The following is a 72,089-nucleotide window of genomic DNA, read 5'->3' as shown; positions in this document are numbered from 1 at the left end:
AAGGTGAATAAACAGAGGGTTCTCTAAAAACTTTGTACCGACAATACATTCGTGGACGTTAGCAGCTAGAGACTGATTTCTGTGGGCCCACTCTCTTGATGAAACAGGAAGTTTCGGAGAGCCGTCACGCAATCGGCACGTTTAATGCAACGAGATAGGGTCGGGGTTAGCACAGAAGAGCTTCAAAACACTGCGGTAGCAGGAATAATTCGGCGTTGTCGATTCAATTCTATTGTAAGGACATTCCCTGAATGGAGTTTAGGCGCGTCGGTTGTTGGGCATATTGTGACGTCACACTTTTGCAACCGCAGAGTCCAAGCAAGCCATTTATGGGGGACGTAGAAAAAGAAGTCCCTGGAGGGCTACTCTATACTGACGAAAAACGAACAAACAAGAGCTGTCGTGCAGTCGACACGTTTAAAACCACAAGGTAAAGTCGTGGTTCGCGCAACAGGGCTCTTAAACTTCGTTTTTCGTCATAAAGAGTGACCCTCCTGAGGCCTCAGGTCGTCAGTCTCCACCGTGCAGTCTGAACCCTGGGGATTCTGGAGTATTTCTATTATATTCTCTGTGGAGGTGTGAGTGTGTGTCTCTGAAATAGAACTCTTGTGCGTATTCCCAAGATCTGAACTCCGTTCCTGAGCTTGGGTCTTTCCTTAAACCACCACGTCTTCTTAACGTGTTTTTTTTGTCTTCTTAACGGAGCCATACTCAGGGCATTCGTTACATATTCTTCACTATCAATCTATGTAAGTAGGTACATAAACAATTTTAAAAATAAAATTAAGCTATCGGATTTTTGAGATTTTTATAATAAAAAGAATATGGACCATGCCAGCAGGCGTTCTGACAGGCATTCGTTTCAGATCCAGTAAATAAATATCACGGTACATTTTTTTCGCGAAGCTTTACGTTTGTATTTTAACACATTTCTCATGTTTATTTTTAAACGCGACTGTCAGTGGAACGAGCGACATAGATTCAATTGTTTATTCTGTGTGCTTTTCATATTTCTCGACCAAAACTACTAATATCACAGTCAGTCCACTTTTCAATATCTATGGGAGCAGTGCAAACATTATTGCTAACTATGAATTTCACGGTCTGAATTAAATTGGATTATTTTCAGTATGGTTTATATTAATTACGGTAAGGCCGTTAAATTATTAAATCAAATTTCGAACAAAGAATGTTTTCGTTTGATTGTGCTTAATTTAAAATTGTTGCGCCTTCAGAAATGTCAGAATTATTACCACTGTGCCATTTTGAACCTAACCTATCTAACCTATGTATAATTAATATTCCAACAAATCGGAAATAGACTTGGTCAAGTAGTAATACGAGTACTTTGTTTACATGGTACCGATTTGTCCGGAAATTACTAAAATGGAGAACAATTATTACAATAATGTTGTTAACTCAAGTAGGTAGAGTATAACACCTTCAACTTTTTAATTTGTTTATGTATCCTTTATAAATAATATAAGGTTTAGTACGAATAAAAGCTTTTAGACACAAACGTCTGTGCAAAAGCTCTTAAGAGACTTAAAATAGAATCAAGGAAAATACTATCTTCCTTAATCTGCTTTTCTTCGATATATACACGTAAGATAAATAAAAAATTTAAAAAGCTTCTGTTTTTCCGTCATTTCCAGAGTAAATTTCCTTGACACGGTCATAAAGTCTTATAAACTTGTTGGGATAATTTTAAATTTTCTATCTTTACGAGCCATTTTGTGGCTCCGAAGTATGAATTAATCGCTTGCGTGGCATCAGGGGGCACCCTAGCTTGCGAAAAACGAAGTTCAGTTAGACAGAGACATTATGACGTTGCATTAAGGAGTCTACACACCAAACCCGCCGACCCGCCGACACAGCCCGGCAGCTTGGTGTCGGCGACTTTGTTTCAAGAATCATGTCGGCGACTCGTACCCGCGCGTGCAAGTCGGCGGCATGGCCGGCGACTTGCGTACGCGCACGCTCAGTTGCCCGCCGACACTCCACGTTCGTACACACTGCAATCACTAACTAAAAAAGTTGTACTGATTTCTTGCCGCCGACTAACTCACCGACACAGCCCCATGACACATGTTGGCGGGTTTGGGTCGCCGACACCAAGCCGCCGGGCTGTGTCGGCGGGTCGGCGGGTTTGGTGTGTAGACTCCTTTAAACGTACCAATTGCATGACAGCGCTTATTCGATCATTTTTAGACAAATTAGACTAACCCTACTGGGCACAAACATTAAACCGCTACACGGGTTCGTTATCGACGTAGATATTATTCCATATATCGCGATCCGTCATAAATACGGCGTCTGTCTGGTGGAACACGCAAAAATTATATCTTCACGCTTTATCGTATGGAACAGACCAGCAGGGAGTGTTTGAGCTGCATTATAATGAGGCTTCCCTTTAATCCGTTAATAACAACTATACTAAATAATACGTAATTTATTAGCATATCTCGTAAGTTACTGTTAAAGAACATCACTAGAAATCTCTCGTACCTACTAATTGACTTTCTGTGTAACATATTATTTTGTCTGCAGATATTTGTACATCAAATATTGTGACAACCCCGTCTTATGTGCCGACTGCCGACGTAAGGCATATCATTAGCATAATTTTATTTATAACGAGGAAATTGCGATGCGCTGACAGACGACACGAGGCGAGCATTTAGAGATGTAACGAGCAGGTACTAATATGACTGATAATATTTTTTATTTGTGTTTTTTCCATACACATTCCTACCCAAGTTTTTTTTATTCAACTCCATTAATGAATATTTTTTTTATTTCCACCTTGGCTGCAATCCGATACAAAAGTTTTTATCTCAATGCACTCTATTTACTAAGTAATACTAAGTATCTACTATAACGAGATGTTCTAATGCCATAGAATAGAATATAATCGTGCATCAATCATTTTATTGCAGTCTACTTTAATTAATTATTATATAGGTCAAAAACTTTGTAAGACACTATTTAATAAAATTACTACACACAACACTCTTCCTCTACTTCTATGGGCAGTATTATGGGTCAATACACTTAATCGCCGGATCTAAAATCACAGCAAATTTATCTCCGCAGATATTGCACTCGTCGCGCTCAGCACGCAGCGTTCAATAATTCACGTTCTCAACTAGCTCGCTCTTTAACGTTAACGACGTCGTCGGCGAAAACATAAACAACTCACAATACGTTTAACAGCTGTTCTCAGTAGCAGTGGGTATTACGGAAACACTCGTCTACAGCTCCGCAGGCTACTGAGGGTGTGTTGCATTAAATATGGACGAGAAACATTAAACTAGATACGTTTTGTTTTAAAACTGTTTAAACTTCGCAAATTAAAATTTGGCCAAACAAAGTTAGGCGGTTCCCATGCTGCCCTGCGTCAGTTTTGCGTGAATTGAATAATCGCAGGCATGTAGATGCGTTTTCTGTGTGTTGGAGTGTGCGGGTTTTCAATAACGGAGATATTCACAAGCAACGTTCGTACCCGCATTCACGCAACATGCAACGTGGTGCGTGGCGTGATGTTTAAAATATTTATTGTATAACAACCAATAAATTTCGTTAATAATACGCCTATGGATTAAAGTTCTATCTTTTCTACATCCTGTTAGTAAGTATTATATATTGAGTAAATGTTTTTGTTGAAAACAGTATACAGAGCTACCAGTTAGGTACACCAAAAAAATATACAATCGAGACCCTCCTTCTTTTTTCAAATTCGGTTAATAACCCAGCAGCCATGAAAGGCCGTGATCTAAACAATAACTGCGCCGCACAGTTGTCCAATAACAGTTAGCAAATCAAGCTCGCCCCTGATTGGTCCATTGGCGAGCCCACAGCGCGCTATAAAGCGGTGCGCGATAAATAACTGATACACGGTGCCCCCTGCAGCGGCCGGGAGCGGTCACCGAGTGCGAATATTACTTAGATACGGCATATATTTCGATCTAACTTCAGTGATCGTTACTGATTATTGAAGTTACTCAACACATGGCATTGTCATCCATTGGATGGGTCACCGATTTCAAGTGGTCTGTTTTCTGGATGCTTCCGTGCTTCGGATGGCACGTTAAGCCGTGGGTCCCGGTTGCTACTTCGGCAGCAGTCGTTAAGCCTAGTCAAAGGCCTTCGGGTAGCTTCAAAACATGTGACAGTCGGGTTGCCCACTTACCGACAACTCTCCCAGCACAAGCTTGCTTGTGTTGAGGTCCACCAACCCACACTAGGCCACCTCTAGACTAACTATTTCATTGGAAGGAGACCCGTGCCCCATCAGTGCCCAATCAATTTAGAAATTTAAAAAACGTAGGTGGAACATAAACACTTTATTTTATTTCAACTTCAATTTTAGACATTTAAGTATAGCTTATTAATGTTTTAGTGAATATAAATTTTAATCTCCCTGTATAACTGTAGTGAAAAGACTGAAATATTTAGTAATCGGATTAAAGTCGAACAGTGGGCGCAAAATTAACGCACTGGACCTTATCACGATACTTGTAGAGCTATTTTAGTTTGCACCCAGCCATCCGCATGCCAGCAAAGGCTGGTACTGTGTTTCAAAAGTGCATAAGCCTGTATGTATGTTTTCATTTTCATAAGTATTAGCTGTAGCCCCAGACCATCGCTTCGCCTTTAAAAAAATCTATGGGAATTCCGGGATGAAAGTAGCCTGTGTAATACTCCATAGCAAAATTTAATGAAAATCTCTTCAGTAGTATAACGTGCAGTGAAAGAGTAACAAACATTCATATTTATATATGAACTTTCTCAGTCTTTCTCTTTTATAATTTTAGTTGGATAGGATTTATAAGGTCAAAGGCATTATTTAATTGACTTTTAACTCTCTCGTTCTATCTCTACATAAGCTGCTCAATTCGTGTAGCGAAACATTATAATTTAGTTTAAATTTACTTTCATAAATACATACTTATGTAATTTATTCTGCCTTCTGAGCAGTTAGGCGTTCGTATTCTCTCTAGTCTCTAATAGGGCTTTGAAACTTAAACATATAAATTACACTGTTCTAAAGCTTACGTGACCATAAAAGCAACAGACGTGTCCTTTCCTTCTCACATCAGTGCTCAATGACTGGCTCAGGGCCAGGAATGTCACTCTACCTTACGAAAAACTCAGTTGCAGTTTACTGCTGCCCTAACCAAGATTCTATATCGTTGTATTAAACGCACCAATTGCATGGCAGCTGTTGTTTATTAGTTTTCGTCAAGCTAAAGTGGCCCTTGAACGCTGGCGCCGGCAGCGGCCGAAGTAAGACAAATTACTAATACATACCGAATATTGCTATTACACAGTTTTCCATACTCGGCCCGACTGCGCCGGTTCGTAGTAGTTCGTACAATCTGTCGGCCGGTATTGGAGCCGCTGAGTTGTGGCCGCCGAAGGCTGCGAATTACTTTTGGTGGATGGTTTCGTGATATTGAATTTTAATATGAAAATGTGGGGTTTGTAGAGGGGGGGTAAGGAAAATCGTTTTTGGAACAACATGTTTAAACGTTTAATTGATAGGAGTAGATATGTTCAGACGACCGAATGGCGTAGTGGTTAGTGACCCTGACTACTGAGCCGATGGTCCCGGGTTCGATTCCCGGCTGGGGCAGATATTTGTTTAAACACAGATATTTGTTCTCGGGTCTTGGATGTGCCCGTAAAATGGCAATAGGCCCGCCCCCTATTACATTGGGACTAACATACACTCTGGCGAAAAGTGGGTGCAGCAATGCACCTCTGCCTACCCCGCAAGGGAGTACATTAGTACAAGGCGTGAGTGCGTGTTTTTTTTTTTTAATAGAAAGTGATAAAAAATAATATGAGTTTTGCTAACCGGTGCTGAAACGATTTCTAGGTCAGCTTGGTGCTATGGTAGACTAATAGCGCTGGTTTTCAGCTTCAGAGTAGAAACCGTATCTTTATCACAGCAGGAAATATAATGAATATGCAGCGCGGTACGTGTATGTGTAGCTATATTCCCACTTGTGTATACCGTTGTATACCCTACACTGTATTTATCTCTTGCGATCTCGGCTGCCTGTAATTACCATAATTGAAGCACACACAATCCAGTGCGACCACAGTGTTGTGCCACTCAGCGCCGAGGATCGTGTAAACATCGCACACCACGACTGTGCAATCCGGACATTCTGCTAAATCATGTTAGCAAAAGGGTTCTGGCTCAGCATTGTGCTATGATTATCTATTAATAATCACAGCGCTACTATTCTGCCAGGAGCGACATCGACAAAGTAAGTAATATAAAAATGGTCTACTTAGCCTGTCACGTCTGAGGCAAACACCAGAGCTGGTCTAGCTAGTAAAAGGATTAGCTAGTCATATCAGTTATCAGTTGTTATTCGCTCTCTGCCCAGGCTACGGTGGGCAAGTATTAGGCGATATCTTTGTTTAAATAAGTATATCCCCTTAAAATAGGTACCTAAGTACCTATACCTATAAGTATATTGTGTTTCTTAAGCTTGGACCACTTCCTATCACACTGTTTCGTTCCTAGCCCTATCGCTTTCAAATCTTTAAATTTAAGAAAATAAATGTCATAGGGCTCATGATATTTACAAATTAGGTAAAGTGGCAGTATCGTTGCTCAAGGTAGAGTAGGTCTAGCAGAATTTATACTCGGATACCTTGTGTGTATCTATGCGTTCATAGAGCTCACAACGGATGGTGTAACAGCACCTTCTGCAAATAATATTGGTATCTATATGTATACGTATGTAGGAGAATAGTTTATGCTGGTATTAGCCGCAATATCCGATCATATAAGTACTACAAGGTGTTTCAAAGTGGCAGAGAACGAAGAAATGAGATTAGGTACATAATGGCTCTTTAGTTTAAAAAATAAATCTAGGCACCAGATCACCCTTTTTGATTTTCAAGACTCACACTTATCTTGTTTTTATGTATTTTAAGGTGAAATATTCATCGGCTTTTATAAGGTGGATGCAATTAACCAAGTTTTATTAAGGCAGTACAGTAAAGAACGCTAAAAGTGATAAAAGTAGTCATAGTGATACGAGTAATCCTCATTTAACCACCAATAGAGGTACTAAGTACTGATATTCACTCTGATTGCGCTCATTTCAGTTACAAAAGTATTTATTAGTTAGTAAATAATTTGTAAGTCCAAATTGTTAACTAGTCAGTATTATTGCCCCATAGGGATGACTGTAGGTAAGAATTTTTACAGAAGTTATCGTAATATTCTTATTCTTCTTATCGTATCACAAAAAACACTACTGGTAAGCTAGGGTGTGTCACTGTAGTAAAAGGTCAATAGAGGTCCTTCATCATAGGTTAAGGGGGTTGATATAGGCTGAAGACGATGAAGATGATTAATTTATAGCCCATTTTCATATTTTAATGATTTTAAGTAGGATTCGTTCACTATTAGGTATTATTAATAATTATATTTGTGTGAGAATCCACCATCATGTTACGGCCGGACTTTAGGAATGGACTTCCTGGATGGAATAAATGAATTCTGAAACTGGTCCGAAACTCGCACTACATACAAAACTTATATTGCAAAAGCTACGAGTAGTTCTGAATATCGTAATGTGAAGATCTCATGCATTGCATCTATTTTCAGCTCCACAGAGGTACAAAGTATCTCTGTATTTATTGCCCTTACACTTAAATGTTTTGTTCCAAAAATGCAGGTATTTTTTTTTCTTTTAAGTTTACCGATAATAGTTAGCGACATAGGCACCAACCGTAAAACTTTAAGGGCTAATAGATATCTTTGCTAATACAATATCATAAACTAGCCCATTAAACTACTATAGCAACTATACAAAGTATCGCCGATCAAGCCATTATAACTTCAAACACCACTTAATTTACCTAAGCTCATTATAACACGAAACTTGGAAAAGACCAATATCCCCCAACCGCTCAGGCGACCACGACGTGGCTTTCCCATCTCACCGCAAAGCTAAGCTTATAAGAATAATTATGAAGGATTACCTCGTGCTACGAAGGGCATGCGAAAAAATCTACTACGCCGGCGGAGGAGACTTCTGGTTCGAAGAGGGGACAATAGGCAACGACAATCACATTTTATACAAAGCCTATACACTATCCATATTCTCCATGTGCATAGTGATGACAGTGTTGGAGATCCTGGCGGTGTTCGCGGGGGATTTCCCGGATGATGAGCATAGTGACGCGGTGACGTTCGCTCTGAGCCACACGATGGTGCTGGCTAAGATGTCGTCAGTGGTGGCGAGGAAGCGCGTGGTGCGAGCTCTGTGCCGCGACGCAGCCAGGGTCTGCGCGGCTCATGAGGATCCCCAGCTGATGGCGACTAAAGCCAGGATCATTCGAATGAATGTCGCCGCGTATTTCGCGTGCGTCTACGGCTCATGTGTCTTTTATATTTTCGAGGGCTTGCGGAAGTTGTATTTTGATGGTGAGGCAATTGAGCTTCATGTTGAATGCATACCTATATCAATTATTTTCAGCTACCGCTACACAAGTTTGGTATAGACGCTATATGTATAAACATCACTATTTCGCGATTCGCCATAAATACGACGCTGTGATTCGTAGAACGATTATGTCGACGTCAATTGTTAAACAACTTGTACTAATTTACTTGTAATGCCCGCTACAAACACTTCACTTTACACCACAAAGCACTACATTCATCCCATCCCAAAAACAAACAGCCCACCAAAAACTTTTTCCAGGGACCCACTTCGTGACAATAGTGACCTACTGGCCGAGTTTCAGCGACAACTCCGCTTCAGCCACCGCTTTCAGGATCATCTGTACCCTCGTGCTGAACCTCATGATGCTGCCGATGATCGCCTTCGACAGCCTCGCGGTGACCTTCCTCATCATCATCAAGTATAAATTCATCACGCTGAGGCAGTTCTTTGAGCGACTGGAGGGAGAGTTCTGTGACGTGGCTAGTAGAGAGTCGCTGGAAGCCGCTACGGAGCTGTTTGAGAGGCGGGTGAAAGAAGGTATTGGGATGCATCAGGAGTTGCTGAGGTACGGTAAAATGAATTAAATTAATTAAGCAGGTTTTTAAACATAAGTTAGTTAAACTGCAAAACTTTAAGGAAATTTAATTGCTAGGGAAACATCAGTATAGACTACAATATTATTTTCGAGCATTTCTGTCTAATACAACGTTCTTACGAATAGGTAGTATAAAACAGATAAAATCATGGTAAAAAGTTCGTTAAAGGATGATAGACTAGAGCATATCAGAGAGCGGATCGTTGTTTTGTTACAAGTAAATGATGTAGTCTATACTCACCTTTAAATAAATGATAGAGTATTGAAATATTATTTAAAACACGGTGTGTTTCCAGGATAACCAAGGAGCTGGACAAATCGTTCGGCATCCTGATCGCGCTGTCCGTGTGCCTCAGCTTCGTCTCAGATATCTCGCTGCTGCTGTCACTTACGGTAAATAACTATGACCGAAGGTAAATAACAACACTCACGAGCAAAGAAACAGTTTCAGTTGCAAAATTTCGACACCCAATGACCCCAATAATGCCCCCAAAATGTTTTAGTGGCTTATATTCTGATTCGCTGTTAAATATGTATACTTCAGTATTCAGTATTGCGTAATTACGCTAGTCTTTTCCGTTTAGGAAAAAATTTCACTGCTCGTTAGTGTCATTATTAATAATACTTACCTATTATTAATAGCATATACTTACTTTAAGGAGAGATATCTACATGGTGTGTACAGTAAACCGAAAGGGAATAGGACATAAACGAAGCTGAATAGGACATAATGAACCATGGCTCGGATGTATATTATTATTATTAGTTCTATAGTGTACAAAATTTGTCTTATAATATAATATAATATGTGGGGACATCTTCACACACGGCCATCCGACCCCAAGCTAGGCAGAGCCTGTGTTATGGGTATCGGACAGCTGATATATCTACACAAATACATAGATAGATACATATTAAATATAAATATCAACACCCAAGACCCGAGTACAAATATTTGTCTTTAAACAAATATCTGCCCCAGCCGGGAATCGAACCCGGGACCTTCGGCTCAGTAGTCAGGGTCACTAACCACTGCGCCATTCGGTCGTCGGTTATCGAAGTATATTTCATATTTATCCTTATTTATATAAAAAAATTAAAGTTCAAAGTGCATTATTAAAACTTTAACAACAAAGTACGGACGAATATTGTAGTTTCACTGAAATGTAACAACATAAAAGTACCGGCGGAAAATCCTTCAAGTTGCCAAATGAGACAAGTTTGCGTCAGTTAAGTAACATAGTGCTCAGTTCCAGTTTTACATTGTCCCGGAAAATGAAATAAAAATAAAATTTAGTGAACCCGCGCCACCGCCGCCGCCGCCGCCGCCGCCGACAAACAACGTCGCAAATGTAACAGTGATAAGGTGCTACTATACTACACCGAACTATACATACCATTCACTTAATTTAATATAACTTGTGGCTAAGAAGCCATTTACAAATTGATAGAGCCGCCCGGGATAGAACTCAAGATCGGTGGGTGTTGAAGCACAGCAGTTTAAAACACGTCGTGCATAATGTATCCTATCCTAACTAATATAATATTATATTATAAATATGAATGTAACTGTGTCTGTCTGTCTGGACAGACACAGTTACTCTTTCACGCCAAAACTACTGAACGGATTTGAATGAAATTTGGTATACATAAATATGGTCTAGACCCTGAGAAAGAACATAGGCTACTTTTTATCCCGGAATTCCCACGGGAAACCTTTTTAAGGCAAAGCGAAGCTCGCGGGAACAGCTAGTATTTTATTCAGGTGTTGCAAAATTGGTATACTAAGCCGAAACCTACATGTGCAGCAGGTAGTATACCATTTTTGCAACACCCTGTATATGTAGAAGAACGAGTGTGGGTGCGCGTTGTGTTTGCACGTCACGCTTTGGAACTACGTAAGTGACGTACCGACGACGGCAAATAGAATATTTTGTGGCTTGAAATTTTGTAAAGCTTGTGACAAACTGTCTCTGTTTCTTGCCCCGAAAATGTCTAACAGATTTTTAAAGTTTTTCCTGTCTCATGGCAATGTTGAACACACAAGGAAATACAGATAGTAACTCCATAGTTATACTACATTAACCTACTTACATACTTGGGTATATTTGGAGTTGGGTAATTCCCGTGTAAGGTCGTGTTTTGTTGTTGTTTTGGCTTTAGTTGTTGTTGTTTTAAGGCTATAATATTAACGATACACAAATAGGTACATTGGTTAGAGTTAAGGCAACAATAACTTTTATAATGTTGTTTTCGGCTGAACGGGATCCAAACTTCTAATTATAAAAATATTATTTTGAATTTTAAATTGTATCAAATATCAAGGTAGGAGTAAATCTCCATAAACTTTATTTATTTTAATAAGTTGTATAAAACAAACCCAGCTTTTTACGGTTTATTGAAACATCGACTGAGAAACAATAATTAAATCATTACTTATAATTTTAATAAAATTAGATAGGTACTTTGATCATGTTTTCTATTAAAAGAGTATACTCTCACTCTCTTGTAAATGAAATGTTCCCATCCCATGCTTGCTAAAACAACATGGGCCTATGTGCGAATGTGTGTTCACTTACGAAAATAGTTTCACATTATCATATCCTACGCCAAAGAAAACACACATTTGACAGAACCGTATTTCCTCAGTAGTTTTAGAACTGTGGGATGATATTATAATTATCCTAATTACAAGGCTACACCCAGTGGGGTTATCTCAAATTTAAAACAAAGTAACATTTACGAAATAATTATAAATATGTTTAGTATCAAATACAATACCAAATCGTTGCCAAATCGTTGTCAGTTACAAGAATTTAAAATAATGTTGATAATAAGTAGGTACTTTTTACGTTATATATGTACTTATTACTTCCATGTTTTAAATGGATTTCTGGCATTTTCTGTCCATTTACTTTCAAATCACGGCAAGAGAGTAAGGCAGGTACCTAGCGTAAATTTCATAATACTTTATTTAAGTAGAGTGGGATCTCCGATTCTGAATTGTTTTTACCATCCAATATTGTTTGCTTTAGGAATTTAAAATTTAATTAAAATTAACCTAACTAATTATTCAATAATTATTTAGTACATCTAATTATAATTATTATTCGTAGTTAGCTGAGCAGTTGCCGTTTACGACGTCGTTGAAGATCATTCTGTTCATAACGGCGCTTCTGTTCTTATTGGCCGAGTTTCTGTGCAACGCGGGGGAGATCACTTATCAGGTAAATTATAATATGTATTTTCTTCATTTATGTTACGCAAACTCTCACTTTCATGCAAATCGAGAGTAAAATTAGTAATAAGGTAGGTGTACCTACTGGATTGGACAGTTGATATATCTACACAGTATTTTTTTCATAATTATTTATTGACACCATATAGGTACATAGATATTATAGATACATATTATTCAAATTAAGAACCAAGACCGAGTAAAAATATAGATCTGTCAACCAATATTTGCCCCGGCCGTGTATCAAAACCTTGTGACCTTCGGCATAGTAGCCAGGGTAACTAACCACTACTTACACCATTAGGTCGTCAATTTTACCTCCCCCGTCTCCCGCAGGCGTCGCTCCTCTCCGACGCGCTATTCCACTGCGGCTGGCAGCAGCTCGGCGGCAGCGGGCGGGGGCGCCGGGCAGCCCGGCTGCTGGTCCCGGCGGCAGCGGCGGCGCAGCGCCCCGTCGTCATGAAGGCGTTTAGCATGCTGCAGCTGACTTATGCGACGTTTTTGACGGTGAGGGGGGAGTGGGATTGGAAGTTTTATGTTCTGAAGGATAAGCACGGGGTGCATTTAACTGCCAGTTTCAGTAACTATCTAACGATGGTAGTTTCTTTCATACCATGACCATGGCATATCAAAAGTTACAACCTGTCAAAATCGAATGAAAGTAACTACCAGTAATCAGTAGATAGAGTTATTGAAACTGGCAGTAAGACGTGACAAAAGTTTTGCATTGCGCAGCCTCAAGAGACAGCGCGAAGGAGAATTATTTTCACGTTTGAAATGCACCCCGTGCTAGCCCTTGTTGTCGTGTCTGTGACAAACACTCTAGTTTAGCACATAAAAAAAAATTGACCATTCAAATTTATAGGAAAGCAATTAAGTACTGATCAACCTTCAAATATGATAGCTTTAGATAGGTATGAAGTTTTTAAAGTTTAAATTCATATTTGTTATAAAACAATAACCTGTGACTAACGACCAGTAAAGATTTTACTAAGAATAACATTGAAATACTTCTTAATCGGAAATAGAGCGTGGGAGTAGCATCACACTAATAAGAGCTATAAAGAGAGCTTGCAACTTCCTACGCAATGAGTCTTGCCCGTCTTGAAAATCTTCAGAAACTTCGATACTGCCCCTTCTTTTCCGTTCGTGAGTTTGTACCTACGTACTTATAGTTTTACATGACGTAAAAGTATTGTAAAGACTTCTTGAATTTCAGGCTAATCACGTTTTTCATAATTATGCATTATGAAGTTTGAGGACAAATCGGACCATAATGCACACATGCTATCACAACACATCGCACAGTCATGTCAGACGCATTTAAAATATGTTTTTTATGAATGGTAGTAGAGGAAATCTATTTTTTTACCATAATTGTATGCAAAGATATAGTAATAAATCACATTGCAGGTGGTTCGCTCCATGTACTCCGTGTTCGCCCTCATCTCCTCACGGAAGAAGGACCATTGATGTGACGGCGACGGTGGACACACAGCCTTATTATGTCGTTATGTATGCAGTAGTATGTAGGTACCTGATTGTGGTTAGATGTTTAGCTTCTTATGTTGTAAGCAAAATTATAAGTCAACTTGGTTTGATGTGTATGTTTTTGTTGTTTTTTTTGTAGTATACAGTCGGGGCAAGGGGCAAAGAAATCTGAATATTTCTTAGAGGGACAATGCTACCTATGAGGGGTCAGGTATCTTTGTCCCAGATTGTACGTTAATAAGAAAACCCCGTAAGGTTCTTATATTATTATCAGAGATGCGGTATAGTTTAGGAATGATCACAATAAAACTTTTCCTAGTAAGAAACTAATTCGACAAAGAATTATTGAAGAACATGAAGCACAAAACTTATACAAATAGGTATAATGCAGTTGCTGAGTGAGCCACTTTAATCCGCCCATCGGCTAATTATACAAGTCATCGGGCGAAGTTGCCAAGCGTATAGTTTAGTACTAATTGGCTACAAACTTCCTCTTACGCACATGCATTCACCCCACGTCGACCCCTGCATGCACTCGCATCCTCTAGTAACTTCAACTTTATTCCTACGTCCGTAACAGCTAGTAGCACTTTCTGTGGTGGTATCCAAAGGACATACAAGAGTGAATGGCGGGGAAATCACGTGAATCGTCGACTGGGTATAAACTATAATTAGGCGCTTCCATTTACAATGGTCGGTTCAGAATAGCCCGACAGTAGTAATTGGCGTCCATGTTTGTGGATCGGATCAGAGATCCCCGCCATCGAGCCGCCTGATTGTTTGGTTATCATAAATGTTGGTTAATATGAATGGTGGGAGATTTCTTGGTATAATTAAGTATGAGTGATCAATACACTCTCACAATCACAATTTACTTACTAAAGTAAACAGGTTTTTTATTTACAAGTCAATAATCGTCATTATTTGTAATATTTGTACAATAAAGAGTTAAATAATAATAATTATTATTATTGCCTGGTGAAATGTCTGTCAAATGACGTCGTCGATACAAATCATTATTAACTTTTTAGATTACGGTTTTCATAAATTATTCATACAAAAGAGAATCTATTTATTAATAAGTACCTTGACAATGACGGATTCGCCCCTATTCTCATCATGGCACAGGCTAAACCAAATCGTGTGTGATCCTGTACTAACTATTTTTAACTTCCTACCATATTGTTAAAGTACTTTATCACTTGTACTGTTACTTCTACAACGGGTTCCTCTAAATATTGTTTTTATTATGAATTAATTGTATTAATGTTCAAAACAATTTACCCCGAAATGTATCTGTAACCGTTCATCTGTAAGAGTTCATGTTAAGAAAGCCCTCAGGTAAGTAATTGTTCTTAATTGTATCGTTGCCTAAAAGTTTGGACTAATTTAAATTTGTTTTGATCGTATAAATTGTAACTCAAATTTCAATTAAGAGACTCGCCGCTCTACTTCAATTTATTTTATAAACTCGTATTTCCGCATTACTGAAATGAGACAAGGAAGAAACAGAACAAATCATTATGGTATCCCATTTAACTAATGCCGGGCATTATAAATAATTACTAAACAACAACGGAGACACTTTAATCCGTTGAAATACGGATGCTTTTTCGCCAACAATTCGTATTATGAAATTTTAAGATATTGCTACGCTGCGGCGCCGTAGCATTGTAGATTGCTACGGGCTACGCCGTGCTACGACGGGCTACGAATTTCAGAATCTTACTTGTGTAGATGTTGTGGCGACATCTATAATGAATACGCGCAAGCATAGAAGTCAAGATATAGATCCAGCAAAGAGATATCAAGGACGACCAACAGATGGCATGGAAGAGTGAAAGCAAAAATACCAAATCCTACACCGCGGTATCGAAGAATTACAGCTACTCAGTATATATACAGAATCCCGACATGTAACCGTCGGGCAGTTGCCCACCAAGCTAAACCGCCCAGCTTGGTCGGAGGATCCTCCCTTTTCAATGGAGGAGTGGCAACACCTTCGCTCCTCCATATTGGTGACCCCTACAACCTGAACACGACCTGATGATGACCATGCAGAACAGCAGCAGCAGAACATCTTCTACCATGTCGATCAGCAGACCTTCCAGCAGCTACAAGATGAAGTCCAGCAGTACCATCACCCCCACAGCATCCTTCAGCAGCCACCCGAGTCAACCAGCTTGCAGATTCCATGGGCACCGTGACCACCAGCTTGCAGCGGAAATGCGCGAGCCTGGTCACACCCTCGAGCAGACAGACTGCAGCGACCTTGCAGTGCACTTCGGCCAGCCGTAGCAGCGTCGGTCCAGGGTCCACCTCTCCTGGTCGAAGAAGCATTGGGGCAACGCACCGGAACAGTCGTAGCAGAGCGATCCTTGCAGTCCACTTCAGGCCGGTACGATCGAGCGTCAACTCTCCCGGTTGGAGCTGGATTGGGGACATCGCCACGCGCCTAACCATGCACTACTCTTCAAGCCGGTACGATCGAGCGTCAACTCTCCCGGTTGAAGACGAAGTGGGGTTACGGCGAATGAAGACCGCACATAGTCCTGAACGGCGGACTAGCGGCAATCTGGCCTGGTGAACAAGACGTATCAGAAGCACTGAAGAATATCGACCTACGGTCTCGGGGGGGAGTGATGTGGCGACATCTATAATGAATACGCGCAAGCATAGAAGTCAAGATATAGATCCAGCAAAGAGATATCAAGGACGACCAACAGATGGCATGGAAGAGTGAAAGCAAAAATACCAAATCCTACATCGCGGTATCTAAGAATTACAGCTACTCAGTATATATACAGAATCCCGACATGTAACCTAGGAGTGGCAACACCTTCGCTCCTCCATAATGTATATTATAGTATTGATTGTTCTTTTAATAACTTAGTAGTTTCATGTTTTATTTTTATTTAGGTATCTTCAAAATAAAAAGAGCTGTGATGGTGTAATTGATACTTACGATCTCGACTTTCCATCGTGAGTTCGTGGGTTTAAATCCTGCCATGTACCTACCTACCAATAAATATTTAGAAATAAGGAATTTAAATACATTTATATCCCGACCGTGCTCTTACTGTGAAAGAATTCATCGTAAGGAATCATGCATATTTAGATTTTAGATGACTGTGTACCCTAAGAGTATTGAACTTATTTCAAAACGCCATTACGGCTCGCGTCCTATCACGTAAGGGCAAATGTACAGCGAAAAGCGGGTGACTCGCTTACGAGTACCCTCTTAGTACCCCTTCGGGGATAACAGTCGTAAGTATTATGTATGTATAAAAGGAGGTACGGAAAAACCCATTATATCTGTATTTCTACCTGTCTTGGGAGGGATAGAGGGTAAGTAATTTGCCACTTCCTAAAATAAGCTACAAGCATAATTAATTCAAACATCAGAGACATCTTATTCATAATTAACACAGCTTTACGTCACATTAGACAACGTGAGCACCACACTTGGAAAACAACTCGGATTTCCACTTGCCACTTGCTACGAGCTGCCTTTACGTCGATCAAGTAACTTGCCTCAATTAATAATGTTTTTTTTAAATTTGGTTCGCATTTGGTTATGTTCTGAAACGGATTTTCAGGAGGTATTCTTGACTAAGCAGTGGAGGTAGAGATAATACAATACAATGATGAATTTATAAAGGTTCTGTTTTTGGTTCGGCTACGACACCCTATAAACGAAAACCTAGTATACGTACCTTACCTACATAGTTAATAAATGGATGCTGTATTTGTTAGTATTTGAACAAAATCTAATAATTATTACAGGCAGATAATCTTAGACATGAACATAATATTCTCGTATGTAGTCGGGTTTACGTTGTGTTGATAAATAAAACTGTAATTTTCACAGTTTCAGAACTTGCCAGGACCCCCGCCCGCCTGGCGCAAAGGAAGCATAAACTCTAAAACAGTGAACTTACACCACCGGAGAGAATCCACCTTTTCTCATTCATTTCATCACTTGAGAAGTGAACCTGACGAAAGGAAATTCTCGTATCACCTTTACAACAGCTCACTCAGTGTCTAGAAGATGTGCAGGAGGAATCTCAGTTCTGACAGCTGCAACTTTGTAACTGAAGAGTTATAGTGGTTTCTACAACGCGTGTGAAACATGAAAGAAAATAACTACGCAGACTATAATAGGTAGGTACGCCAAATTACTACTAAACGGGAGAGAAACCAGCTTTTGACGCCGTCTGCAATATGGAAGTAGGTATTAATATCGTATAAGTATTTTGCTCAAATTTTAAATTAAGTTAGGGGAGACCGGGGACAAAAGTAACAGTTTGTAGATTCTGTCTGATTTCTCGTTATTAATAACATTTACGATAAAATAAATATAGTCACATAAAACTTTCGTATATTGTCTACAAATATCCATTATTACTTTTCTTAATACATCTCGAATTTTAGCATTTCTAAAGCCTCCAAAAAAAAAGGGAAATCGTTACTTTCGACCCCATGGTCAGGACGAAAGTAACAAGGCATGGGTCGAAAGTAACAACCCATAAATTCTGCCCAATGTTATAAATACGATTCAAAAGAAAGAACAAAAAAAATAATCAAATTATTTACTTAACAAAACTTCTTAAAAAACGGCTTGTATTTAAACCTCCACCAGAAATTATATGATACTGCCGCCAATAAATTCGAAATCTCCGCCAAAACGGATAAATCATCACCAAATCATGCTTCCCAAAATATTTTTGAAATGAACCAAATTTTTTTTTACTGCATACTGTAAAACTATATTGACACCATTAAAATTTATTTCAAACCAAATAAAGTATATCATCGCTAAATAGATTTAACCAATATATTCTTTTATCAGTATCATTTTAATAATCCTTTCTAACCAAAAAAAGTAAAAGTAAATATTAAAAATTAAGTTTATACCAAATAATCAATAGCTTACCCCAAAACAAAGTCACTTGTTAAATTGCTTTATGAATTAATTAAATCATTAGTATGTGCCTAGTAAAATCTATCCGTTACGCCATCTTGACTCCCATTTGTGTGGCCGTGTGGCCGAGGGTTTGAATTCTGTCATGTACCAATAAATTCTATAGAAATAAGGAATTGAAATACAATTTATAATAGTTAAGTGCTTGGTGCTTGGGGTTTCTCTGATGGATCATATCAGAAATGAGGTTATCTGTCAGAGGACTAAGGTTACCGACATAGCTGTCAAAATATGCAAGCTGAAGTGGCAGTGGGCTGGTCATATCTGCCGAAGAACCGATAACCGTTGGCGTAGACGAGTTCTCGAGTGGAGACCTCGAACAGGCAAACGCAGCGTGGGACGCCCTCCTGCCCGCTGGACTGACGACCTTAAGCGGGTTTCAGCCGGTAGTGGTTGGATGAGGAAGGCCGAGGACCGAGTGTTGTGGCGCTCCTTGGGAGAGTTCTATGTCCAGCAGTGGATGATTATTGGCTGATGATCATGATGATGATAGGTAAATGTATGTATAAGAGTATGCGGGCGTGGGGGGATGGCGCCGCACAAATTTGACCTTGTCCAGAATTTGCCGCGCTGTATTGAGGTCGATGTACTAGACATCATTGATACATTGCGTCCACAATCATCGAGCGAATTCAAAATTTATGCCGCACCATTCGTAGAGCCGCAAATACCTACATATTAAAATTAACAGGTAATCGATTACCTTTTTTATTTTATTTATTTATTTGGATAAACAACAGCGATATGCTATAAAAATCTTAAATATACTTTAACTAATAGTAGGTAAGCATACCGCCTTAAACGTTCATCACTATGACACAATAAAATATTGAAAAAGTGATACACAAAATAGGTACATCAACATGGCAAACATGCATAAAATAAAATGTTATTACATAATAAGTATGGTCTTAGTTACATTTCATTTAGAATTTTCTTAATTGCTCCCTGTTTCTTGTTAAAAATATCTATTGGCAAAAACTTTTCATTATGAGAATGGCATATTCTGTATAAGGGTGAACGTCGGCCAGAATTTGTGCGAGTTGTTGGGAGATAAAATAGTTTGGTGGGAAGGTGGCGTGGTGTCGCTGTGCGAGGTGCTAGGTAACTGATCTCATTAACGAGATCTGAACAATCGTATATGTTATTGCAAATATTAAATAGAATCATTTCGTCTGATATAGCGCGTCTACGAGATAGTTTATTTAAATTGTAGAGTTCTAAAAGATTGTCGTAAGATATTTTAGTTCGAGTGAGCCTGTAATGAATGGACTTTAATGCTTTTTTCTGGATAGATTCTAGTTTATCAGAATAAACCATGTAGAATGGGTTCCAGACCACAGAAGCGTATTCAAGCTGTGATCTGACAAGTGTTTTGAATAGCATTAAAAGGGTTTTTGGTTGTTTGAATGATCTACTTATTCGCAAAATAAAGCCTAGCATCTGATAGGCTTTTGTGCAAATATTTTCAATATGGTGTTCAAAAGTTAGTTTCTCATCAAATAGTACACCCAGATCCTTTATAGTAGAAACTTTTTCCAGTATATGACCGCCAATATTGTACGTATATTGAATTATATTTTTATTGCGGGTAAACGTTATTTGCTTACATTTGTTGTGGGCAAGTCTAAGTTTATTGGAAAGACAGAATTCGCTAAATCTATCAAGGTCTTTTTGGATTAGAATGCAATCCTCTAGGGTTGAAACAGTTTTATAAATTTTTAGGTCGTCGGCAAACATTAGAATTTTACAGTGTTTAAAACATTTAGCAATGTCGTTGATGAACAGTGTGTACTGGATTGGACCCATAATTGACCCCTGAACTACACCCGAAGATACAAGTTTCTTGTCTGATTGGTAACCATTAATAGTCACCATCTGGTAGCGATTTTGTAGGTAAGACTTAAACCAGAGAAGAAGCCTACCACTAATACCATTTTGAGCCAACCTTTCAAGTAAAAGCGCATGATTAACTTTATCGAATGCCTTTTGGAAGTCCGTATAAACGGCATCGATTTGAAGTCCTTTATCCATTTTACTGAATAAGAAGCTAGAGTATACAATGAGATTTGTGGCTGTAGATCTTGCTTTCATAAAGCCGTGTTGCTGCTGACAAATATTGTATTTTACCTGAGCATAAACTGATTCCTTAATTAATGACTCGAATATTTTTGGTATTATAGAAAGAATTGATATTGGCCTGTAATTGGGAATATTATTTTTGGGACCAGACTTGTGCAATGGTATTATATAAGCTAATTTCCAAAAGTCAGGAAAAGAACCCTGTTGTAAGCTACGATTAAAAATTATGAAAAGTGGTTCTGATAATTGTTCAGCGGTATTTTTCAAAAATATCGGACTAATTCCATCGGGTCCCGCACCTTTAGTAATATCTAAATTTAGGAGAGATTTTTTTACTTCATTTTTTGTTATTGTAATACTAGGTATATGTGGGGCTTCAGGATTTGAGCTAATGGGGTTTAAGTTAATATTATCTAGGTTAATATCATTTGCTTCAAAGACCGAACCAAAGAACTCATTAAACATATTTGCTATTTGGGATGGATACTATATTTTATACTATATCTATATCTAGCTGCTCCCGCGAGCTTCGCTTCGCCTTAAAAACTTTTCCCGTGGGAATTCCGGGATAAAAAGTAGCCTATGTTCTTTCCTAGGGTCTATACCATAATATGTATACCAAAATTAATTCAAATCCGTTCAGTAGTTTTGTCGTGATAGAGTAACAGACAAACAGACAGACAGACACAGTTTTTACTTTCGCATTTATAATATTAGATAGGATATTGTTTTGGGTACGATAATTTGGTGATATAAAAAAATAATTGAACACTTAGTTTTGGTGTCAATGTTTATATTTTAGTATAGCATAATTTGGTGATGATTTATCCGTTTTGGCGACGAAAAAGGTTTTCTATTGTAAACTTGCAATTATTTGGAGGCGTGTTTATTTATTTTGGAACGTAAACGTTTTTTTTTGGGATTTCGATTTTGGAGTTGGTTTAATTAATTAGGTTTTAATTTATTTTTTGGTGCAATGTATTAGCGTACAATTATTTTTTTTGGTGATGATTTAAATTGTACCCTTAAAAAACTATCGATACTAAAAAAAACTTATGACTTATTCACAAAACTAAAAAAAACTTCTTGATATAAACTGTAAATGAGATCCATCATTTTAAACTGAGTAACTGATAAGAAGTTGTTTTATTTGTGCCATAATATACAATATTATGACACAAATCTCTAATCAAAACAACAAAAAATAAAAAATTATAATGTGACATGGCAAACTTACGTAAGTAATTCGTTACTTTTGTCCTGCCGCGAGCTGTTACTTTTGTACCCATTCCCATTTTTGAAATATCAGGCGACATAACTTTAAAACAGCAAGTGTTATTCGAAAACAATTTATGACATGCTACAGACAATCTTATAATGAATCAATGAACAAATAGTCATATGGTTCTTGGCATCTTAATTCTACGTAAACACTAAATGAATAAACACCAAAAAACTTACTTTGGGTGTGTAAAATCACGAAATGCTCACTAAAACAACCTTGCACCGCGGCACGGGCGCGGAAAATGATATCATGCGTGGGGGGCATCGCATGCTGACTACCAGCTGTCGCTTGGGACGTTAAGGCTATTGGGGAAGTCCACAGAGTCTTTGTTACTTTCTACCCGCTGTTACTTTTGTCCCCGGTCTCCCCTACCTACCTACTTAAATGTTTAAAAAAATTGGGGCTGTTGGTGTCGTCATTTTCTGAGTGGAACTGTTTCATTGCTCGTGAGTGCATTAAGTAATCACGAATATCACGGTTCCCCATAGAAACTTAGATCTTCATACGAATAAAAGTTTTTGGCTTGGTTTACAACTTTTGCAACACCTTGTATTTAACCGCTACACCATCGTCTACTTTAAATACGGTAGCCGGTTACAACAAAGGTTCATGCCCATGTTCATTGCCCTCTCCCTGGTTATTATATAGAAGCTTAGTACAAGCGAAACGAACCAAGCTGGGACAAATTAATTTAATAAACGGAGACTTTGTTCAAGGCAGTGATACAACCAAATAATACAACCGTCGCCGGCGACTTATTGTGTTACACTAATTCGGGACCGCGCTCGTGTTTACATTCATTTTCTTAATTTAAATTGTGTTTGTGCTGCGTAACTTTTCGACGGGAATTAGAATTTGATTTAGCCGTAGGCTGTCGGTAGGTTTCATGTTTGGTACGGTGATGAGTCATATTATGAGTTGGGACAGTAAGTCCATAGCTACTAACGTAAGTCCGTACCTACTAAAGGTAAGTGTCCATCTATCGGTATCACGTATAAACGGACGGAGAAACGTCGGCAATGCCCATGAAGTGGACGCACTTGTGTGAATTTCTTTACAAAGAATACTGAATGCGATGCGTCCGTTGCGTACGATGTTGAAAGGTGGACGGAACTCTATTTCTAGGTACTTACTGTATTATCCACGCTTAGTACTTAGTTACCTAATCTATTGCATGGTAGGTACTATTCTCTATTCTATTCTATTCTCTGTGGGGGTGTCAGTACCTGCACCTGGCTCTCTCGAATGGAACCTTTGTGCATATCCCCAAGGTCTAAACTGCCTTCCTAAGCTTGGACCATTTCCCACCACGCTGGTCCACTGCGGGTTGGTGGGTTCACATATCTAGATGTGCTAAATCTAAATATGCAGGTTTCCTCACGATGTTTTTCCTTCACCGTAAGAGCGATGGTATACATTGTACTTAAATTCAGAAAAGAACTCATTGGTACATGTCAGCGCCGGGACTCGAACCCGCATCTCTGGCGTGAGAAGCGGGCGCTTACCCGACTGAGCTACCACCGCTCCGCTGCATCGCATGGTAGGTACATCTAACCCATTTATTTACCTACTTACCAGAGTAATCTCCTAAAAGGACGAGTTATTTATAAAAACTGTTTGTAACTATAGTCAATTTTTCACTTGACTCGATCTATCGAGTATCTCTTCACGTCTATATTATATAATTATGTTGTATCTATCTATAGGTACTTATAATAGGTACCTACCTACTTTATTAGCGAAACGTCTTCGTCTAAAGCTGCGTACACACTGGGCCAACGAACGCCAACAGTTATCCCAACGATGGATATTTATCATACATAATACAGGGCAGATTGCAGAAACGAAGGCCAACGAAACCCGTTCGTTGGGCCGGTCTGTACGCAGCTTAACGTCTTTGAGTTTCTTTAGCCTTTTGCCCGAGGTAGGTACCGATGATACAATCTCGATTTCGGAATAAGTAGTGACATCTACATTTTATACGTTCAAGTAACTTTGCCAAAAGTTTCAGTTTGCAACTAGTAGCGACCTCTGTTTTTTATGTAATGAAATAGACACACAGCTTTCATGCAAGGTTCAGTATTATTTTCAGGAAATTACTCCTTTGGTCTATTGCCACTGCATGCAGTTCTCATCATACTTAAAGCACAATCGTTTTCTTATATTATCTTGTTACATCCTTACAGCTAACTGAAACTTTATCCCTTGGAAACATAGCAATGGCCTATCTACCTTCCAATAATAAGTCTATTCCTTGGGTTCATTATAACCATAACACACACTTTCATAGGTTACACAATATTATTAAAAATAAATTCAAAAACTTGATGTAATAATATATTTTATTTATATGTAACACTACAAACTAATCCCTGTATTCATAAAAAGTTAGAAGCCTCTATATTAAAACACTAGACCTTACTAGTGGTACCTAATAGCAATAGGTATGCAGCCCAAGTATTCTATCTTTTTATCAACAACAGGGTCTGACTATGAACTAGAACCACTACTTTGGTTTTGCTTGCACATTAGATAACTTTGTCGGGTCAAACTTATATGTCTTCTGGAGAGGTCCTTTGCCAGCTTTTGTGAAAATCATCTCGTCTATTCTCTGCCGCTCCGCCAGCTCTCGTGAGATCTTCATGTTGGTCCATGATTCCTTCGCTCCATCTACAAAGCCTTTCTTCTTTATTGGCAAAGAATCTGGTTTGTGTGACTCTAATTTAGGTATTTTAAAGTAATCCCTCACTGCTGGAATCTTGAGTAAGCCCACTTGGCCTAGTGAGATAAAGTTACTTGAACACCAGTACACCAAAATGGCTCCAGGGAAGTTGATAGTGAATGGCAGCATGATGAAGGGGACGGCCCGGAGGAAGTACCGCATGAGCTGCATGTTCTGTGCGTCTAGCCGCCCACCGTCAACACCCAGCTCTATGGTGGCCATCATTGTGGCACTTGTGATGATTGGCAGCAAGAAGTACTGGTCTGGGACTGTCAGGTCAAGAAACCACCACAGACCGCCGTGGGTCATGCTCTCCACTGGGCAGTTGGCCATGCCTCGGAGACCCACGAAGAAGGAAATGAACAGCGGCGCCTGCGCCAGTGGAACAATCATGTTCTTCAACGGGTTCAAACCCTTCTCTTTCATAAAGGCCACCATTTCCTGTGCATAACGGGCAGCCTCGAGCTGGTTGCCGGTCTGCCGCGCCTCCGTCATCTTGAGCTGCAGCAGCTGGATCTGCGGCAGGTGGTTGTTCATGACGGCGGAGTTGCGCTGCGACATGATGACCAGCGGGAACATGGCGAGGCGCACCACCACCGTGCCGATGAGGATGGCGCCCCACCACGGGATGTCCATGGTGACGTGCACGAACTCGAGGCAGTTCTGCACCATGCCCACGGGGCTCCAGCCGCCCAGGCCGATGCTCGCGAATGTCGGCTCTCCATTGGCCGCTAGACTCTGTATCGCGTCGAGCGCCGCCGCGTCCGGCACCGGCGGCGGCTCCGGTATACTCTCGATCAGCGGCCCCGCCTTCCCCAATTCGCTGCCTGTGGACGCAAATCTGACGGTGCCAACTGAAGAATAGGCGTAGTATACTTTTGCTTTCCTAACCTCAAACTTATTTTCGGTAAATAATTTGATAACGGCACTTCGTCTGCCATTCCGCTGCAGTAGCTTAAACATTATGACGATAGAATAGTTTCTACTAAACTGTTTCTGTTACTTTCTTGGCCCTTTTTGCGAAATATAATGAAAATATTACATGATATTTTTATATCGTATTTTGACGTTGGATTCTGTTCTGTGCACACTGTCAGAACTGAGATGCTCTATGCCATTTTGTATCATAGATTAATTACAGTTACTATCCGAAGCACTGACCTTTGTATAGCGAGCGCTATTGAACCGGCTTATTCTGTGACGTACATTTGACATGTGTCAATGTCATGCGTTTTGTTTTCTTTCTCTCGTTTACAAATTCACGAATGTTGCACGTGTTTTTAATTTTCAAGTATTTTCTTGTATTCTAATTCTAACTACTAGTAATAATTGTTTCCAACTAAAATAGCTGTGCCAAATAATTCTACATCATGTCGAAAAAGATCAAGCATTTAGTCGTAGACACATCGGCGTTCATCAAAGCTGGAAACTTGCAAGACATCGCCGAGAATGTGTACACAATTCAAGAAGTTATCGATGAAATTACGAACGACAAGCAACGCCGCAAGCTGGTGGTGCTGCCGTACGACCTGAAAATCAAGAATGTGTTCACTGAGAGCATCAACTTCGTCACAGACTTCTCTAAGAAGACGGGAGACTACACAAGCCTCTCCGCCACAGATATCAAAGTGATGGCGCTCACTTACCAGATGGAGAAGGAAGTCGTCGGCACGGAACACCTCAAGACAGAGCCCACCATGCAGAAAACCCTAAAAGTTAGCGGCCTTGCCAACTACACCCCACATCCCGACACAGACGACAACAAAGTCAATGAAACAAAACCAACTGAACAACAGGAACCATCCAATAGCCCTAAAGAAGAAGTAAAGCAAGTTAATGTAGAAATTCTAAATGAGTCTAAAGAGGATGGCTACAGCAGTGATGAGGACCAGGCCTTGGCAGAACAGATAGCTGACCAAGTTCAAAATATGCAACTGAAAGATGATGTTGATGACATGATGGTTAAAGTCTCTGATGATGAAGACGAGGAGTCAGAGAGTGAGGGCAGTGAGGATGATAGTGATGAAGGCGAGTGGATCACACCCAACAACCTCGCTGAGAAGAAGAAAGAAATGGACATGGGTGACTACTGTGAAGACATATCAGTGGAAGTCGCTTGCATCACCTCTGACTTCGCCATGCAGAATGTCCTGAAGCAAATAGGCCTCAACGTCACCTCAATTGATGGTAGGATCATCCGACAGCTTCGCACCTTTATCTTTCGCTGTACCACATGCTTTAAAACCACCAGTGTGATGACTAAACTGTTTTGTCCTAAGTGTGGGCATGCAACACTGAGGAAAGTGGCTGTGAGTGTAGATGAGCATGGCAACCAACACATACACATCAATGGTCGCAAACCACTGACAGCTAGAGGGAAAAGATTCAGCTTGCCCACCCCTAAAGGAGGCCAGCACTTCCAATACCCCATATTGACAGAGGATCAGCATATACACAAAAAGTTTGCTACCAAAATGGCTCGGAAGAAGAACAATCCTATGGACCCTGAGTATGTGGGAGGATTCTCCCCATTTGTCATGAGAGATGTTAACTCTAAGTCTGCTGTTCTAGGGGTGCGGGCCAACAAGCAGGACGTCAAGTACTGGATGAAGAACTTCTCTAAAGGGAAGAAATGAAAATGCTTGAAAGTTTGTTGCAAGTGAACATTATATATTGTAAAAATAAATAAGGTAATATAATACTGTTCTTAGTTCATCATTTGACTAGCACTGTATCCTTTCCCTTATCTTAATCATTCAAGATTCCCTTTTACAGAAAGTGAAGTCATAATTCAAACTATTCAAATGAAAGTTAAATAGGAATGCCTTATAAACTCATAATTCATCTTCATACTGAAGGTCCATGTAGTCAAGTTGATCCTTCATGTCTTCATAAGCATCATCAGTGTAGTTACATTTCTTCCTTGGTCTAGAGTTGACTTGTGTCGGTTTGGGCAAGAGTACCTTGTGGGTTTTAGGTTGAGTTTCATAGAACTTCTTCAGTTTCTTATCAATGAACTTTAAGGCTGCTTCCATGCATATATGGGGTGCCTCACGGTCATTATTTGTACCTGGAAAAATTACAAATATTTAATTAAGTACTTCAAGGGAAACCTATAATGATACTTTAGTGTTGTAAGTGCATAAAGATATAACTATTACAAGTAAATAATATTATTATCATAGATGACAAATATGTGTTGAGTGCTTTCTATTATTTCCGAATTAGTCATGTTTGTTTTTAGAATTCTCTTTATACTATACAATGTATATTATGTAATAAAATAGGTACTAAAGGTTTTATTACACATAATAATTAAAATACAAAATGCCTCACTGCCTCAGTGAAGCTTGCATGAAAAGCTAGTATGTACTTAAATAAAGTACTACAGAGTAAGTGAGCAAATACTATATCTTACCAGCGGACACTGTATTAATTCCTGTCTTCTCTGTATCATCCTCCAGTGGAACACCCAGCGATAAACTTTTGTCACACTTCCAATGTTTTGTCACCTGAAAACAGAATTATAGGTATATAATAACAACACAAATGAAATAATCTTGCTCTTACTATTACATACATTCATGCTACATGGTAGCATGCTTTTTAGATGGTATCATGAGTGACTAACACAAAATGTATCATATTTATTTTATTCCCTGCAATTCACACATGATTTCATTCAAATTCCTATTTGTTACACACACATGTTACAGGTATCTAAATCCAAATATCATGGATCTTGTGTGAATGAACCCTTACTTTTAAAAACTCACCCTTGCATAATATTTAGGAAACTTTGGATTCTTATTTCTGTAAGAGCATGGGCTTCCACCAAGCAATGCCACCGCTTTGACTCTCCTTTTAAAATCTTCCTTCTTTTTCACAGCCATTTCTGTAACTTCTTCACTAGCACCGCTGTGGCCTATGATCACTATAGCTGATGCCTGAATTATTAAAATAAATGTATAGGTAGGTTTATTTATTAACATTTATTTATCAAAAAAAATAATATTATTGATTAATTATAACATTGCATCACAAAAATCACAGAGATTTGTCCGTGAAGAAGGTACTTTTTAGTTATTAATCTGATTATTTTACATGAAACAATGTGGTGTAAAGAATAAACTGCACAAGTATATTTAACCCTCAATCAGCCATAGGACATACTATGGACCCCATTCCCACCTTTGTTTTGAAAAGGTGATAATGAAAAACATCAAAATAATTTGGGAAAATATGGCTTATAAAGAACAAAGGTTAACAAACTTATTTTTTTAACTGCTGTTGTTGCAATACCAACCTGACTCTTAGAGATATAGTGATCCCAAACATACTCTGCATATTCTTGGCCAGTGAGCACTCGGTGACTGTAATCATTCCAGTTATACCAGTGTTTCCACATTTGCATTGACACAACCCCGTAACCTCTATCCTTAGCGTGTTGGAAGTATGGTATCATTGAGTATTTATACAGGTTCTCACTTAGTAACCTGCAATTAGATATAAAATACCTGGATTAAAAATAAAATTGATTGCACCATGGGAAAAACATCCTGCTGTAATTAGTTCAAGTAAAGTCCGAAATTAAATCTAAGTTGCATCATGCTTATACAGAGCAGAGGCACTTACCAATCATCCCAAATGGCAGAATCAATTGTGACAAAGACCAATAGAGTATCTTTCAAGAAATACTTTGGGGATGCTAAGGCATACGTCCCAGTCTTCTCCCAGGATCCTTCTGGCACCGGTAACTTGGTGTATTTAAACTTGTCAATCACATAATCTTTGACATATTTTTTCATGGCTTTTTCAAAGTTCTGACGTATTCTCTCCGGTCCCCATACCGAAGTTATGCACTTGTATGAGCGATCTGTAGGGCTGAGTAATAATCTTAATTGATCATAAGAATACTTTTCTTTCTTTCCACCTAGCTGCCTCAACTCTCCAACTGAAAGGAAACGGAAAAGTTTTTGGTTAAATTAGTCCTTCAATAACAACACTTGCGTTGGGTCACACTTTTCTGTAGATGGTAGGCACTAGGAAAACTTATGCTACCTAGTAGGTGCCTACTTGTTGAAATAAGTGCACTTAAATTGTAAAGTGTTTAATACAATGCTGTTGGCTCTCCATGAAAATTATAAAATAAGATCTATAGTTACTCACTTGAATTGAAACCATATCCATAATCTTCTATTGTAATTAATTCACTCTCCTTTTTATAATTCATGGCTCAAGTACCAAATAAATTGTAACTTTTGCCTTTAGTTAAAATGGACTGATATAACGAAGCGACGGTTGCGATGTTACTGCGGCGTTCTTGTTGTTTGTTTTCAATTTTATTAGCCCTCATTGCCTTATCTTTATTTAATGTTGTGCAATATTATGTTTTCGTTTCGCACAGTAGAGATCTCACTATAAGTAGTTTCAGGGTACAGACCGGACCTAAATTAACTTGAGAAAAAATAACAGAAGATAAATTAATTTCAAACCTTTATAGTTATTTACAAAATAAAAGGTTTCAACGGGTTCCGCTCATCTGGCATAATCTTTATTGACCAAAACTCATTTCGCATAACTCGTATGGTCTAAACTTTTTTGGCCGAACCATCACTTTGCCAAGACTTATGTGGCATAAGGCTCGTTTCGTCTAAAACTCTTTAGGCACAATCTTTAAACACCTAAGTTTCGTTTGCTCAAATTTATGTTCGTCTATACCTATGTATAATCTTGTTTCTCCTAATGTTATCTTAATAAATAATACATTAAGTATTTAGTAAATGTACAAATTGTGATATTTTTCTCCTACATCCCGAAAATCACGATATTGTATGATCAAAAAATCGAAAGTTAACGACCAATATAATTATTACAAACCCCATGAGATCGAAACCTAAAAATAGGTGCGACGACGAGCAAAGCGAGGAGGAGCGTGTTAGGTGCACATGTTCATCAAAACCAAAGCGGAGCGCAGCGAAGCGGAGCGGAGCGTTTTCCAAACAGCGGAAACAATACAAGGCACCAGTTTGCGCTATGTAGGGAGACGCTCCGTCAAAGTTAAAGCCAAACGAATATTATTACTTTGTATAAACCTATGCCATAGCATTATTAGGCTATTCAAGATTTGGCCATACCATTATTAGGCTAAACAATGTTATGCGAAATAACTTTTTACTAAACGAGATTTATGCCATACGATTTTCGGCGTAACGAGACTTTGACCAAACGTTACTATGCAATACGAGATTAGGCAAAAAAATCTTATGCCAAAAAAGGTAGAACCGGTTTCAACATTTAAGTTTTCAAAATATTGTGCAATTTTTTCGTGGAAAAAGTAGGTTAACTTATTATTAAATTATAATCTGTGAAGTAATATGTCATTGGCACTGCTTTTCAAATTATAATCTGTGACTAGAACCGAGTCCATCTATAAGTAAATATTTTTAAATATGTGGGGACATCTCACATCACACACGACTATCTCTCTCCACATCTCACTCACATCAAAGTCGCATAATTGTCTTTACTTTGCATTCTTCGTTTATCCTTTTGTATACCTAAAGGTGCCAACACACTAGCGGAAGCGGCTTACGGACGCGGCTGTCAGCCGTGACTTAAATGTATAGGTAAGGAATGTACACTACGCTGTTCAAACTATCAGACATAAGTCGTGGACGTAACCTTGGACTGACATTCAGCTTTCAGGGGTTCCCCTCATCTCGCCTAATCTTTATTGCCCAAAACTCGTTTCGCATAACTCGTTTGGTCTAATTTTTTTGGCCGAATCATCACTTTGCCGAGACTTATGTGGCATAAGTCTTGTTTCGCCTAAAACGCTTTTGGCACATTCTTGAAACACCTAAGTTTCGTTTACACAAATTTATGCTCGTATGGGTATCGGAATATTTTTTCTCCTAATATCATCCTAATAAATAATATATTGAGTAAGTAGGTATAGAAATGTATATGTAGTAAATATAGAAATTGTGGTATTTTTCTCCTACATCGAGAAAATCACGATATCGACTGATCAAAATATCAAATGTGAATGACCATTATAAAAACATATTACAAACGCCATTGGGATCGAAACCTAAAGATAGGTGCGACGACGAGCAAAGCAAGGAGGAGCGTGTTAGGTGCACAATATGTTCGTCAAAAGCAAAGCGGAGCACAGCGAAGCGGACCGAAGCGTTTTTCATCAGTTTACATGCTCCGTCAAAGTTAAACGAATATATATTATTACTTTGTATAACCAATGCCATAGTATTATAAGGCTATTCAAGATTTGGCTACACCATTATTACGCTAAACAAGATTATGCGAAATAACTTTTTACTTAACGAGATTTGTGCCATTAGATTTTCGGCGAAACGAGACTTTGACCAAACGTTACTATGCAATACGAGATTAGGCAAATAAATCTTAGGCCAAAAAAGGTAGAACCAGCTTTCAGACGTCCGAGAGCTATCTGGCACAAACTGTGCCAAAAGACCGTGCACACTTATCAGTCGCGGCTGACAGCCGCGTCCGTAAAGCTGCGTACAGACCAGCCGAACGAACGCCCAACGATGGATATTTATCAAACATAATCCAGGGCAGATTGCAGCAACAAAGGTCAACCAAACCCGTTTGTAGGCGTTCGTTTGGCCGGTCTGTACGCAGCTTAAGACGCGTCCGCTATTGTGTCGGAGTCTTAAATAAGAAAATTGATTGGACAGAATTTGACAGCTGGACAAAAAAGAGACAGACTAAAAAATTACACATTTGACAACCTCACATATATAATGACATTGACATCTATCAATACTAAATTATAAATTGTGATGTGAATAGAATTTTGCAAATTCCGCTAAAAATCCCTCTGTTAATTTATATTTATTTGTTTAAAGTCGTTATGAGTGTCGCTAAGAGTTAATTACCGTTTATAAAATGATGAACTCCTTTCACCACACCGTAAAATGTACTTATTAATTAAGTAGTCTTTGTGTTGAGGTTATGTTTTATTACGAAATGCAATTTAATCGTTTTTCTGCTTTAATTTCAGATTTACGGTTGGTGAATCTCAAAACAGCGCTAAAAACTATCAAAGAGTGCACTCCCAACCAAATCAACAATGTTACGAAGGCAAAACTGGATTTCTCTAAGGCAAAATCTATTTCAATCAGCCCCAGATCAATTGGTTTCGAAATAGGTCAAAAACCAGATGAAGGGAAAATCAAACAGGATCCTTTGTCGTACACCCCTATCATCAATCCTAGATCTATACTGCCCTTGATTGATGGCAACTGGCAACGGCAAGAAGTGGGGCTGCCAACACATAGGGAGGAGGAGAAACAGGCGGCCAGGCTGATCGTCATCAGAAGGAAAAAGATGAAGAAGCATCAGAGGAGGAAGCTGTGGAAACGCATGAGGCATCGCTGGGCCAGGGTATGTTAACTAAAATCTTTTTTAGGATAGTCTATGCCAGTGTCATAGCTGGTGAGCCAAATGTGAACATTTTGGCAAGAAATTAACATTAATAGGCTTGGTCAGTGAGAAGAAGCATCTTTTAAACTATTGCTTTATATCTTAGTATAATAACTTTATCTTACTGTGCCTATCCAATGGCACATTGAAGAAAATAACTAGTTCAGTGTAGAATTGAACACACAGATTATATGTGCAGGTTTCCTCACAATCTTCTTCTCTTGCCAATTACTTATTGCAAGCTAAGATATTGTGCTTTTTCACTGCCACATTCCTCTTTTATTTGAATGTATCCAGTGTTCTACATTTAAGTTATGAAATATGGTAAATAGTGTGAAATATATCTATACTTACAATTACATGTGTAAAGGAAATTTAAATAAGTATTTTATAAAAATCAATATTTCCCTGTGCATTTCAGGTGCGTCAGCGGAGGCGTCAGATCAAGGAGAAGGTGTTCCAAGCGGAGCTCCTCGCGCTCATGAAGAAGGCAGATGAGTTCTCCGCCGAGCAGTATGTGACCGACAAGATCGCCCGAGCCAACCACACACCACTGCCTACGAGGTAAACTCATTAATTTCTCAACAAGTTAATTAGTAAAAGCTGAAATTAAGGGGCCGTCCATTAATCACGTGAGGCTCAAAGGGGGGGGAAGGGGTACTGAAAACCTCACGAAACATCACGAGGGGGGAGGGGGGTTCTCGTTAGACATCACGTGTATTAATTTTTTGTCAAAAATTAGGTATTTCTACGCAAAAATGTTAACGATTTGTAGTATGACCTATATTTTTTCTAGTCAAAAATTGCCTTTACATAGGTTTCCAAAAAAATACACGTGATCCAGGGGGGGGGGGGGAGGGGGGGTTTGGTCCCAAACCTCACCAAATATCACCAGGGGGGAGGGGGGGTCAAAAAATGAGAAAAACGACCTCACGTGATTAATGGACGGCCCCTAAGACAGATTTTCAGTAGTTGGATATAGATTTAAGGACGTAATCTGGGGGTGCACCATGCAGAGCCAGTATTGCAAAAGCCGCTTATTTGTATTTTATATGAAAAAGCGGGTGCATCCCACAGTTACACACTAGCGAATTGATTTTCTCTGTAGCCGGTCTTAAAATGTACTCAAACTTTAAATGTCATGGACTACTGCTGTCACTTATTAGCACAAAAACTCTAGACCGACCTAGTAAGATAGTAGTTTTTACAAAAACAACATAACTAGCACACTAGGTACCTACTCTAGCATACTGAATAACTATTTTAGTGATAAATAATAGAAAGTTTATTTTTTATTTTTAATACAAATTGTAAGCTATGAAAAAGTATCACCAGACAATTAAGAAGAAGAAGTGTGACATAGTGCTGTGTTTGTCTCTGTATATAATTTACTGTGTTTGTTTAAATTTGTTTTTATTTTTATGTTGTGTGATTATGAGCCATGCTCGAAATAAATGAATTTGAATTTGAAAATAGTCACTGGAAGTTTTTCATTGCACGTGACTTTCACGATTGATTTTTTAGAACTTTATTTTTAATTTAATGATATGCCTCTCATTTATTTCTCCTCTACGGAAATGTTGCCTGTTCCAACTGTGTCATTGTATCCTACTGTATCTCTAACTAAAGTTGCATTTTTAATAATAATATAATAATAAATCATTTATTTCGGATTGATCCATATTTTGTTAGTAACAATGAACTTAAAAATTATGTTAGTAATGGTATTAAATTAAATTATATTAAAATGAAATATAATAATTAAATTGGTAAATTATTTAGCCGCCCATTTACATGGCATAACATGTGCACACATCAAAGATCGTAGCAGCGGACTGTCTACTCTCTCTGCTATAGTGGTCAGGAGGCCGTTGGTGCTGGCACGCACCCGCTGCATCAGGGAGGCTACTCGCTTCCTCATGATGGCATGAAATCCATCAGTGTGTGCCTCGGCGAACATCCCTGACGCGCTGCAGTACCGCGGCAGCCCCAACAGCATCCTGAACGCATTATTATATTGAACGCGTAGGGCGTTGTAAGCCTTTTGAGTAAAGCTGATCCACAGGGCGCAAGTGTAAAAGGATTGGCAATAGGCCCTAAATAATGTTACTTTTACACTCTGTGTACATCTTGCAAACCTACGGATCAGCATGTTACTTCTGACTGCCAACGCCCTACGCTCCCTCTCAATGTCCCAATCATCTGATTGCGACTCGGATACCCAGTGCCCCAGGTACTTAAATCGCGGTACGACTTTAAGAGGAGTGCCGCTCAGAGTGACTTCAGGTATATCAGGGTAATATTTAGTACCAGCCTTGAAAACAAGCAACTCACTCTTTTTCGCGTTGTACCTGAGGCCATGAGCCTCCGCATACGACTCACAAATGCTCAGCAGTTTCATGAGAGCGCTGATCGAGGGGCACAGCAATACCATGTCATCTGCATAACTAATATTATTTACAAATTTCCCACCAATTGAGCATCCGACCATGGCATTGCTGAGCTCCTCGATCAGCCGATTCACATACAGGCAAAAAAGTTTGGGAGAGCTCAATCCGCCCTGCCTCACCCCGCACTCCAGCCTGTATGGTTCGGATAGCGAGCCTGCCCATCTCACCATGTTATTTTGGTGCCCATACCAATATTTCAGTATATCAATGAACTCTCCAGGCAGCGTTGAGTCCTCGTACAGCTTTTGCCATAACTTACTATAGGACACCAGATCGAAGGCCTTGGACAAGTCAAGAAAACAAGCGTATACGGGTGTTTTCCTGTCCGTATAGTAACGGACAGTATGCTTGAGACAAAGTATTGCTGTCTCTGTAGATAGCCCAGATCTGAATCCGAACTGGGCATCATGAAGATGCAGGTGTTTGTCTAGCTGTTTGTCTAGCATACTGTCCATCACTTTTGCAACTATGGTGGCCAACGAAATGGGCCTATAGTTATTAACATCTGAGGCATCCCCTGTCCTGTTTTTAACTATTGGCACTACCAGGGTCTTCATCATGTCCTCAGGCATGTAGGAGTGCCCAACACAGAAAGAAAGAAGCATGGCGAGCACTCTGGGCAAGTGAACACCTGCATGTTGCAAGTGTTCAATGCTGAGAGAGTCATGCCCAGGCGATTTACCACGCGTCATGCTCTTTATAACCGAAGCTACTTCTTTAGCGGTAAAACTGATATGGGGAGTATCTGTGGTGGGCACTCGGGACAATGATGAGTCACCTGGCGTGTTCAGAGATGATTTTACCCTAAAATGGTTTTTAAACAACTCGGTAATTTGTTCAGGCTCACTAACGCCCCCTACACTCACCGGGAGACTCGACCTAGGGTTCAGTTTACTAGTCTGCTTCCAGAATTGGCCAAAGTTTTTGCTGTCGTGGTGGGAAGCTATTATGTCCATTTTAATCTGTTCAGCATTATCTTGACACCATTTCAATTTTTGTTTAAAAACTTTTTTAGTACTTATCATAGCGGAATAGATAGGTCCCGTTTTAGGTTTTCCGTGCATAGCCCAGTCTAAAAACCTAAGTCGAGCCTCCGAGTGAACCTGCCTCACATGTTTGTTCCACCCAACTATATGATTCCTTTTATGTGGAGCTACTTTGCCATGACTATGGACAGCCGCATCAGACAATATACTAACAATATTAGAATACATTTTATCTATAACAACCTTATGACTTATCTTCTAGGTGGAGACACAAGCGCCTGCCAGAGTTCATCATCCGCCAACTGATGGGCATCGATAAGAAAATCAACTACAAACATACTGATGTCTATAAAGCTTAATACTTGTGTCTGAATATAGTAGATTTAACTAGCTCTATGTTGTTTAAATTATCAAGGGAAAAGCTATAAGTTTAAGGGCCTGTTTCACAATATCTGGATAATGGATACCTGTGGGATACTGTGGGATGTGACATGCTGTCACTTTCTATAACATAAGTTTTAGGCAGTGACAGCTAAATTGTATCCCACAAGACCCACATGTAGCCATTATTCAGACATTGTGAAACAGGGTCATCAGTGCTTCTGATAAGTCTTATATTTCTAGTACTGCCTTGGTAGTAAGGTAAGTAAAGCCAGCTTCATAACTATTTGACTACACCATAGTTAACTAAGCCAGTACAGATAGTTTGAGGTGACCCCGTTTAGTGGTCTTCCCTTCCGTTACTACTTGACTTTAGGGCCTGTTTCGCGATGTCTAGATGTTGAATAAATAAAATACATGCTGTCACTCTCTGCAATAAAATTATGTTTTAGACAGTGAACGCATGTATTTTATTCCACAGCTAGACATTGTACAGACATCGTGACATACGTAGCCATCAGACATTAAAACAGGCTCTTATGTTATGTGAAACAAAAAAAAAACTATTACACCTTTATACTACACAGTGATGTTATGTCTACTACCCTCGACAATGCTACACCTGATTTACTTATCGTGGTAAGCACCATTACACTACCTAGCCTAGGCCGACTATTGGCATTCGAGCTAGAACTTCGAAGGTTTAACTACCTACACAAAAATACTGAACTTTTATAGCAAAGTTAATGTATAAATAGACCATATCTCTGTTTAGAGGTATGTAAGTTAAAGTACCTACGTAGCAGATGGCGGTGACGACGATAAAGACAGGGAAGGACTATTAATTACTTATAAGTATCTATTCAACTCAATAGGTGTACTGTTTAAAAAGATAAAGTGAAAGGATATTTAACTTATCATTTTATTGAAGTTTATCTTATCGTGGTGCAGTGCCAGTTACGCCAGTGCATAACTCAGACAATACTCGATTAGAATTTATTAATTGTTTTATTTAAAAAATGCAAGAAATAAGTGAAAGTCTATGCGTAGAACTAGTGAAGCTATGTCAAAGTGCTGAAGAGAATGACTTATATACTCGTAGTTCTGCATTCGATGAAGATTTGTACAATCTTTGTGAAGATGCTCAAAATGCTTTCGCGTAAGTTTTACAGGATCAGTGCCGTAAATAAAGTTAAAATTCAATAATTGCTTTCTACCATTATCTTGACGGTTGCCTTAAAGTGAATATTAGTTCGTTGTAGGAATGGAATGAACTGTGTAAAAACTAAAAATAGTTTTAGTTACAAGTGACAGCAATAAAGTAGGTAATAGGAAGTTGTGCCTAGGTATTTACTACTTACATTACCCAACTATACAGACACAACGGCCATAAGGACCGGATGTCGATATAAAATAATTTGTTTTTATACCTACCTTAAGTATTCTGTTTTTTTTCAGGCAGGAAGCCCAAAACAAAAGAGTAATAAAAAACGAGAGCTCTCCTAACAACATCGAAGAAAGCGAGTCTGGGGTGAAGCCACCAATTATTGCCAGTACATGTGAATCTTTATTTAGGATCCAAGAGATGTTACTGAAGAATATTACTGCCAATCAGAAGGAAATTCTGCAATTGAGCAGTAATATCGAAAATTCGATTTCCTTCCTTACCTCTCTAAATGTTGAGTTTAGTAAGAAGATTGAATCTCTGGAGAACAAAGTTAAGGAAGATAGAAAACGCATCTGTTTACTAGAAGCTAAAATTGAGGAGATGCAAAGCAATAGAAAGTCTAATTGTGAAATAAAAACTGAACCAAAATAAAAACCGAGTTGAAAATGCAACTTCGTTCTGCCTCTTTCTCAATACTCAATCACAGTACACAGGGCACAGCAAATTAAAACTAAATAAAATAAAAGATTTCTGTCCGTATACTGTAAAAGCAAGGAAGAAATAGATATACATGACGACATTATCTTAAAGTTCCTTTGTGCCCTCAGCGCTTGTTCCTAATTATTATATAGAAACTATTTGATACAAAAATGCTCCCGGTGACTGGCAAAGAAATTAAATACTTACCAAATACCTAAGTACTATAGGTATCCTGCGAACGAAAACATCGATCGTACGGACCTAAGAATCATTATTTTATTGGCAGCACCCGAGTGGAACGCGAGAACTTTCCCGTCGTAAATCCCGACGCACGGAAATATTACGACTTCACTTTATTTATGTTCTACTAGTACGAGTTTGTCAATGTTTGTAGCTTTTTTTAGCCGATTAACTTTCCCGTGGTTGGTGAACAACTTTTTTATGCTCTCTCGTGTCCGTGGTATTTGTTTGTCTCTCTAAAGTCGTTGAAAACATGCTGAAAATCATCAGGTATAGACTGGGGCTAAGAAATCTGACCTGTAGCATTGCGCTCCGAAACCGAGTGGGACATAATGGTGATCAATCGATGAATTTATAATTAACATGGAAGATACTATGCATACTTTACCATCAGTTTTTACCTTTGTTTGAGGAGCTTTAAATGTATCCACGGTTCAAACGACATAAATACCTAAAGGTCTTTTATTTACAAAAAACCAGCCTATATATTCAACAGGCGGCAAAATGATTTTATTTTCCGGTGGCATCAGCTGCTAACACAAATTCCGCCGGGAAAAATGTGTGAAAACATTTAAATCACGTTGAAAAGGTGGCGCGAGCGAAATGTGCACAGAATCACGTTCACGTAGGCACCGCGGAAATCGTAATTTTGTGCCTTCTCACAATATTTACACGGCGCCTCTGGGCGGGCGGCCTGGGCGAACACACATACATTACCTACCTGTGTTCAAACACGTTTATCTAAAATATAGGTGGAAAAAATGCCAAAACGAATACCTAAACGATTTTTAGATACATTTTCTATTCTTAACAGTATTTTTCCTGAAAAATCGTATGTACATAAAAAGGTATAGGAAATAAAATCAGCAGTTAGCTATGAAATATATAAAGAACGACATTATGTTGGTATAAATTAACCTATGTATGCCTAGGTCCTCTAAACATCGCTTTTAGTTCACCCGTTACGTTATTTAACTTAATATTTAATAAATAACCATTGAAAGGAACTCATTACCTGAGTAACCGAAAGTTCGTTTCAGATTAGGGCAAAGTTATAAAAGCAGAGTTCGAGTGAAACGTTGGTCTACGTAGGGGATTTTACACGTGTAACGTTGAAACATAAATATAGAAGGCCTCTTAAACAAACAAGACAATTTGCTATTGACAATTGATGATTTTTGGAATAAAAAAATGCTAATTGATGCCATCTGTCTAAGTGAGCATTTCATGATAGAGGGACATCAGGGCAACTTGAATATTGACGGTTACAACTTGGTTGCATCATATCAACGTAAAGATAAGAAAAGGGGCGGCACCTGCATTCTACTGCGACAAGGTATTGAATATGAAGTGTTGAACATAGCATCAGACCTATCTATTCCACTAAAGTTTGAGTGTTGTGCGGTGCTTTTGAAGGAAGTGAATCTTATAATCTAGTCTGTGTGTATAGAATTCCTGGTAGTGACTTAACAGTGTTTCTTAAAAATATGGAATCTCTATTAAATATTTTATGTAAAAGAAACAAGAAAGTTGCAGTGTGTGGCGACTTCAATATAGACTTTAAAAAACCTAGAGATAGAGTAACTAAATCGTTAATGTCTTTGCTTTATAATTTTAACTTAAAACCTCAGATTCATGACTATACCCATGTTACAAGCAAGTCCAAAACATGTATAGATTAACCAACCTTATTAACCAACTTTGAAGGAAGAGGAAAAGTGTATAAATTAGGTCTTTCGAGACACCATGCACAAGTATTCGAATTTGAAACTTTAAATAATAATAATATATATACTAGATATTGGTTCGAATGGAAGAGAGACTACTCCGACGAAAATGTTAAAAAGTTTCTAGAAATCATGTCCAGTCTCTCTTTTGCCAATGTATTTGAAACCTCAACGATAAATGAAGCTTTCAGTATTTTTTATGAGGATTTCATGTTATTTTATCTTTTGTGTTTCCCTCTCATAAGGGTAAAAAAAACTATTAACAGGAAACATTACTGGATATCAAAAGCGTATAAAAAAATCTAGTAATACAAAGAGACAAATGTACTATTACACAAGGAAACACCGTACAGAGGGCCATGTAAGAGAATACTTGAAATATTCCAAATTACTTAGAAAATGTGTCCAATGCTCTTATAGAAAGTCTAATGAAAAGTACATACAAAATTCAAAAAATATCTGCAGTGCTACTTGGAATATAATAAAAGGCAAACAAAGTGGTAAGCTACCTGTAACAATTAATGAAATTTATCATAAAGATTATCTAGAAAAAAATCCACAAAAAATCTGTCAATTGTTTAATAACTTCTTCCTTGAAACAGTAGAGAACAATTGTAAAACTAAAAACAATAAGGGATCAACACTAAAAACTCAAATTTCCAAATCTATGTTTCTAAAACCAGTCAGCGTAACTGAAGTCATCAAAACTATAGCCACTTTGAATAATACCAATGCAGTAGGAATTGATAACATATCTACTAATATTTTGAAACTTTGCGCGTGCTACATATCTAGTCCACTTTGCCACATAATTAACTTATCACTTGAACAGGGCATTTTCCCAACGCAATTAAAGATTTCCTTGGTGAAACCTCTACATAAAAAAGGAGATAAGAAAGAAATGAATAAATACCGCCCAATAGTACTAATACCGATAATATCAAAAATCTTCGAAAAAATTATGTACTCCAGGCTCTCTAACTTTTTAGAGAGTAATAACATTTTGAAACCTGAGCAATATGGCTTTAGAAATAAAAAATCTACCACATTAGCAGCATATAATTTAATAAAGTATGTTACGGATTCAATGGACCGTAAAATTCCCGTTTGCGCGCTTTTCATGGACATGTCAAAGGCATTTGACTTTGTAGAGCATAGCATATTACTGGATAAGCTCTACAAGTATGGAATAAGAGGTAATGCCCACCAGTGGTTACATTCTTACCTGAGTGATAGGCTACAGTGTGCGGTCGTCTCTACCATAGACGCAAAATCAAAAGTTTTGACAGAATGTAGATCATCTTTCAGGAAAAATCTATTTGGTGTGCCCCAGGGCAGCATACTGGGCCCCCTTCTCTTTTTGCTCTACATTAACGACTTCCCTGATTCAATTGAAGATCCAATGATTTTGTTTGCGGATGACAGCGTCGCAGTTATACAGGGAAACGCTTCATCTTTTACCGACAAGGTTAATAAAGATTTAGTACAGATGGGAACTTGGCTAAAAATGAATAATTTAAATATAAATGTAGAGAAAACCAAGTATGTACAGTTTTTCTATCCACAAGGGACTGCACAACCATTAGAAATTGTATACGAGGGGCAACTCATTGAACGAGTTGAAAAGATCTCTTTCTTGGGTATAATACTAGACCAACATGTTAATTGGAAGGCACACTGTCAAATGGTGTGCACGAAAATTGATAAATATGTGTTTGTCCTGAGAAGGATTGTTAATATTTCCACACTAGAAGCAGGAAAAATGGCTTACCATAGTTATGTATGCTCCAATCTGCGCTATGGATTAATTTTGTGGGGCAATTCAACTAATATAAATCTAGTATTTCTAGCACAAAAAAAAGCCTTAAGAGCATTATGTGGAATAAACGACTCTACCGTATCATGTAGACCATATTTTAAAAAGCTAAAACTTCTCACTTTGTGTTCATTGTACATATTAGACATAACGTTATTTATAAAAAAGAACACTGGCCTTTTCAATCCAAAACCGGAATCTTATAGCCGGCGACTAAGAGACAGATTCAAGAACAAATTAGATCTCCCTTTTGTTCGCAATGCTACCACACACAAGAGTGTATATCTAATGGCTGTTAAGATTTATAATGCTCTACCAAAGGAAATTACGTCTTTAGCAGTGGGACGATTCAAACAGGCACTGTCCACATGGTTAATAAATAAATGCTATTATAATCTAGATGAATTTTTTAATGATAAATAATATTTTGACATGTTTTAATTTTAAGTTTTATTCCTACTATTTTTTGATGCCAGATGCAATGTATAATAATATAATATATTTCTTTTGTTTTATTTGTGCCATTATAATTATTTAAGCTATTTTCATGTTATTGTTTAAAGAATAATGTCATTTGAAATTAATAATGTAACCATCTTTATGTTTATTTATATTTTCTTTTAATATTATGATTTTTAAATTTTGATATTGTACGCTTTGTTTAAAGCAGATTGTGCCTGTTCATCTTTTGTATACTTTATACATTGTATACTTGTCTAACACCTGCAACTCACCTGTGACCACAATCGCAATAAATATATGGTTTCAATGGTTTCAATGGTTTCAATGGTAAACTTTCACCTTCTGAAACTGATTTTCCAATATTTTTCAGCACACGTTGCTGCCCGTAATAGTGGTTCACTACTGGACACATGGTAATAAATCGCCAAGTACACTCACGGGCAATGAAATAGTTCCACTCACAAAATGCCGACACCAAACGACCCCAATTTTTCCAAACATTTCATTTAAAATTTGAACGAAATATTACCGATTTTTGTTGGCAATATCCTGATGCTCTGTTAAATGTATTCCAATGTTGCAGAAGGCGACATTTAGCTAGCCTTTTCCGTTTAGGAGGAATTTGGTGCTTTTCTAAGTGGAATGTTTTTATTGCCCGTGAGTGTAGTTCCTTAACTTACATAACTAGGTACCTAACATAGTGAATAAAAAAGTTACAATGTGTACTTTTATAGGTACTATCTAGACGTGCTCAAACACAATAAGTATGCATGAAATAATAACGAAATTATGCTTCAATATAGTTAGTAACAGTACCTACCTATAATAGGTAAAACACTAAACTTAAACGACATAAAAATTAGTTGAAGTCAAGTGGTAATAATCTAAAAAAATTGTATTAAAAAAAAGAAAGTCTAGTGACTACGGCGGCGGCGTAGCATCCGCGTAGCACCTTCGTAGCACTTGCTACAATGTCGCTATACCAAGAAATTTTTAATAAAAAACCCACTCTAGTAGGAACTGGAATAAGGTGGCCATATGGATAGGTGGAAGACCCAGGGAGAGACCTTTCCCGAGCAGTGGGACACAAAATAGGTTCTTAAAAAAAGGGTTTTCCATCCCCCTCTCGGCAAAAACTTATAATCTCAACAGTAACTCACAAAGCAAACCTGAGCTACGCGGCCGAGTGCAGAAGCTAGTTATAACAAATTAAACGGCCAGAAACCGGCACATATTTCTTTTTGGCCGATTCTAAACGTCTCGGAAACCCAATTTTAGAGGAACAAACGAACGAGCGAGCTTTGTCAATGCTTTAGAGAAATATGGAGGATTCTCCACAACCGATATCTTGATGGGACTCGAATGTGGGACCATGTTACACGGAGCGTCATAGTTAACAATTATATTGGATTCGTTTGGTCAGACAATACTATTGGTCAAACACTTTAAAGTGTTTTATTCCAAACATCACCATCATCAAAATTTGCTTAGGTTAACTATATATAACTTTATACTGTACTGTCCAATATAAATAAGCATGTTAATGGACTATTTAGTGGTTCAACTTCCTTCTTGTTTGTAGATGGTGAATCTTATATACTCTCCACACATTTAAGTGTTGGAGATCTCAGTAAGACATTATGCTATGGACATGAGGGTCTCTAAGATACTAACTCGAACTAAACTCTACGATCAAGTTTAAATCGACCGCGCCCACCGCGGTGCCGCAGCGTCACAGAGCGAGTCTTCGTTTAAAAGCCCAGTGAGCGGCCTCCATCCGTCACGGGCTTTACCCGGACACGTATAGATGTGTGTCTCACACACGCTGAGCCGAGCCCCCGCGGGCACTTGCGAAATGGTCGGATTATACCCCCTGTTTATTTGCTCCGTCTGCTCGCCTCGGCTCTCCATTACAATGATTTAGCTGGAACAGAGATTCGGCGTTTTTGTTGATGCTTTTAATCCCGGCGTGAGTGTTGTCTCAAGTGCTGTGTTTGTCTCGCTCGGGCTTCGTTGGGCAGGTAAATAAATAGCTGGGGAATCGTGTAGGCTTTCCAATTGTAAACAACCTTCATGTATATCAGACGCAACCATACATAATGACGTGTATATGACTAATACTAGATAATTATTTATTTTAAATACGGTTGTTTAACTTTATTGTCTTGACTACCGAAAAGCCTACCGACTAGAGTGAGTTGAAATAAATGATTCCGGCCAAGGCCAGACGAACCCGAACCCAAAACTATTATTTTAATGCGATTTTGTTTTCAGCTATCCGCGGACTAGCTATGAAAAATGTGGTTACTGAAAACCGCTTTTTCTCCGTCCGTACAAATGTAGATCCCGACTGGAACAGATGGAACAAGAAGATAAAGATTACAGTTTGTTCGCGAGAGAAATGCCTCCGGTTGTCATCGTGACGGCTCCAATAGCACTATTGATCTTTGCTCCTCAAGTCTGAACACGGCTTTTCTTACCTTTTAAGGATTTACATAAAACTAACACGAAGGTAGAGACAAGACAAGAGCATTCTGTAATGAAAGTATTAAGTGGAGTGGAGTTTACCTACCTACATAAAAAAATAAACTAAAATGATTAATAACATTCAACGGGCCGACTCCACCATTGCACTCAGTGTAGCGAGAGCGAGCGTCGAGCGACGCAAACGGATGGTAAAATAAACAAAACAAGCACAACTTGTCCATCGGCCGAGTGACGCAAGGATTTACAGACGTGAGCGGAATAGCGATGAGACCGGGATCACTCTAGATCGTCGTGACCAGAGCAATAGTGCTCCGAAACGTAGTTTTTTACATGCTAGAGTGCCCCAGGGGCCGCGGCCCAGGCTATGTAATGTACGCCCGTTCAAGATGCAACTTCACTTAAATCTAGAACCATCTAGAAACAATGTTATTTTTGATAATCACAGCTATCTATGATGGATAAGTGTAAATTATGAATGTTTAAATGTGTAGTTTAAAATTACGCTAGGTACGTGTCGAATAAAACAGACGAAGAAAATGTAGTTGTATGAAGTGGAAATTGTAGTCAAGAGTTATAAAGCAAACCCTAATAAAATTATTAATGTCGAAGATCTAAAGTCACTATACCAATTTCGGGAAATGAGAATTCTTGAAAACATCATTAAAACTAATAGTAAGATTCATAGCCACCGCCATTTTGAAGTAATTAAAACGGAAGATTTCCAACTTTAATTAAACTACTAGACCGTTATTTGAAGCTTAATATTGAGATAGGCACTTCCGTTTCCGTCCATTTGTACCTTTGCATCAGTATCATGACAGTCAAATAGCGTCCATATTCGTTTAACTTCTGTCACCTGTCAGAGGCGAGATGTTACGTCATCGCCACCATTGGATCATTGGCGAAATAATTTCCGTCCGGGCAACTGTGTTCCAGCTGCGCTCCGTAAAATATTTTTAAAAATAAAATTATAATTAAATTTAAATTCAGAAATAAAATAAATAAGTGTTTCAAAAGTGTTTTATACTGTGAAAGTCAGAATTGTGGAGTGAGGTATCAAAGTAAGGTAAAATATTTTGCCTTTATCATGTAAGTACCCTCATTTTATTTTCTGATTTGCTGTATCGGTAAGAATATTTCGAATTATGCTTCCTTTTAATTATTTATAATAAAATTACACGTTTAAATTCGTAGTTAAAGGAAGTTATAGATCAGCGATGTTTATAACCGTTACTGCAACATATTTAAATAAAATTTGCTATTTTACGATGGAGGTTAAATTAAAGCTGTAACAAATAACAGTTGCCTTAAATATACGTAAATTCATATTTTCTTTCAAATTTTAACGAGATTTTCGTTCGTGAATGTTTTTTATATACTTTTTTCTTGTACAGTAAGAGGCAGATAAACCTGACCCCACTCAGAAGCATTGTTACTATGAGAGGGGGGTCAGCTTTCTCTGCACTATATCGTACTATGCTTGTATCAGTTACATGGACCTTTTGTGATTTGAACAGTTGTTTACAGAATGGATGATACAGAAGCGGGTCGAGTGGAGGCTGTGGCCGGGCCTAGCGGGGTGCGAACCCGGGACCGCAGCAGCAGCAGTAGCAGCTCGTCCACCTCCTCCACCTCGTCCTCGGGCGAGGGCTCCAAGCGGAAGCGCCGCCGCCACCGCCGCAGGAGGAACAAGCGCGACCGCCGCTTGATACAAAAGTTATCCAAGGAAGTGGGTGAGCTCAAGAATTTTGTTACGAATAACAACACTGTAAATAATGACCCTAATTCACACGAATGCTTATCGTTGTGTTCAGATGTCAGTGGTGATATGTACGTTGATTCACCACAGGGTGATGGTCGTAATGATCCTAATGAGAACACTCAGTTTACATTTGATATCGAAACCAAATTAAAGGAACCAACTATACCAAAGACACCTGATGTATTTTTGAAAATGTTACTGGAGGTACAACGCTTAGAGACTAGTGCATGGTCGGATGTACGGTACGCCGATACCCAAAAGCTATATAATCATGCTCCAGGTTTCACAGAACTGGAAACAAACGAGGAGGTTAAAACATATGACACCTTACGCCATCTAGCTTATTCGGACAAGGCGTATGCAGCTATAACATTCTGCATTCTAAAACAAAAGGAATCGTTGCAAGAAGGCTTTCGCAATCTGTTAGGTTGGGCAAAATCTAGTAACATTAGTTATGAATCCCTCGAATTAAAAATAGACGAATTGTTTTTAAAGGGCGACTTTCACAAAGTGTCCGCTGACCTTTTGCAACTAGTATGTGGCCACAGAGCTGAAAGTATTGAAATGCGAAGGGAAGCTATTGTTAGTCAAGCAAAAGATCCTTTAGTTAAAGCCGCATTGAACAAAATACCCCCGTCTTCAACACATTTATTTCAAGCAGAATCTTTTACTTCTACCCTTGAAAAAACCGGGGGAGTTCGCAAAGCCTTCTGGCCTTCTGTGTCAGGTGGATCCAATTCTCAAAGCAGGTCCAATTCTAAAATGAACCGTCACCCCTCGCGGGGGCAAGGCGTTCGAAAAATAGTGTCATCGCGTGGCACTCATAGTGGCTGCTGTCCGACCACTTCTCATGCCCAATATCAAAACCCACCCTCGCGGGGTGGATATAATAGCCAAAACTACCCTTCTAGGGAACAAAGCCACAATTTTCAAAGCTTTCCGAACCCACATGGACGAGGAACGTACAACAACCGAGGCTCGCGGCCCGATCGTACTCAAAGGGGAGCGAGAAAGCGCCCATACTCATCTTCCCCCCAAAGGGGAAACCCTTTGCCTAAAAGGCAAAAACAATGACTCGAATCAGTTTCAGGCTGGCCAATTGACACTGTACTACCGGCAGTGGAAAGAATTGGGAGCACCGGCCATAATATTAAAAATAATTCAAGGATATCGCATACCCTTTCTTCAAAAACCTCCACTTATACATCCGAATCTGGACAAGGGACCTTTTCACACACCAGTTTCAAAAGAAATGTCAGAACTCATCGCCAAGATGAAAAGTCAAAAAATTCTGGAAACTGCCAAGATCTCGCCCAGTTTTATATCACCCCTATTCCTGGTTCCGAAAAGCGACGGGACAATGCGCCCGATATTCAACTTAAAAGCCCTGAACGAGTTTGTACTGGTCGATCAATTTCACCTCATAAACATGTACCGAATACCCACTTTTCTTCAGGCAAAAGATTGGCTATGCAAGATAGATTTGTCCCAGGCATATTTTCACCTGGCAATATCTCAAGGTCACAGGCGCTTCCTACGCTTGATCTACGAGCACGAGTTACTAGAAATGACCTGTCTACCCTTCGGGTTAAGTACAGCCCCCAAAACCTTCTCAATCCTGACCAACTGGATCGCTCAAATATTACGAGAGAAGAACGTGAGAATAGTAGCGTATCTCGACGATTATTTAATTGCTCATCAAAGTGCAAGAGTTCTACAAGAGCATGTCACCCTGACCATCTCCACTCTTCAATATCTCGGTTGGCAAATAAATTTCGAAAAGTCTGTCCTCACACCTCAGAAGAGCGTAACTTATCTGGGTATCGTATGGGACCCTTGGGACAACCGGAAGGTACTCCCAGAAAACAAGTGTGTCACCATTGTCAAAAAAGTAAGCGAAGTTCTCGAACAAAAAAGTGTCACCATAAAAGATCTTCAGAGAGTGGCAGGACTTCTGAGCTTTGCCAGTTTTGCGGTACCAAGAGGTCGGCTAAATCATCGTCAACTGGTCATGTTCCTGAACTCGCTACCTCAGAACCTAACAAACGATCTGTATGTCATGCCACAACCTGTAAGAGAGGAGCTCTCCTGGTGGGTCCTGAATTGTCATCTCCCGACGCCCTTGCACTACCCTCCGCCCACCCACTTCCTGACAACAGATGCGTCGGACCTGGCTTGGGGCGCCCAACTAAACAATCATGCTCTCTCAGGCGTTTGGTCCAAGGCAGAACAAACACTGCATTGCAATCAAAAAGAAATGCTTGCAATACTGCACGCGCTGCAGAGCCATGCCCATCTAATGAGACACAGTTGCATTCTGATGCAATGCGACAACAAGACAGCGGTATCTTATTTGCGAAAAGAGGGAGGAACGAGATCAGTTCCGTTACTGGAAATAACTTACCAGATATTACACCTTCTAGATTGGTACAGGATAGACTTCAGCATTCATCACATTCCAGGCAAGTTCAACAACCATGCCGATCATCTGTCCAGGCATCGGCGACCGCCAGAGTGGCACCTCCTACCGCCATGCACGGAGATTGTGTTCAAAAAGTTTGGCCTGCCAATGATAGACCTGTTTGCATCGGAGGCAGCCCATGTGGTGTTCAATTATGTAACCCTAGACCTAAGGGATCGCCAAGCGGTGTTTCACGACGCATTCAGTGTTCCTTGGAATTACCCTCTCGCGTGGATTTTCCCTCCACCATTCCTAATACCGAAGGTTCTGGCACATCTCAACCAGTCATTAGGAACGTTCCTGATAGTAGTCCCTCGCTGGCACCGGGTGTTCTGGCGCGCAGATCTCAAAGCCCGATCTCTCGCAGCCCCGTTCACATTGAGGAACTTACAGAGTTACCTGATAGACACATCGACCGGCCTGCCACCTCCGAACGTCGCAGAGATGACGCTCGAAGTATGGAAGTGTTGGGGTGGTCTGAACAAGTAGAAAGCTGGAATCCAGAACAATTATCACTATTGAAAGATTCCTGGCGATTATCGACATTAAAAACATACGAGGTTGCGTGGAAACGATGGTTGAGTTGGTCCAAGACCAATAATATTAATCCCCATACACCTTCCGGCTCTGATTTAGCAAAATTTCTAGCAGATTTACATTTGGTACAGGGCTTCGCTTACAACACCATATTATTACATAAATCGGTTGTATCCACACTGTGTAATGTAGATACATCTAGTGTCCTTAGTTCCCACGTCCTAGTAAAGCACATTTTAAAATCAATAGCTTTAAAAAAGCCTATGTTAAAGAAATCACCAATTTGGGATGCCACTAAATTATCCTCATTTTTATCTGATTATGTTATAGGTCCTAATGATGTGTTTAAAACTTTGCGACATACGGCTACCCTATTGCTTCTATGTTCGGGCAGAAGGGTACACGATTTGACTTTACTTCATATAGACCCTGCCCATTACTCAAAATTTGACAATAGCATTATACTTTGGCCCCATTTCGGTTCAAAGACTGATAACAGTGATTACAGACAATCAGGTTGGAAATTAATTGAGAATCATGATAATCAAAACCTGAATCCTGTGTTCTGGGTAAATAGAACCATAACCTTACTTAATGATCGACGAAATGAGGCCAAGGTATCTAATCTCTTCGTCACATTCAGAGGTGCCGCTAAAGGGGCATCTCGCACTATAATAGCTGGGTGGATCAAAAGTTTATTTAAAGAGGCTAATATAATGGCCACACCTGGAAGTATACGGTCTGCAGTGGCCTCTAGAAATTGGATTGATAATTATCCCATGGATGAGATTTTAGAACGTGGAAATTGGCGTTCAGGAAATACATTCCTTAAATTTTATAGACGCGAAGTGATTGTGTCCAACGATTTGCCGTCTGTAAGTCAATTGTTTTCTGCAGTTGATACTTAAATTATAATGATTTATATGATGTTATTAGAGTTATTACATGTTATTGCTTAGAATGCTAATTCTATATACTTAATTATGATTTCAGTTTCATAACCGTAATAAATTGTTTTCTTTGTATCACATTGGCGTTTTTATTTTAAACAAGTCACTGTTTAACTTTCAGCCACCAGACGATAACAAACATCTCTCAATATTAAGCTTCAAATAACGGTCTAGTAGTTTAATAGCAGCGTTTTACCTGAAAATAAAACGCATATTAAAATACTTACCTTATTTGAAGCTTAACTTTCATATCTGCCTGGTGATTATTGAGACAATGATCCAATGGTGGCGATGACGTAACATCTCGCCTCTGACAGGTGACAGAAGTTAAACGAATATGGACGCTATTTGACTGTCATGATACTGATGCAAAGGTACAAATGGACGGAAACGGAAGTGCCTATCTCAATATTAAGCTTCAAATAAGGTAAGTATTTTAATATGCGTTTTATTTTCAGGTAAAACGCTGCTATTAAATCTTATATGCGATAAACGAACTATAAAAACTAAACTATAAAACGAAAAATAAAGTAAGTAAATTGGTTTTTTGAAATTTAGCTGCGAATCACCGAAATGAAACCATCATAAAGATAAAACATAGTGTAATGAACTGGATAATTTTGGGTGTCACGGTTGGTACAGTTCGAATTAAACCATAATTATTTCAGTAACAGTATTTGCAGCCTAACATTATATTTCAGAATCAACCTAATATTTCAACGTGTACCTGCTTTCCTCGCACAAGCCCAACATACTTACCAAAATAAAACCATCCTTAGCTTAAGCATAAAGGACATCGCCCACTCTTCCCGGCCAACCGGGTCAGGTAATAAAATAAAGCATTAATAAAAGGGACCGGCGGCCGGATAGTCCAATAGATGCATTAGTATTCAGCGTGCATACAACAATATTGCGCCGTTAAATCAGACTAATTTGAGAGACGAGCCGACGGACCTTTCCGGACCGCTCCGGTTTCAGGCAATTTCAGTAAAAAAATTGATGCAAATCCAAGGAGGAGGTGTGTTAGAAGTTTGGTGTAGTTTTGTGTCTGTCTGTAGTCTGTAGCATTGTAGCTGCGTAATCAGAATCAATTTATCGCAACAAAATTGATAATATAGGTAGATACAGTCATCGGGTTTCATCTATTGTTATTCTGAGTAAAAAGGTTTACTGAAATTATATATTTTACAAACAAACAATTAAGAAGACCACTGGTTTCATTTTATCACTGTACCTATTATTGTTTGAATGTTTTGTTATTTCTATGTGAGGTATGTTAATCTATAAGTACCTAACTATATCGTTTTAAATTTTACAACTGTATGAAACTAAAATGTTCTATTGAAATATTAATTTCAATTCTAAGCAAGGTAATAAATAAAATAAAATAAAATAAAATAAAATAAAATATATAAAACGAGAATGATCCGTATCGCGAGTACATAAATGTATGTTCAGATTCGGGCGCGGTCTGTGGTCCGGCTGTTTTCGGTTCAATTGAAACCCCATTCGGTTACAGCTGAAACAAATAGAAATCTGGTTAAAATTGTAGCCTGAGTTTCAGACTTTGTGTTAAATTAGTAAAAAATATTATTAGGTATAACTACATGCATTATTATATTATTTTGTAGTTTATACATTATGTGTCTGTAGGTATGTGAAAAATCAGTAGATTACTTACCTATGGATATTTAGGTGTCCTATTTTAATATGTGCTATGCTATTTCTCAAAGGATATTTTGTGCTGATGCCGTAATTAATGAAAAATGATTTATTTTCAAAATTAACTACCTAGTTGCCCTCGCAATTTGCGACTTGAGATCAAAACGCGGGTGGTCACTCTAGCTCAACAAAACTAATTTCCGGAACGATACGTTTCTATCTCATTTTAGTAAACATAACGATTGCATGAGAGCTTTCGTTCATAATTTGTTTTTAAGCAAGAGCAGCCCTCAGACCTTGGGTTTCAGTCTAGGTATATGACGAAAAACGAAGTTTCAGAGCCGTTCTTCTATTTATTAAACGTGCCGATTGAGCGACAGCTCTCGATCGTTCGTTTTTCGTCAGTATAGAGGGACCCTCCTGGGTCCGCTCATCCCAGGTGTTTCTCCGCGTGATTTGTGTGTTCAATTATTCGGCGCCGAGCGAAAGTTGCACAACTAATTATAACATTTATAAGTTGTTGCTTCGTGTAGAAGAAATATATCTTTTAGTGATCCACGCCGGAAAGGAAGGACCAGTAAAAACTGCTTCAGTAGAAAACTATACCTATACTCTGTCCATTATATTATTGGTTTTTTGACATTCGATATCCCATACATATTTGACGACTGCAAAGGAAAACGAACTTTACTTACCAGACATAAGGAAACGTCTAAAATAAAATAACATAGTGGAAGCTGGTAGTGAAAATAAAATAGCATAGTGGAGGGTAATAGCTCGAAAACGGTTAGGAATTTGAAAAAAACATATGATATAAAAGTTTTAGATAATTTTAAGAGCTCCATTTCATTAGTTGAAAATATTTCTCTCTGATGCACCGTTTTCGAGATATAAGCTAAAAACCAAAAATTCGTACCTTTATCCCCCCTCCTTCCCCCCGCTCATCACCTAGGTGTCAGGACTTTTGGTATGTTAACAACCTAAGCCCCCTGAACAAGTTTCTGAAGGAATCGCTTAGTTACCTGCTCACGCACTCTACACCTCATTCCTTGACTGGACTAAAATATTTTTCAAATAATGTCTTTCTACTCACGTTTACTTGTCAAACATCCATTGTAGGTTATTGGCCGCGTGTTAAAATGCGCTTCGTACTTGACCAATACTCGTATAAGTATATAGTACATATAATTATATTATACTCCCTACTGGCACATAGGTCCCGGCTGCAGGTGTGCTCTACGGGTCGTAACAAATTATGAGGGTTACTTCCTCAACTTTGTAATATCAGAATCAGCGAAACACGTGTTTTCATGGAGAAACAGTTACCACTAAAAGAACCTTTCTATTTAAAATTGTTACCTGATATTGACATAATATGGATTCACATAAGTAAAATGATGTCCTAATAGTGGTTTAGCTCACTTTGCCCTTCTCGGATTAGTAGGTATTGACTGCAATATCCAAAGGAATTTTCACGAGAAAACCGTCAAAGGCGCTGCAAAGTTTGGTACCTTCTAATTTCCATATCCTTCAGCCAGGATATACGGACCAAAGGTTAACAAGTAAATAGAAAATGTCGTAACAAACTTGAACCATAACTCATGCGACACAAGGCTCCGTATCGTATTCAAAATGTAAAGCTCGGGGGCAATTCATCAATACATCTTCAGTGAATAGCAATAAACAAGTCGAAAAATGCGTGTTTATCGTTATTTATGGGCATACTGGCGATTTATGGCATCGCAACGCCGCGTTAAATATACGCCAGTGCGCGATATGTGAGCAGAGACGGGGGAGCGGGAGCGGGTTATACTTCTTCAATATTACCTTCTGACTGCTGAATGAAATCCGACGAAAGATATGAATAATCTTCCTGTTTCCGTTATTCAAGTGACACCTAACTGACATCTACAAGGTCTACATACAACCAACCCCACAGCGGCATAATGTCTAGTCAACTCTAGTCACCTTTTTATGTTCACGTAAATACCGACTACCAGTAGTTACTGCTAGTAGATTTATGAATATCAGATATTTAGACACCTGCAACTTCAAAGGATCTAGGATACCTGGAACTTCTAAGTATATTATGAACCTACGTGGGTGGTCTGAAAAGTTTCCGACCTAACATAGATACAATATTTTTTTTCCTAAAATTTATTTTTATTCTTCTTCATAGCCCGTCAAACAGTAATAAGGCGGCGCTAAAACACGGATTTATTGCGCCTAAACTGCGCCAACAGAGCATTGGAAATGTTCATTCGAACACGTCGTTGGTCTGACGTTAGCAAACGCGGCAGCCAACGCGCGGACAGCCTTCTCATGCCTAAATCTTGATTTAATATGTGACAAACACGTTCTCTGGACATTGTCAGTGCCTCTGCTATCTCTCTAACTTTAATTCGGCGGTCGTCTAACACCCTTTGGAGAACTTTAGCGATGTTATCGTCAGTAGTTACAGTTTTTGGACGTCCCGAACGTTCATCATCTCCGAAGCTCTTACGGCCACGTTTAAATTCGGCTGCCCAAAATTTTACAGTGGCAAATGACGGTGAAGAGTCCCCGTACACAGAATCTAACTCATCTTTGATTTGCGTAGGGGTATTCCCTTTCAAAAACCAATATTTTAAGACAGCTCGATACTCGAGTGTTGCTGTCAAAAGATGCACAGTTACATTCCCTGACTTTAATTGATGTGTGCTGCCATCTTCACGTTTAGGTCGGAAACTTTTCAGACCACCTACGTTTTCGTAACTTTGCTACAAACTAGGATTCACTAGAATACAATACACTATATACCTAGTAGCATTCATTTATTATTTATCATTTTCAATTAATGGTTATCCTGGATGAAATATATTTTCTCGTTGTATACATTAAATGTGTTATTACTATATTAGAGCTACTGTAAAACAAAGAACAGTTTTGTAGGAAAAATAAAATTGGCATAATCCAATAAAGATGGTATGGACAAATGAATACGTAACCAAGCAGGACAGTCAGCAAAAGAGTTTTTTTTTTTTAAATCAGACAATAAAATAATTCAGTAGTTCTGATGGGTGACATAAATAATGTAAACGTTCTATGATTCATTTATCTTCCACCTATGAGTCTACATCACACTGTGCCTACCTCAGTGAATATAAGTAGGTCTTGATCTTGTTGGTTGACTGTACGTATTTTCTAGAACTCGATTACTCAGTGAGTGAGTGGAACTCGGTTCGTCGATGATTTCCATATACATTATGTACTAACAAGCTCCGGATGAACGCACACGAGACGTTTTTCATCAAATATTACGTGTATTTACTTGAGTGGATATAGTAACAAGATATGTTTCTCATTATAACATAGTCGAAATAAAATATGAAACTACTTAGGTATGCGGCTAAAGGTTAAATGAATAAGTTGTATAATATTTAGCTTTGTTTACTGTTACGTATATTTGAGAAAATATAATATATAAATTTAAGTATTATATTGGTATCTGTCAATTTAATCAAGGTAAAAAATATAGAGCGGCTTTCTAAACATATCATGTTTATTTTTTTGTCCCAGGCTTTACTCAATATCACATCATATCTGTTTACGTGTAACGTGTAACTGAAGTTATGTTTTACGATTACCTACTTATTCGAGAAGCATGTATGTATACGTACGTAGGCAGGTGAGGTGGGGTTATAAAATTCCAGTTCCGTCTAGACCGGCACAAAGAATTTCAATTTTACCTCCACGTCCAGAGCCTCTCGATGCGACCTCTGGAGCCTCCCTCGGGCAAGGAATAGGGCTCGTTGTCATAAAGCATCAGGCCGTTTAAGACTTTGGTCTTTTGCCCGAAAATCATGACGCTTTTGTACAAAAAAGTTACTAAGTCGAGGATGCGGGTGAAATTTATAGCCGGTACTTTAGCGAAAGGGCTTAGACATTTAGGTCCCAAAAACGGTGTACCTACCTAGTATTTTTGTTTCAGGAGTTTTTCATAAAGTACAAAGGTTAATACGGACAAGTTTAGGTTTGCGGAAAATGACGGAGGAGGACGAATGGCGACCAAAGATATATTCAAAAGAGTTTCTCTTCCACAAACTAGATGGCGTTAGTTGGACTGAAATTCTAAGGGAAAAGTTAAATACCCAAAATGTTATTTTACATATTATATTTTATGTCTGAGTCCAAACATTTTATTCAAAGGTATACTTTTTTTTAAAACGTCGAAATATAAAAAACAGGAAAAACTATTTTTCACCATTTTAAAAAGTCTGTGTAAGGCCAGAAAAGAAAATTTTATGGCGAAAGATTCTCCTAGAGATTATTTTCAACTTTTTAACTCATGTATATCTAATACCTATACCTACCTTAATTGATTAGCTGCCTCAGATGAAGTGCACACCGACACGCGTTTTAATGATTCAAATACTTAATGAAAGTTCTAGTGTCATAAAAAACATACAACCAAAGTGAAAACATCACGTCCACTAACGTTTGTTTTATTCGCAATAAGAGATCTATAAAACACGTCATTAGTAAAAGTATGAGAAGTGAGAAGTGTCCAGTTTGATGAGATCATAAAAACTGTGGTTCTCATTTAGAGCTGTTGTTGCGTGTTTTGATATGAGTTCGAGATTGCTATTTAAGGGTCTGCAATAGGGAATCGAGGGTTGGCATTGTCATAGAATTATGTAGTAAATGATGCTCTACAGCCTTGAAAAAAATCACACAGGTAGTTAAAGAGTCTAGCTAGGTGCTGAATCATTCGAATTTAAGTAAATGATTATGGATAACTGTAAATTAATTTCAGAATATCAAGAAAAACCAGTCAATCACACTCCCGTATTGTAACAACTGTGTCGTAATTATTAAGAATTTTCATATGATTTTTATCATATTATAAAGTTAAAGGCTTGGACTAGGCGCTAAATACCTTGTTTTTTAATAAACACACACTTATTTTGTGTAAATTAATCCCAAACTTGAGCAATTTTTTTCCCTCAAATCTTCATACAAATATCTATGGCGGCTTTCTGTGTTATAAAATCATAAACACAAGTGACGTTTGACTCAGTTGGCCGCTGGCCTCCAAAGAAGGGTCACGTCGGTTTAGGCAGCACTGACAGCTCGCGATCTTTTCGTGTACAGATACAAAATCACTGCACATTGGTTGTCAATGCACTTTTTCAACTTTTATGACACCAACATAATTTGATTTGAAATTGAGGAAGCATAATTCTTCCAGTATATTCAATACATTAAATTAAATTAGATAGTGTGCAATATTCTCGTGATATTACAGTCTCGTAAAGGTCTGATGAGGAGCAGGAATATAGCGAATGGATCTAAGTGATGACAATACGCACGAACATTAGGTTAGGGATCAAAAATACAGTCTCTTGGTGCTGGTTGAGGTATGGTCTCGTGAGGATCTGATGAGGGCAGTAACACGGTGGTGGTTCAATTTTATTTCAAAGATGTTAATAGCTAAAAGCATCGAGTTTGGGCTATTAAGTATGTTTTTCAGAGAGAGAGAAAGAGATTTTGTTTTTCCTCTGGATGTGTTAGGTTTACTGGGTTTACTAAGTTCATTCTGTTAATGGCATCAAGTTGTTATGTGTTCATAAGTAATAATTATTTATTAACAAAATGCTGTTGATTCTCCACGAAAATGTAAAAATAAAAATAAAATAAATAAAAATAAATTCGTAACGTAAAATTGACAATGACGGAATTTCTTCTATAGACAGTAGCCACAAAAAAAACAAACGATAGATGGCGTGATTTGAAGATAAAGATACATTTTTTCGACACATAGACAGCAACAACAAAAAAAATACAGATTTAAAGAAAAGAAACACATACTTATACAAAACAACAAAGAAAAAAAAAGGATACACATCAAAATAACTGGAAAAAATATAAGCCCCAATTTACTTGTGTGGGACAGGGAGTACCATAATATTTTTTTTGGGGTACTCCCCATCTATGCGAAATATAAGCTTGATATCTTTACCCGTTTCTGAGAAAAAGGGCGGTGACAGACAGTCAGTCAGACAGACGGACAACAAAGAGATCCTATAACGGTTGCTTTTTTTCTTTTGACGTTCGAAACCCTAAAATTAAGTAAAAATATTATGCTGCCAAAAAATGTACTTACAGGTATTGAAAAAGCGGTATATAAACAAATTATACCAGCAGAGGGTTCACCATTTAGCTGAATGTTACTTAGAAAACGGCCTTGAGTGGCGGTCAAGTTGGTCCCCGCCTGCGATACTTTCCATTAACATTGGGACTCGTTTTCATGTTTTTAGCGTACAGTCAGGTTTTTAGTTTTTTATAATTGTATTTTTTTATTTGTAACTTTTTAGTTGTTTTTATTTTATGAAATTTTACGTCGGTAGGTAGTTCATGATCATTTTTTATTTCAATAATTTTGGTGTTGTTATTTAAATACCTTCAATATGCATATTTTTGTAATGTGAAAATCAAGTTCTTTCATTTGATACCTTACACGGCAAAGTTGAATTATTATTTTTTCGATCATCACGTTATGTCCTCAAGAGGGCGCTATGTACATTTTAATGGAACGTCACATAGCCTATAGGCATCGCGCCATCAATACGCTTCTAACAATACCTCATACATCAAAATCTATCAAGCCGTTTAGGCTACAGGAGGGAACAAAGAAACAGACAAACATACATATATACATACAATCAAAAAACATTACCCTCCTCCTTCGGCAGTCGGGTAAAAAGGAGTAAGACAGGGGGTTATTCTGAACTTTTGCTCTACGAGTTTTGGAAATTAACAAAAAAAAACCTTTTTCATAGAAACTTTGTTGGACATGTGACTTTTTACCATGGAAAACGAATATTTTTTTTCGCGAATTTGCAAATCTCGTAGAACAAAAGTTGTTCAGAATGACCCCTTGAGTCATCCCCTTTTGGCTTAGTATAGCCCTTTTGCGACACTATGTATTTACTTTGCTTTGTCGTCGGGGTTCAGTTGGCTGGAGGATGCCCGAAACTTATTATCTACACTTTAATACTTTTAGTTACCTTTCTACAAGTAAATACCACATTTGTTTGAGAAAGCTAATCGGGTTCCGAGTATAGAGTAAAGTGGCACCCCTATTAATTTCTACTCTTTCCTGGTGCCTACCAGTGTAAGTAAGAATTATACTTACTTACCCTAAAATCACCCAAAATGTACTTGAACATAATTGTCAATAAAGTTGGCGAGTAAAAGTTTATCGACCCACTGTGCAAACTTACATGTGTGCGTGTCACTGCGTGTGCTGTGTGAAGAGCATTGAAAACCCAAAATTGGCGCGGCACGTCACCCTGTACGGGCCCTTAATGCTGCACTAAAGTAGTGACGTCTTCTGGAAAGTGTAACAAGTTACTATATTGTATAAAAAATGAATAAAAAGTAACTCTGCATATATAGAAGTATAATTTATTAAGCCTGATCAAAACTCATAATTTGAACATAATAAATTTACAATCATTGGGATTGCGTACCGCGAATTCCTCGAAAGGGACAAAATGCTCTTACATTCTCACAATGAATAAAACCCTGGGTTCGTAATAAATTCCGGCAAAATATAAATGGTAAGAAGTATTCTCTGAGGTGAGGGGGTGTGTAGGGATGGAGGGGAGGGGAGGGGGTGCTTGTAAAAAGTTTAGCGGCGACCGTGACAAATTACGAAAAGATTACGTCGCGTCACATTTTTTTCCTTATTTACGGTTCACACGTCGCAGCGAGTGAACCATTTGTCCCCGGAATGGACTCACAATTTGCAACGCGGCGGTATGCAGATATTACCGGTAATTTTTCTCCACAATCTTCGTATAAGGTGATAAAAAAGACATTGATTTCCGCACTGTTCGCTCGCTTGTGGGCCAAGGTTCAGAAATTTTATGAGTCGTTACGGTGTTCGGTTATTAGTTATAGCTGACAGCACATGGGTGAAGCATAAATGTTTAACTGCTCGATTATTAAATAAATTTGCGTAACTAAGTAATTGCATTGGTGACGCTATAAACATTGACATCCATTTTATTATTAGGTATACTTCATGCTTGTATTTATCACGAATTTGAAATTTAAGCTCTATTTATATTTATCGATACTCCTGTCGTAACCAGTAGCCATATACATCAATCAGTATTCCATGTTTTATACCTATGTAGGTACTAAGTATATGGATATATTATAGCTATCTTATACTTACTGACTACCGCTTCACGGGTCTATAATCGTTTAATCCGCCTTCCACTAATCACAGAACCGTATTTATGGCAAATCGCGATATAGTGACGTTTATCTACGTCTATAACGATCGAGAGGCGTCAGCAGATTCGTCATCTCGGAATGGCGTGATAACTATAAGCCTTATAGTATAAGGAATTTACGTGAAATAAGACGGAACCGAACAAAAAACGTTTCAAAAAGCTTTACTTGTTTTTTGCATATTATACTTATTTTTTGTCAAGACACTCAGCGTTTAAAACGGGCTCGTCAGATGTTACAAATAAAATACGTTGAAAATTGTGTTGGTGTCCCGCGGGATTTTACTATGTTATTTCTGAAAATTTGTGGTATTTTGTGTGTTTTCTTTGTCGACTCGGTTCTCAATTCAAATCATTTATTAAAATAACAGTAAAGCGTTTAATATTTTGTTCAATGGTGTGGACAATCAAATTAACGATTGTCTGAGTCGTAGGCAACGTTACTCCTATTTCTAAATAACTCCTTTGGCAGGTAATATTCTAGGGTTAGGTCACGTGATTGAATTTTTAATGAAACTTTGTGGAAATACGTATCAGTGCTGCAGCGGCAGATCATTGCAGCGTCACACAGCTGGCACCTGTAGAACCTCAGTATGACTTTAAGGGAGTGATCAAAAACTTGGAAATATCGAGTTTTTCAATTACGGACTGAATAACATTGAACTGAAGTAAGAATAACATTTGCAGCTAAATCAAAACTATCCTAAAAATTATAGACGAATACATACTTTCAGGATTCTTCAAAATTTTGCTAGTACCTTATAATAATAATAATAATAATAATAAATCATTTATTTCAGACCATAGATCCATATGTGGTTAGTAACAATGGTACTTACAAACTAAGTTAGTAGATACTATTTCTATGTACACACGGTAACGTTAAATGGTTGGCAGGGCACACTAACGTAGGTAGTGTATGTGTGTGTCAGCGACGTCGACGTAATTATTTAGTTCTGGGCAACCCACACACGGATATTGTAAGCATGTAGTTGTGCCAGTGACAATGATTCATTGTTTTTATGATATGAAGCAAAATTTTGCAATGCCATGCAATAGATTGAATGGCTCAGTTGGTATGATACAAGACTTACAATAATCGGTATGGTGGTTCAAATCCCTCTGAACTTACAAAATTCCTTTTTTGTTTTTTTTTTATAGATTTAATTTATTTTTTAATATGGCTAATAATAGTATTGTAGTAAATACGAATAAAAGCAACACAGAAAGTAAATGAAACAAGTTATTAAGTGTTAAAATTACAAAATGTATTCTTGCCGTAACATAAACATTAAGGATGTTACGTTTTTGTTGTTTTTCGTTTTAAAACATAGTTGTAGTTTATATTAATAAGGAAAATTTTCAATTAGCAGTTTTAAATCATAATAAACTACAGAAAAGGATGGACTGGCTGTTTTACTAAAGTAAATAGGCAAGTCATTAGTTATATGAATCAACATGTTAATTAGCTAGAAATAAGATAACTTATTCCAACCTCAGTAACAATAACATCATTAACACATGGCTTACCCATAATTGTAAATAATAATAAGTATTTAACAAAATAACTAAAATCTTATACAAATGAAAAAATAAAAATTACTGAGCTAACCCCAATAACTATAATTTTCACCACTTTTTCGCCATAATATCTTACCATCCATCCTTGTCTGACTTAAAGGACTTTTCATCACTAAATATCATCACATTGTTGCACCAATCAAAGTTTAAAATAGTCAGTCGCAAAATGCACTCTGTTTCGACATCGTCGGATCTGATCGGTTAGAGCAATTTTCTTCGTCGGCTTCCGACACCGCAACCCAGCAGCACGCAAGTGAACCCGTACGGTTTGTAGGGATAGATTATGTGTTGTGGCCGTAGAACGGGTGCTGCAGAACGGATCAGCGCTATGTGCAGCTACGATATCTCGATGGCGTGGTGATGCATCCGTATAGACGACTACTGTCTACATGTCCCGAATCTGCGTATCGGTGAACCCATAATTGAACAGTTCTCCTCTGCAAACAAAAAAAAACAAATACTTAGCTTATACAAATACAAATATTCTAACAGTCAAATAAAATATTTACAATTCTATGTTACTTACCGTTAAACGTCTTGCGATTTCACTTTGTAATGTTTTGTTCATATAAATACGATTATCTCCGCCTTTTTGAACATGGTTAAGTGACTTTCCATACTGACTGCGAAGAGTAATTAATTAAATTGTCAAATCACAAAGTGAATCACTTTGCAGACGCAGAGGTGAATTGAAACTAAAACTAAAAACAAATTTCGTTTATTCATATTGTATGAGGGTAGAATGGTTTTAATTCTCAAATGAAGAACGAATCATATATTTTTGGCGAAGAGAAATAGTCGACAGCTATGCAGCTTGTAGTCATTTGTCAGTTTCAAATATATTAATTTTATACTCAACAGTGTTTAAATTAACGCAAAATTTGAATTAAGTTAAATAAAAATAACCATCCGTGGACTCGAACTCACGACCTATGTTTCATTAGTCCAACATTCTACCAATGAGCTACGAAGTGTATAGACACAGGTAGTGAAATTTTGCTTCACATCAATTTTATAACTATTTCACTAACACTACCGGTTGATATTTTTATGTCACAGCTGGTATACGGGCGTTTGCCTACGCGCAAACTCGTTTGTGCTGTTGTGTGTGTGTGTGTGTGGTTTGTTACTGGTGTGTAAACCGATTTCTGCGTTTATGCACACATAGACAACGTTAGTGTGCACATATACACTACGTTAGTGTGCCCTGCCGACCATTTGACGTTGCCGTGTGTACAATTATTTTACACCAGTGTTTAAAAAGTGGCGCGTCATACCTGTCTGCTATAACGGCGAGAATGCTGTTGCAACTGGAGCGCAGCCTGGCGAGTGTGGAGGCGCAGCGCTTGCGCAGCACCGTGTAGAAGCAGTCTGTGCGCGCCGCCGCGAACATGCCCGACGCGCTGCAGCGGCGCCCCAGCCGCAACAACACCCTCAACGAGTTATTGTATTGGACGCGAAGGGCGCTAAACGACTTTCGAGTATATTTAGACCACAGGCTACAAGTATAAAGCGATGTACAGTATGCTTTAAAAAGCGTTAACTTCACTTCCTCCGTACACCGCCCAAACCTGTGGGCTATCATATTTGCTCTGATTGCCAGCGCCCTTCGCTCCCTTTCCATATCGGCGTCGTCGCTCAAATCCTCGGTAACAATATGGCCTAAGTATTTGAACGACTTCACCCGCTTGAGCGGCGCGCCGCCGAGCACCACCGGCGGCACCTCCGCGGGACATTTAGAGCCGGCCTTGAACACCATGAGCTCGCTCTTAGTCGCGTTGTACCGCAGGCCATGCTCCGCGGCGTACGACTCACACGCGCCCAACAACTTCCTCAGGGCCCTCACGGACGGGCTCAGCAACACCATATCGTCTACGTAGCTGATGTTATTGACGCTAGTGTTATCTATACGACATCCGACATGCATGTTGCTAAGCCCGACTATGAGGGCATTTATATAAAGGTTAAACAGCTTAGGCGATGTCAGGCCACCCTGTCTTACACCACACTGTAGCCTATATGAGTCTGACTTAGTTTCGGCCCACCTTACAAAGTTTATTTGGTTTGAGTACCAATATTTAAAAATATTAATAATGCATCGAGGAACATTGCTATCATTTAATTTTTTCCATAATAAATCATAACATACTAAATCGAATGCTTTGGATAAATCTAAGAAACAGGCATATACAGGCGTCTGCCTCCTAGTATAATATGAAACAGTGTGCTTAAGGCTTACAATTGCGCTCTCTGTTGATAGTCCCGGCCTAAAGCCGAATTGCGCGTCATGCAAAGTTATGTATTTACTTAATTGTAAGTCAAGCAAACTATCCAGTGTTTTAGCTATTATTGTTGCTAATGATATCGGCCTATAGTTAGTCTTACTTGATATGTCACCTGTTTTATTTTTTATTACTGGCACAGCAATGGTTTTCATTAGATCCGATGGTAAGTATGAATGACCTAAACACAGTGTATATAACATCGCCAGGAGTCGAGGGAGATGAGGCCCAGCATATTGAAGGTGCTCGACACTGAGGCCATCATGACCTGGTGATTTTCCCCTCTTCATATTTTTTATAACAAAACAAACATCATTAGTTGTGAACTTGGTATGCAGGGGCCCGCATGATGTCCCCGTGTCCAGCGACCCGTTAGAGGCTCCTAGCGGTGACTCCACAGTAAAATGCTCCTTAAATAATCTAGCAATCTGCTCAGGGTCAGTCACACCATCGACGCTCACAGGCAAGCCAGGCCTAATATTTTTCTTGTTTGTTTCTTTCCAGAATTGCCTAAAATCCTTTCTATCATGATTAGATGCTATAATATCAAGTTTAATTTGCTCCTGATTAAGTTGACACCATTTTAATTTTGATTTAAATGTTTTCCTTGCAATGAACATATCTTCATAGATACGACCCGACAGGGGTTTTCCATGTGACAACCAAGACTGAAATTTACACCTGGCTTCCCTATGAGCAGCACTTACATGCTTATTCCAGCCAACAATCTGCTTCTTTTTTCCAATATTTTTCACAATATTTTTGCTTTTAGTGGATGCCTGGCATAGTGATTGTACAATCCCGTGATATAATTTATCTATTATTATCCTGTGCTCAACATTAGAACAATTCTGATCACAACATTGGCTCAGTTCTAAGGGAAAGTCAATAGTACGCAGGTTTTCACTACAATACTTAGTAAAATTATCTATTTCCTCCTGAGTTCTATCGCCCCATACAATATTATTTCTAATTTTAGGATTACAATTAATTTTTGGTGTTAATATATTCAAGTTACAAGTAACAACCAACGGATAATGATCCGACCAATAAACGTCATACTTAACAGACACGGTTTCAACAGTAGACCAGGCAGCTTTGGTAACCAGGCAATGATCTAACCACCGTTTGCATCCGTGTGATTCACTAACATAAGTATAAGTATCAGAGTCCATACCAAATTTCTCGATGTCCGCGCATATCCATTGTTGCTCGTTACAAAATGCTAATAACTCATCACAAAAAGGTTCTGTGGGATGAGCATTAAGATCGCCCATGATATACACTGACTCAGCATTACTATCACTTATTATGGCATGAATAGTACTAAGGCACTCCGCGTGGCATATAGTGGTTATACTTGGCATTTATAAGTATTTATTACTCTCACATTGTAAAGCAAGGCTTTTGAATAGAACAGTGCCCCGAACAAAGTATCAATTTGGACAACAAATATAAAATGAACAAAACGCTGGGGTCGTTTCCACTAAACAATAAAGGCCTCTCTCGTACAAACATCAAACAGGCGGCGGCATAATGGTTATAATTAACAGTCTAATTACTTTTCGAGTTCAGTTTCGTGCCGTAGAAAGGTCACGAAAATTATCAGATTTTCCCAAAAAGTTACTTTTATTATTGTGATAATTTTGCTGAACATGTTAATTCTAGCCTTTGCCTGCGAGTAAATTCCCTTAAACTATGCCAAGACTTTGATATCGATAGCTTTGATAGGTGTATTTTATATACCTCAAGAAAAATATTCATAATTATTTTCTCGTATTTATTTAACTTCAAGGTGCATATTTGTACCAAAACCTAAAATCTATGTATACATCTAAGGAAACTATATTTTACGGCATTCTACATAACCCCCCAAAAACTAAAGAAATTATTTATTTTAGCTGAACATAACATAGTTTATTTATATTGTGATGAAAACTTTCAAGCAAACTCTGTTTGCTACGACGCGGCGTAGCGCTTGCTACGTGCTACGAATGTGCTACGCCGCCACCGTAGCCTATTTAATTAGTACTCTTTGGCCTATGCAACAGAAAATTGATAATACCAAAGTATTTTTGTAATCTAAAGTGAAATAATTTTGTGAATATTACATTTTCTCTACGATTTTATACCAGGATGTTCTCAAGGCAACATCAGTCTGCCTAAACGACTGTTGTTAAGGAAGTTAATGGTCATAAATATGGCGGAACTGGCATGGTACAGTACGGGTGTTGTACAACTTTTACACTTTACTCTTTGAACCACTTTTAATTGTACTTACATAAGAATCATATTTCTCTGTATAAGTGAAACACTGGTAATTAACTCAATCACACTGATAGCTGTGCCTCAAACATGACCATAATTATTTGTAAAAATTCCTCACCCACACTCCTATAAACCACAAAGAAACAGTACACAAAATGAGAAAATAGCTGAAGGAAACTTCCTTAGGAAACAATTAGATTAGGAATGAAGGTAGTGTGGCTGCGGCCTCAGTTGACAAGGGTTAAGCCAGTGCCCGCCAACTAGCTATATTAAGCAGTCTTTGTATGTAAGCCGCGAGTAAGGGCGTGTTTACACAGCGGGGTGACTAATATTGGGCTAGACTACGGGTGTAATAATAAAAGAACTATTGTAGTACTTTGCGTTTAGTATTTGTTACTGTGGTGCTGTAAATTATTATAATCACTGTATTGTATTGGATAATGAGTATATTTACGTGGTATTAGGTTCATTAAAATAATGCAAGTATTCAAATTCCATCTAAAATAGAGTCTGAAAGATATTTCAGCTACATTTATCGTCCACTGTGATAATCCGCCGAAATCCCTTGAAATCCCCAATCAGACTTAGCATAATTTTGTTTTTCCGCCGCCTCGTCGTCTGTATTTTCTCTCTTTATTTTTTTTGTTCTTGTCAAAATAAATAACTACAGAAAGCCATTTACTTATAATGCTTATAACAGTGATGGAATAAAAAATGAAAAAATACGTGTTCTCATAATTTTATCATCTTTAGAAAGCAGACTAAAAATTTAGGGCGTTACCACAAAAACTTAGACAGTATTTAACAGGTGTTTAGCTCTGTCAAACACCAACAAAATCTGTCAAATTTCGTTTTAAACACTAGTTAAACAGTGTTTAAAGTTTTTTGTGGTAGCACAGTTAAATTTTAATATCTGTCTATAGTTAAAATAAATTTAATTAATTGCCCAAATTATTAAATTACCTAGTTTAATAATTTGCAAGTTTCTTAAAAAATATAATGATTTAATTCGATGCATACATGTCGTACTTTTTTTTTTCAAATATCCCAATTAAAATGTGTGAAATCTCTTTTTTCTAGTACCTAATGGGCTGTCCCTTCTGCAGGTATTCTGAAACTGAAGACTAAACCACGCGGCTGACCGCGGATTAAACACAATGAGATTATTTAGACACCTGAATAAAATTACTTCCCAGGACTTTCCTTTTTGTTTATATTAATCTTGGACGAGTAGAGAAATATCAAGTCGAACTTGGAACCCCCTGCACAACAGTAAACATGCTAACCAATGCACTATCCTTCGCCTATTATGCGTGACACAATATAAGTACACACACTCGGACTTATTGCTAAAAAGCAATATCTATTTAAGTATGCATTTACAAAATAAAAATAAAGAAGCGTGATGAATTTCAAAATAAAATTTTACAAATGCTACTCTTCAAATTGGAATGGATTGCCATCTAGTAAATTAAAATCTGTAGTGGCTAGTCCGCCAACATGGATTTTGATCATGGGATTGCCCGCGGTAACCAACACCAGAGGGGCCACTTTATTTAACGAAAAACTAAATTAGGAGCGTTTCTGTACGAGCCACGACTCTATCTCTAGTTTATTTTAAACGAGCCGATTGCACGACAGCTCTCGTTAGTTCGTTTTTCGTCAGCATAGAAGTAACCCTATAGAGCCATGGGCGCGGTGGTTAAGCATAAAGCCGACATTTTCCACGAATCACGAGGCAGGAATAGTGCATTTGTAAAAGTAAATAACACTAATACCAATGTTCAGCACTGTATAAAACGATCAACGGTTCAATAAAATTATGAAGCTAAAAATTAAGAAACTGAAATTTAGTGTAAAGATTTTTAAAAGCCTTTAAAAGAATTCCCATTCATTCTCCAAGTAGTGTTTTTACAAATCGAATAATATGACTGTGGAGTTTTTTTTATCATTTTTTCCTGTATAATATACTTTCTGAAAGAATTGTATTTACTTACCTCTTTCTTAAATTTGACAAATGATTAAAACTTACTTATTCAATATTTATTCACCTTCTCACGTGTCACAGCAACACTAGGGCCCAACCTGATTCTTCGCCCACCCGGCCCCACATCGGAACACCGGCGCGTGGCCTCGCAACTCCGCATCCAATTTACTGCAATTCTCCGCGATTGCAGCGCAAAGCGCTTTCCTTGCTTATATGCACTTCTATTTACGGGCACATATTGAAAATACGAAATTCTATTCCGCACGAAGAGATGCGCTGACGAAATCTAGATATTCGGGACCGACGCTGTCTTAGCGAGTGGCGGCTTTGGATACTCAACGTTTCAATCCAATCGAAGGTTGAAATATGAAATATGAAAGTTGGTTGAAAGATAGTGCTTTTGGCAATAAGCCCGTATTCACTGTGTTTTTTAATTTACTTCTTCTGTTTTTTTTTTAATAAATGAGCGGAGTTGATGGTATATTATAATACCTAGTTCTGCCATGAGTTTTCCATTTAGCCATGAATGATAATTATGTGATATGTAAGTAATAAATATGTAGTTTCATATTAATGCGAGACATTGATGCTATTATCTATATCGATGACAACAAATCGCACATGACAATCCGAACCGTCATATCTTGCAAAATCGCATTTTTTTAAATTTCATTTTTGCATTCTACAGATCATTCTCTACAATCTGGTAAAACAGTCATATCTGTAGCTCCTTTCTGGGCCGGGGCCGAGATATGGCACTATACGACTGTATTGCCTGTTGTGATGCGCGCGCATTGTCGATGGACAAACAGTCATATTTTAGTTTAATACGCTGACCATGTCTGAAGCGCGGGCTCGGGTCGTTTTATCTTAAGTTAAGACAAGTGTAGTTACAAAATACGCAAAATATGATGAATCAAAACGTATTATAATGTAAATAATACTATTTTGCTTGTTTCGCACGAAGAATTTTTATTGTATTATTTCTAGATAATACTATCTTGCCTGTTTTATTATAGAATTTTTACTAATTTGATTGTTGTATGTTTTTATGTGACGGTTTAGCTATGGGATTCGTCAAGATAATACTGTTTGTCCAGTTAAATCAATAATTTTTCTATGTCATAAGAAAAATAATACGGTTTGTACGGTTTTTAATGTAATTATTCATGGAATATTTGAGTTGTATTAATATCATGAAGCTACATAAACGTGCTGCTAAACTAGTTTTGACGGCAATTCCTCCGAACAAAAGGCTTGGAACCTGAAGGGTATTGCAGCTAAGGAACCTTAGACACCAGACAAAGACTTTGACGATGATTTGGTTGACCCTACTTACGTATAAACCCGTCGAAGAAATAGTGACTCTGTCCAAGTTCTCCGAATCTTCCAGAGCAACAACAGCAACATTGCGAGCACGCCCATAGCAGTTCTGAAGTCTGATATTTTCTTTAAATGCTTGGCCCACTGGTATTTCAGCTTGAGGTAGATTTTAAAAGCTTGGTTGAGACCTCTTACGAATTACCTTATTTCTGTCTGATGTAGTTCTTCAGAGAAACGCCGAGCATAGCTGTTATTGCTCGATAAGCGACTTTAATCCGTTGGAGGAGTCCAACAGTCACAGCCGTTTCTGAACCAGACGTCATCACTGGCAGGGTGCACTGATTGAAGACCTTTGAGTTCAGACTTTAGAAACGGCCTCAAGGTGAATAGAATAGAATAGAATAGAATATTTATTCAGAAAATACTTAATCCTAAATGTTATTTACAATAATAGGTCAACTCTTAATGCTAAAGGTAGTTTAAAATGCTGATCTGAACTAGGAAATAACAGAGTTTTTCCTGTATTTCAGATTGAAAAGCTCTAAATTAAACAATTTTAGAATCTAAATTAAATAATCTTAGAACAGAAAATATTAAGTAATCTTACTTTCTAAATGTTTTATGTTAGATTTATTATAAACAAGGCAATTTATGTTAGGTGTAGGTAATTATATAGGTTAAAAGTATTTTTTAGTTATACATTAATAATAATAAGTTAAATTAAACGGTAACAATTCTCACTTGACAATAATTAATAAGTTCTCTGTATCTTCGTAGGACATCTCTTGTAGAGATTTCTGGAGAACGTTCTTACACTTGGTGTAAGTTAACGGGTAAAGGACCAATTTAGCATTTAACCTATTGTAAAGGATTGGTCCCAAGAACAAGTAAAACCTAGATGTTAACGCATGTTTGGTTGTTTTTATTGTGCAAACTTTATCTACTCTCCTTTTGTTTGTTAATTCTGGGCTGTAGGGAAGTGCCGTGTGCTGTTTTAAAACTGTACTTGAAATAAATAACTGGCGGACTGTTAGTACTTTGCATGATTCATATAGAAGTTTCGTCGGATAACGGAAAGGGCGAAATGTTGAGACTTTAAGAACTGCTCTTTGAGCTCTTTCGATCCTCAATAATAAGGTTTTGTGTAAGAATGTGTGACGAAGTTTACCGTATGCAGGTCAACTTATAGTATGCTTGTCTTCTGCCTAGTTTAATAGTCTGCT

General features: G+C 38.2%; 7 protein-coding genes across 7 annotated transcripts; 4 read left to right on the top strand and 3 right to left on the bottom strand.

Moving 5' to 3' along the window:
* Positions 1-7,873: 7,873 nt before the first annotated feature.
* LOC105380177 lies at positions 7,874-13,839 on the top strand. Its single transcript, XM_048628637.1, has 6 exons — positions 7,874-8,461; positions 8,742-9,048; positions 9,375-9,471; positions 12,195-12,305; positions 12,653-12,823; positions 13,730-13,839. The coding sequence occupies exons 1-6, from the start codon at positions 8,005-8,007 to the stop codon at positions 13,787-13,789; spliced, it is 1,203 nt and encodes a 400-aa protein (XP_048484594.1). The 5' UTR covers positions 7,874-8,004; the 3' UTR covers positions 13,790-13,839.
* Positions 13,840-24,482: 10,643 nt separating this feature from the next.
* On the bottom strand, positions 24,483-25,964 carry LOC105380137 (mitochondrial inner membrane protein OXA1L). Its single transcript, XM_011549640.3, has one exon. The coding sequence runs from the start codon at positions 25,841-25,843 to the stop codon at positions 24,665-24,667; it is 1,179 nt and encodes a 392-aa protein (XP_011547942.3). The 5' UTR covers positions 25,844-25,964; the 3' UTR covers positions 24,483-24,664.
* Positions 25,965-26,133: 169 nt separating this feature from the next.
* LOC105380136 (RNA-binding protein NOB1) lies at positions 26,134-27,581 on the top strand. Its single transcript, XM_011549639.3, has one exon. It carries the CDS (start codon positions 26,251-26,253, stop codon positions 27,514-27,516), a length of 1,266 nt encoding a protein of 421 aa, XP_011547941.3. The 5' UTR covers positions 26,134-26,250; the 3' UTR covers positions 27,517-27,581.
* LOC105380135 lies at positions 27,529-30,329 on the bottom strand. Its single transcript, XM_048628450.1, has 6 exons — positions 30,050-30,329; positions 29,516-29,834; positions 29,187-29,376; positions 28,657-28,827; positions 28,299-28,392; positions 27,529-27,950 (listed from the first exon to the last, which is right to left on the bottom strand). Exons 1-6 carry the CDS (start codon positions 30,111-30,113, stop codon positions 27,715-27,717), a joined length of 1,074 nt encoding a protein of 357 aa, XP_048484407.1. The 5' UTR covers positions 30,114-30,329; the 3' UTR covers positions 27,529-27,714.
* Positions 30,330-32,678: 2,349 nt separating this feature from the next.
* Positions 32,679-37,180, top strand: LOC105380134. The gene is made up of 4 exons (XM_011549637.3): positions 32,679-32,846; positions 32,931-33,313; positions 33,774-33,916; positions 37,051-37,180. The coding sequence occupies exons 1-4, from the start codon at positions 32,816-32,818 to the stop codon at positions 37,145-37,147; spliced, it is 654 nt and encodes a 217-aa protein (XP_011547939.3). The 5' UTR covers positions 32,679-32,815; the 3' UTR covers positions 37,148-37,180.
* Positions 37,181-38,060: 880 nt separating this feature from the next.
* Positions 38,061-39,011, top strand: LOC125490148. Its single transcript, XM_048628449.1, has 2 exons — positions 38,061-38,328; positions 38,628-39,011. The coding sequence occupies exons 1-2, from the start codon at positions 38,189-38,191 to the stop codon at positions 38,986-38,988; spliced, it is 501 nt and encodes a 166-aa protein (XP_048484406.1). The 5' UTR covers positions 38,061-38,188; the 3' UTR covers positions 38,989-39,011.
* An 8,788-nt stretch (positions 39,012-47,799) lies between these two features.
* On the bottom strand, positions 47,800-64,933 carry LOC125490185. Its single transcript, XM_048628642.1, has 3 exons — positions 64,578-64,933; positions 64,284-64,505; positions 47,800-47,821 (listed from the first exon to the last, which is right to left on the bottom strand). Exons 1-3 carry the CDS (start codon positions 64,931-64,933, stop codon positions 47,800-47,802), a joined length of 600 nt encoding a protein of 199 aa, XP_048484599.1.
* Positions 64,934-72,089: the final 7,156 nt, after the last annotated feature.

The sequence above is a fragment of the Plutella xylostella genome, chromosome 21 (assembly GCF_932276165.1).
Source record: "Plutella xylostella chromosome 21, ilPluXylo3.1, whole genome shotgun sequence".
Taxonomy (NCBI): Eukaryota; Metazoa; Arthropoda; class Insecta; order Lepidoptera; family Plutellidae; genus Plutella; species Plutella xylostella.
The sequence above is the reverse complement of the archived record's forward strand: the minus strand, read 5'-3'. Positions and strand labels throughout refer to the sequence as shown.

Bases quoted from the DNA above. Each gene is read 5' to 3' on its own strand.
- LOC105380177 (XM_048628637.1), top strand. From the start codon at position 8,005: ATGAAGGATTACCTCGTGCTACGAAGGGCATGCGAAAAAATCTACTAC. The intron at 8,462-8,741 runs GTGAGGCAATTG...AACTTTTTCCAG, and splicing joins GCGGAAGTTGTATTTTGATG to GGACCCACTTCGTGACAATA. The intron at 9,049-9,374 runs GTACGGTAAAAT...GTGTGTTTCCAG, and splicing joins ATGCATCAGGAGTTGCTGAG to GATAACCAAGGAGCTGGACA.
- LOC105380137 (XM_011549640.3), bottom strand. From the start codon at position 25,843: ATGTTTAAGCTACTGCAGCGGAATGGCAGACGAAGTGCCGTTATCAAA.
- LOC105380136 (XM_011549639.3), top strand. From the start codon at position 26,251: ATGTCGAAAAAGATCAAGCATTTAGTCGTAGACACATCGGCGTTCATC.
- LOC105380135 (XM_048628450.1), bottom strand. From the start codon at position 30,113: ATGAATTATAAAAAGGAGAGTGAATTAATTACAATAGAAGATTATGGA. The intron at 29,835-30,049 runs GTGAGTAACTAT...GTTTCCTTTCAG, and splicing joins TGGATATGGTTTCAATTCAA to TTGGAGAGTTGAGGCAGCTA. The intron at 29,377-29,515 runs GTAAGTGCCTCT...ATCTAATTGCAG, and splicing joins TCTGCCATTTGGGATGATTG to GTTACTAAGTGAGAACCTGT.
- LOC105380134 (XM_011549637.3), top strand. From the start codon at position 32,816: ATGATGAACTCCTTTCACCACACCGTAAAAT. The intron at 33,314-33,773 runs GTATGTTAACTA...TGTGCATTTCAG, and splicing joins TGAGGCATCGCTGGGCCAGG to GTGCGTCAGCGGAGGCGTCA. The intron at 33,917-37,050 runs GTAAACTCATTA...CTTATCTTCTAG, and splicing joins CACACACCACTGCCTACGAG to GTGGAGACACAAGCGCCTGC.
- LOC125490148 (XM_048628449.1), top strand. From the start codon at position 38,189: ATGCAAGAAATAAGTGAAAGTCTATGCGTAGAACTAGTGAAGCTATGT. The intron at 38,329-38,627 runs GTAAGTTTTACA...GTTTTTTTTCAG, and splicing joins GATGCTCAAAATGCTTTCGC to GCAGGAAGCCCAAAACAAAA.
- LOC125490185 (XM_048628642.1), bottom strand. From the start codon at position 64,933: ATGCATGTCGGATGTCGTATAGATAACACTAGCGTCAATAACATCAGC. The intron at 64,506-64,577 runs GTTTGGGCGGTG...TTATACTTGTAG, and splicing joins GCAAATATGATAGCCCACAG to CCTGTGGTCTAAATATACTC. The intron at 47,822-64,283 runs GTATGACGCGCC...GTTTGTTTCCAG, and splicing joins CTCGCCGTTATAGCAGACAG to TTCTGTGAAACCTGGAGCAT.